General features: G+C 39.1%; 1 protein-coding gene and 2 pseudogenes across 1 annotated transcript; 1 reads left to right on the forward strand and 2 right to left on the reverse strand.

Annotated features, from left to right (window-relative positions):
- Nucleotides 1-4,796: 4,796 nt before the first annotated feature.
- On the forward strand, nucleotides 4,797-49,557 carry LOC147498987 (uncharacterized). Its single transcript, XM_086563391.1, has 4 exons — nucleotides 4,797-5,448; nucleotides 5,530-5,606; nucleotides 49,333-49,383; nucleotides 49,435-49,557. The coding sequence occupies exons 1-4, from the start codon at nucleotides 4,797-4,799 to the stop codon at nucleotides 49,555-49,557; spliced, it is 903 nt and encodes a 300-aa protein (XP_086419517.1).
- Nucleotides 17,344-17,437, reverse strand: LOC147498988 (small nucleolar RNA R71; annotated as a pseudogene).
- A 17,579-nt stretch (nucleotides 49,558-67,136) lies between the features above and the next one.
- LOC147498989 (pentatricopeptide repeat-containing protein At4g15720 pseudogene) lies at nucleotides 67,137-67,700 on the reverse strand (annotated as a pseudogene).
- Nucleotides 67,701-72,089: the final 4,389 nt, after the last annotated feature.

Raw genomic sequence — 72,089 nt, forward strand, 5'->3', positions numbered from 1 at the left:
AACCACCATTTTTGTTCTCAATTTGTGCATATGATGTTAAGAAACCAAATGTTTGTTATTAGTTTGTAACAATGGGGACCTTGAGTGGGCGACAGGGGGTTACTTAAGCATATCCTAATTCCTGTATCTAGTGCTCCAAAATTTACCGCTTAAAGCAACTTTTAGTAGGTGAGAAACTTATCGCTATCTTCCCTATTTTTTTTCCGAAACAGGTAAAGTATTCATCCTCTTCGTTTCTCAATTGAGTTATCGTTCAAGTTTTATCTCTCTAGTAAAATCCTCAAGTTTGAGTTCAGAGAGAAAGAAGTTGCCTTTCCTATCTGGTAAAATCCTACACTAAGAAATAGTGTGAGTTCAGTTAAGGAAGCTCAACCCTTATGTTTCCATGCTTATCGGGTAAAATCCTTCACTGATAACAGTGAGTGTTCGGATAAGGGTACAAACATGGATCTTTATGAGTTTGAGAATCCCAGTAACTCGTATTATGATCCCCAACCACATACTGCTCAAACTACCACCAATGAAAATAGTGTTGAAGAACCAACGCAAACTGGCAATCCAGGACTAAGTTCTAGCATTCCAACCCAGGATAGTGCTCGTGTTAACTCGTGGAGTTCTCTATTTAGTAGAACGGGAGTCCAGGAGTCAAATGTAACCTTTAAGTCATTATCCCCCATAATCGTTGATGGAGTAGCGCAAGTCCCTGTTGAACTAGTTGAACAAGGGATTAAGTACTGGGATGAGCATCTAGTGCGGTATTTTTTGGATAAAAGGTTGTCTTTCCTCACGGTAAAGGATGTACTGGAGAAACGGTGGAAATTGAAAGGGTCGGTGGATATTACTACAGATAAAGATCTATTTTACATGAGATTTACGAGCTCTGAAGACCGGCAAATGGTCTTGGAAAGTGGACCATTGTTCATCGCGGGTAGGGTGTTTGTAATAAAGCCATGGTCAGTGGAGGTTGATAACTATATAAAGAGGTAGCCACTATTCTGGTGTGGGTTAAGCTGTTGGACGTACCAAAGGAAATGTGGACCTTTGAAGGACTATCGTATCTAGCGAGTTTGATTGGAGGAACTCCAAAGTTCATGGATGATGCGACAACAAAATGCAAACGATTATCTTTTGCTCAATTCTGTATCGAATTCCCTGTAAATCACAGTTACAAAGAAAGTATTAAGATAAAAGCGAGAGCTCGAGAGATTGTCATTCCGCTAGAGTACCCATGGAAGCCGCTATCCTGTGAAAAGTGTAACTGTTTTGGGCATGTAACAAATCAGTGTGGAGTAAGGACCACTAGGGTGTGGGCAAGAAGGCAAAATGGGCAAACTAATGGTACACAGAGGGACATAGCAAGAAGAGAAACTGGGCAACAAGTAATTGGAAACACAAGTGTACAGGTGGCAGATGTAGGAGAGCTACAGATTGTCACTGTGGTAGGTAGTAGTAACCAACCAGTAGGCAACAATGCTCAATACGGGACATATCAGAGAAATAGGGATGAGACAACAAGTACAGTGAACTCAGGGAACCAAAATGAGAATGTTACAGCTGAAGAACAAGCAGTCAATGAGGTCCAGGAGGAAGGGGCAGAATCGATGGTGCTAGTTGGGGCAAACACTGAGCTACCTCTGAGTATAAGGACTGGAAACACAAATGCGCTGGGGGTCTGTAATGTGGAAGAAAACACAACAGCAAGCAGTATGAATCTAGTATCCCCGGGACGAGTCGAATGCACCTATGATGTACAAGACATGTCAGAACAGCCACAAGTAGTAATGCAAACACCTCTGCAGCAAGTGCACCCTAGTGTAGAGATGTTTTGTGCAGAAAGAAACATTTTCGAGGAATTAGCAGAACTGGAAGATGACGATCTATCTGATGCTGAGCCAGAATTGTTTGGGGATAAGAATGGTATGCCTAGCCTGTCACAAGTAGTTGTAGAAAGTACCCTAGTACAAACAAGGGCCCAAAAGAACAATACAGCACATCAACAACAGCAGTCTCAAACTGGGAAGAGAGGGAGGGGGAAACCAAAAGGGAGTGGAAAGAAGAAAGGTCATTAATCATATAAATGACTAAGATTAGTAGTTAGAATGTTAGGGGGTTGAATGATTAAACAAAAGCTAAGCAGATGAACAAGTTTCTAACGGAGAATAGGATTACATGTATAGGGTTACTGGAAACTAAGGTACGTATGGAGCGCTTTCTCACTATTAAGAATATGGTATGTCCATTGTGGGAAACAGTACATAACTACTCTAGTGATGAGTATGGGAGGATATGGCTCAGATGGGACCAAAGTATTATGGAAATAGAAAAGGAAGTGGAAGGGGATCAGTTTTTGCACTCTAAGGCAACGATTTTGTAGAATGGGATTAGATTCACTCTTACTATGATATATGCTAGTAATAATGTCTGGAAGAGACAGATTTTATGGGAAGAATTAGAAGCACTTAGTGTCGGCATCCAGGGGCCATGGTGTGTAATGGGAGACTTTAACAATGTGTTATACTCCCATGAAAGGATTGGAGATAGGGTTGTGCACCCAAAGAGAAACTCAGTCGTTTGCAAGATATTTAAATGAAACAGGGATGTTCGATCACACTACATCAAGGTGTTTCTTCACTTGGAATATTGGCAGAGATAATATCAGGAAGTGGCCTAAGATTGACCAGTGTCTTGTCAACGCTGGCTGGTCTACTCTATCATTGGCAACAAAGGTGGAAGTGTTACCTCAAAGTGTATCCGATCACTGCCCATTGGTTATGACTTTTCTTGATTCCTTCAGGAGTCATCCACCATTCAAGTTCTGTAATGTTTGGCTACTACATAATGATTTTGAGAATACACTTAAAAAGTATTGGGATGTAGCAGACTATGGTAGCCCATCTTTTATGTTGGCAAAAAAGTTGAAAATTTTAAAGGGAGTGCTGAAAGGGTGGACCAAATCTTTTTGCAATGACATACAAAGAGTGGTAGCATAAACAAGACAACAACTCCTGACAACTCAAGAAATGCTCCATCAGAACCCTTTGGACTGTGTCCTTAGTGCCCAAGAATTTGAGTTGAGAGATAAGCTCTGTAGCTTACTAAAAATGGAGGAAGCAGACTTGTTTCAAAAAATAGGTATTGACTGGATGTGATTTGGTGACAAATGTAGTGCGTACTTCTTTAATGCACTGAAGGAGAAGAAGACAAGGAATTATGTATAGGAAATCAATGATGCTCATGGAACTAAAAGGGAAGGGAAGGAACCTATAGCTAATGCGTTTCTACAGTTTTACACTGACCTTCTAGGTGTCCATTCAGAGGCTTACTATGATCCTGGGATACTAAGCAATATTCAGGTGATGGAAATAGATCCAGTTACTAGCTATTTTCTTGTATCCCCTTTTTCTGACGAGGAGATCAAGGACGCCTTATTTGATATGGAGGATAATAAGGCACATGGGCCCGATGGTTTCAATGCATGTTTTTTCAAGAAAAGTTGGGCTACTATTGGAGATGATTTCATCAGAGCTATCAAGTACACATTTCTCCACAAAAAATTGGTCGGAGGTACAAATTCCACGTTTCTCTGTCTCATCCTAAAAATGAAAAATGCTTCGTTTGTTACTTCTTTTAGACCTATTACTTGTTGTAATATCATCTATAAATGTGTGTCTAAAGTACTAACTAACATAATGAAGGTTTGTATCTCTTCCTTGATATCCTACTCCCAATCAGCTTTTATTCCGAGGAGGTCTATCCAAGACAATCTGCTTCTGGCTCATGAGTTACTAAGGGGTTACTCAAGAAAGCATGGTCAGAAGAGATGTGCCATAAAGCTGGATATAAAGAAGGCCTATGATTCTATTTCTTGGCAAACTATGGAGACTATTTTGCACATGTTCAAGTTCCTTCTTCGTTTCATTGAATGGCTCCAAATGTGTTATGCTTCTCCTCTATACTCAGTGATGGTTAATAGGACACCAGAAGGTTATTTCGAAGGTAAAAGAGGACTCAAGCAGGGTGATCCAGTCTCCCCTTACTTGTTTGTTCTTGTCATGGAAGTTCTAAGTGCTTTCCTCTATCAAGATCTCCAGGCGAATAGAATAAATGCTCACTCAAAGTGCAGGAAGTTGGCAATATCCCATTTATGTTTTGCAGATGATGTGTTACTTTTTTGCAAAGGTAATATCAACTCTATGATGGTAATAAAGGACACTCTGCACACCTTCTCCCAGGCAACAGGGCTCCATTTTAGCAATGAAAAAACTACCCTCCTTACGGGTAGTATGATTGAAGTGGAAGGGCAAGAACTAGCTGCAGTGTTTAACATATCCATTGTTACTCCACCGGTGACCTACCACGGTCTGCCCCTAACTGCATCAAGAGTAGGGATTCGAGAAAGTCTGCCGCTTATTGAATAGATTACTGCAAAGATCTCAAATTGGAAGAACAAAGACCTTAACAGAGCAGGAAGAGTGCAACTGGTTAAGTCGGTGTTGTCATCTTTCCAAACTTATTGGGCTAGAACTTTTGTCTTGCCTAAGACAGTGATTGACAAAGTGGAAAAACTATGCAATAGATTTATATGGGCTTGGCCAAAAATGGAAAAGAAGATGCATCACCCAAGCCATGCCACCCTTAGATTGGATAAAGAACAAGGTGGACTTAGTATTGTTGATCTTAGAGTCTGGAATCAAGCGGCCTACTGTGGCTTGGTTTTTAAGCTTGCTCAGAGATCAAATAGCCTGTGGGTCAAATGGTCATGGTAACACCAAATAAAGCAGAAGCATTTCTGGACAATGAAGGCTCTGAAGGACTGTTCATGGGTGTGGAGAGGCATATTGAAACATAGAGAAATCTCATGGAGGTTTACAAGGCACTATATTGCAAATGGGAATAGTACGAGCTTCTGGCATGACCCTTGGTGCTCGAGACCCCTAATCTTAAATGGTCACGCCAGGGAGCTGCTAGCTCATGTTGTTCTAGAGGATGCAAAAGTTTCAGAAGTTATAACCGATGGGTGCTGGTCAAGAAGCATCAGGGACTTACAGGAAAGTGAGATCAAGAAATGGATTTTAGGAACTGAAATAAATTCCTATATTCTGGAGGATCAGGTTACATGGACACCGAGCAGTTCAGGAGTATTCTCTACAGCGTCTGCCTATGTCGTCTTAAAAAATGTGAGAAGCAAAGTAAAGTGGTACAAGATAGTGTGGGGGAAGTTAGCTGTTCCGAAGCACTCATTTACCACCTGGCAGCTATTCTCGAGTTGTTTACCAACACAGAACCGGCTGATGCAGAAGAAAGTGATAGGTCAATCTAAATGTTGTTTCTGTGATAGTCATGAGGAGAGTTCTGTGCACCTGTTTTTTGATTGTTCCTACTCCAAAATTGTATGGCAAGATTTTAAGAGGGCTTTGGGACTACCAGAAATGGTCAGAGACTCCTATCGTGAGTGGTACTACTTGATGCGACTGTGCAGGCAAAACACATCGAGTTCTGAGATAATTTGAGCTTTCATATGTGTAGCAGTCCAAGCCATTTGGACCGAAAGGAACTGGAGATTAAAGAAGCAGAGGTTTAGAACAGCAGATGTTGTCAGTCGAAAGGTAATCAATAGCATGAAAGTGTACATGGCTAAATCGATTGATTCGGTGAAAGATAATGTGGCAACAAAACTGTTGCTGGTTAAATTGGGTATCGGGGTAACATTCAAGCAAAAAGGAGAACAGTGAATCAACTAGAACAAACCGGAATTAGGTACGATTGCTTTAAATTCTGATGGTTCAGTACAAAATGGAAAGGCTTCTTATAGGGGTGTGCTAAGGGACTGGAAAGGTGATGTGTTGATGGCGTATTATGGCAGTTCTCTTAAACTGTCGTGTTGTATCAGGAGCTCTTGGGAATTCAAAAGGGGCTAGCAAGTGCGATAGAAATGAACATAAGAAAGGTCCAAGTGCAAACAGATTCTCTACAGGGAGTCCAAATTTTAAATAGGAAGGAGAAATTAAACCACCGTGGCATTGCAGGAACATAGTAGCTCACATTCACGATGAGATGTTGAAGTTTGAAGTAGTAACAGTCAAACATGTATTAAGGGAGAGTAATGTAGTGGCAGATTATCTGTCAAGAGTGAGTAGTGAACTATGTAATGGTATTTTGTACTTTATTCCCCCATTAGATAACAAACTTAATGATATGATCAAGGGGGATAAAGAAGGAAAAATGTACTTTAGAACTTGCTTTAAATAAAAGGTTGGGGCATTCTGAACCCCTAGTTCTTTAAAAAAAAAAAACCACAGTTAGATTTGAGTTTTTTATAGATCAGTGGATTGTACTCTGTTTGATGATCGTTTTCATAGCTCATTCGCAAAAATCGAACCGTTAACGAATCGGGAATTTTAGTTTTAATTTCACGCGGTATTTTGAATGGGTATTTTGAAATGGGTATTTTGAAATTTGTTATGGGCTTGGGCCCAATAGGTTAAACCCACATGTTTAAACCTTTTCGCATTCTTCATCTTCTCCCCACCTCCAAGAACATAATCGAACCATTAAAAAAAAAATCCAAAAAAACCACGCGACCCACTCCAATTTGTTTCAAATAGAGTTTAATTAGAACTTCTCCCCACCTTGCATTCCACCCAAATTCGAATTCCAAACCCCAATGGCGACCCAAAATCAAAAAATTCTTCCGGAACAAGATTTTGTTTCTAAACAATTTTCTCCATTTTATGATACTGAGATGATTAGTAGGAGGTGGAGAGGGTTGTGGTATTCGGTGAATGATTTTTATCACACCGATTTGGTGTTGAATTTCTATAAGAAGAGGGAAATTGAGGGTAGTGAAAGTGAATGGTACGAGGAGAGAAGTGTGTAGAGGTATGTTGTCTAGGATTCTTGGCGTTAATGCAAATTACAACCTCATAATCACAACGCAGGAATCGCAGTGGGGTGGGATCGAGGCATTAATGAAGGAGACTGTATTGGAAGGACAGTACAATGCGAAATTACATTGTGTTCGACAGTCGTCTCTGAGAACCAACCAGATGGCTGTAGCTCAGTGGCTTGGTAAGAACATCATTGGCACCTCGAAAGTCAGTGACATCGGCTCGTCTTTTCTGCACGTTCTTTGGGTCCTTCAGGAGAAAAGATATGAGTTTTGCATCCTCGACCTTTTGATTGCTGAGCTTAGAAGCGTTAGAATATATACTGCACCCTTCCCTATTTTGATTACTAAGATCAAGCTACATTTTGGAGCTATTCCAAAAACTCAACGAATTATGCTGAAGTTGCATGCAAATGCAAAGATTTATAAAGACTGTATTCAAAGGAAGTGGAAATTGCCTGAAGATAGAGCTGTTGAGACTGAGTCGAGTGATGATGATGAGGAAGACACGGCATGTTTTAAGGCCGATGCCTTGGAAAAGGCTACTTCTAATATAGAACGCATGACATTGCTTCATCGTGGCATGCGTTCTCTTAATACCATTTGTGAGGATCTACGGACTAGGTAGGTTAACATCCATCATAACTTTGAGGACCTCATTACTAGTGACCCGGAGCTCCAGGCTAACATGGAGACCCTAGTCCAGTGAGATAAGGAACGTGAGGAATCCATGAACGCATATATAAAAGGACAAAGGAAGTTCTAAGTCGAAGTTCTATGACGCTTGCCACCTGATGGGGGTTCTTCTTTGGATACCTCTGTGAGGCATGACCGTCGTCGGCGCAATACAGATGACTCTGGCCCATCATCGTCACGTAGCTAGTAGTTTTTTTGTATTTTTGTTGTGTTAAGACTAGTTTTCTTGTTTTTCGTAGGTTTTGTTTCCGAATTGTTAGTTAAGTAGTTAATATTTAGATTATGTAATTGTTATTTTATTTAATTTAATTTGAAGTTATTTTAGTTTTCGGCATATGCTATGTGTTGTATCGTGAATCCCACCCACCCTTTCAACTTGTTTGGGGGTGGAATTATTTATTTAGAAATGCCTATAATCATATCCACGTATTTTGTTGTCGAATTTATTGCGGGTTTGATTATGATTGAGTTATGTGAGAATGTTACTATTTTAGTGTCGCTAGAATTAGCAAGTGATGTTTGGTGTAACCTCAAGGAGTTATATGTAGATGATTGCTATTTTCATTCCAGCCAAAAAGCTATTGGTTTGGTTTTAGAGAATGCCTCTTGTCTGTTTCTATTTTGGATTTAGAATTGTCTTATTCCATCATGTTGCCTTAACTAGTTGGGAAACTTGTGGAACTTAGAAACTAGTTCTCTATAAATCATTAGTGCACTCTCACTTCACATCACACCTCTCACTTTGCCTTTGAATTTTGCACTTCATAGCACTCATCATACTTGGAGTGAGCACGCCCTCTGCTTTGCCTAAACTCAGAGCGCGCACGTGCTAAAATTACTAGACATAGAGCAAAGCAAGAGCGCGCCCGCGCCCTTTCATAGACAAAGTTGAGCGTGCCCGCGCCCTTCACCTCAGCAGCCACTTTCAGTTCTGATTTTTTGTAGGTTCTTCCAAGGTTGTTTCCAACAGTTCTAGAGTGTGTTGTGTGATAGGATGCCTCCTTAGATCATACCGGAGATGTCATTCGATTTGTTCGCAAGTGACACGTATGGATCTTGGTTCTGCAACGTAATTGTACAGGTTGGATGACAACCTCTAATGGTAAGCCCTGATGAACTATATTCTCCTACACTTACAACTTATTTTTATGGGCATTGTACGTTCTTTAATAGACCGGATGGAGAGGAGGTGTTCTCCGTTACCATTAAAAATGAGACAATGGATATAACCAAGTTCTTATTGGCGTTTGCCCTTGGACTGTCTATGCCTGCTGAAGTTCAAGACCTATGGGGCTATTGGGTAGATAATATGTATATCTACACCTATGAGTTTTTGCATGAGGCTTATGGGGCAGAAATTTTCCGTATCGAGGACCAAGGGCAATATAACGTAGCCCTTGGTAGCTTGTCCCTTAACGTGGGCATGGTGATGTTTTTTTTATCATGCTAAACATATTAGGGGAATGGTGTTTTTCTTCTGTGAATGACGCCACTTGCAGCGTCTTCCTTGCTTTAGCCACGAGACGTATGCTCTATGATCTTCCCCGGACCTTAGTTTCTAGTTTAGCTTGAGCTCACATTATGAGGCATAAGTATCTTCTTATGCCTGTCTTAGTTTGTCGAATAATGCTATGTTTCTTTCCGAATTTTTGTGTTCGTTTCACGGATTGGGTTGGGGTTGACACTGTGCGACCAACCAACTACATTATACGCTTATTCCATGCAATGACTTGGCCAGGGTGGAGGCTACAACCTAATTAGGTTGCCCCTTACACCCCATCCGACCAAGTGGCGCTTGACCGGTTAGCAATTGTAGATGATAAATGTCGTGAGGCCTGACAAATTATCATGGCATGGCAGAATGCCAAGGAACCTCAATTCTTTATTGAGGAGGACGACGACGAGTAAATACGGGATATGAGGTAAGTTTGTTTTATTTTGTTAGTGTCTGCTTATGTCCCAAGCAATTTACTTCTTGTTATCCCCATAACGGGTGGAGCTCGTATAGAGTTGCGTCTGTTTTTCTTTACCTATATTAGTATGTTATAATTTGTTTTGCAAGTGTCCTTCAATTTTCATTCGTTTCAATGGTATTTCCTAACTTTCTTATTTTAATACTTTGAGGACAAAGCATGTTCTTGTTTGGGGGTGGCATAGAAACACGCGTAAATTAAGGCACCTATTAGGATAATATATGTATAATATGCACTTGTTTTATAGGAAAAAAATTAAAAAAAAAATCATAAATATAAATAAAAGGTTTATGCTATACACTTAGGAATATTGGTATTGTTTCTTTCTCCATGATGATATTAGTCTAGATATTTCACGTTAGCTCTTATATTAGAATAGTTTTTATAAATTTACGTTAATATGTAGGTAATAATCATTGCATTTTCTATAAATATATTGCATGAGTATCTATGATTGTTTGGCAGTAAGTTTATGAAATCTAGGCTAGAATACTTATTCTACAAATCCTGTGAGAATATAACCTAAAGCCTTATATGAGTGAAATATTTGAGAAATGACACAAGGGCGAAGTAAATTCCGAATAGAGAAATCACACGTCCACTTGCTTGATCACTATACCATATCCTAAGCGAGAATTTAGGCTCTCTTTGGATCGATATAGCCAAAAATTTAAACCTATATGAAATAATTTTCTGCTTGATCACTATACCATATCCTAAGCAATAATTTAGGCTCTTTTTGGATCGATATAGCCAGAAATTCAAACCTATATGAAATAATTTTCCGCTAGTCGCCCCTCTGAGCCTTTCTTTAGCCTTTCATAAACCACAAATCCTTTACCCTTTTACAAAACAAAATAAAAATAAAAATCAGCCTACCCATCTTTGAATGAGTCTGAGAATAGAGATGAAATAAATAATAGGAAAGAGATCGAAAGACCTTTGAAACCAAGAATTTGTTAGTTGCTTCAAATAAGAAAAGAAAGTTTCCATTCAAAGAAAAATATATATATATATAATAAAATAAAAGTTAGAACTCCAAAAACATAATCAAATGAGTCAAAAGCTAAAAGAAAAAGAAAATAATGGCTAAGGATGGAAACAAAGTGAAGAAGCAAAGGAAAGAACAAGGTTTTCTCTAGTTACATAATATGAAGACTCTATTATCTCAGACACTGATTCTTTTTGAATATCCATTTCCTTCATTCTTAAACCATCACCTAATCCCCGCAACACCTAATAAAGACATCTAGCTCAATTAGGAATATGTTAGTGTGATAGTAAGTGGCAGATGTGTTTGATCAACTTCGGCTTCCTTGTGTGTCATTGAGATTGTAAGGTAAAGTGTGCCCACTGCACACTGGAGTGAGCGAAACTTGAGTGGAAAAATCAGAGTGGTTTTAGCTTGACATATATGTGAGGACCTACTTAAGGACGCTATTCTAAAGTTTCATAAACGGACATGTTACTGCATTTCATAGCATAGTTCATTGTATATATATTTATTCATAGATGATTGATTATTATGCACATATTAGCTTAGATTTCGACTTGATTATTCTATATTCATTGCTAGTGAAATGTATAGATATCTGAGGATAAAGTATGAAACAATATTTTTATTTCTTAGTCGTTATAGTATAAATGAAGTTTGTGAGTACCTTCTCTGGAAAACTCTCACGAGGCTATAACTTGCCCACTAGGGAATTCATAGTGGTTTAAGGCCTTGTTGCATATGGTCAATGCAATCACACTCGGCGAAAAGAGATTAGTTAGAACTCCATTTTTGGTCACTTATATTAATTTCTCATATTTTCTTGAGGACAAGCAAAATGTTGTTTCGGGGTGGTTTGATAAGAGCCCAAAATTGTAGTTTTAACCCCTTAATATCATTACATTTAAACCAATTATGTGTATAATAAATATGAGTTAGTACTGTTTACGTGTGTTTATGTATTTCAGGCATTGAAGTCAAATATGTGAAGAAACATGTCACTTTTGCGAGATAAAGGAGCAAAGGTTGGTTGCTAAGAAGTTCTATGATTAAATATCAAGATAAAAAGCCTTTTTAAATCCCGGTCAAAGCTGAAAAGTCAAAGTCAACGCGGGCAAAAATAGAGCAGAAAAGTTAACAAAACTTTTGCAGGCCATATCTTTGGACTCAGACCTCGGAATTAGGCCTACTATATGTCAAAACGACCGGCTCGGAAAGAAATTTATAACAATTTAGGTCTTAACCCAATTAGAGGAGGAGAAGTAGACGAAAAGACTATTGCAATAATTTCCAACAGAGAAACCCTTTTTAGACTTATGTAATTAGGTTTTGGGCTTGATTTAAGGGCCCAAAACATGGCTCCAAAGCCCATGCACGAAAATATAAACCTAGCCTCTCTTATATAAAGAGGACTAAGACATATAATTAGATATACTTAGACTTAGATAGAGATAATTAATTAGAGATAGATAATTATATTTTAGACTTAGTTATTAGTTTTAAACCTTAGTTAATTATTGTTCTTCAGTATTCATTAGATTAATAAAAGTTCAGTATTGATTCTTCATTATGTCTTCTTCTTATATATATCTGTTTATGATAATCTAATGACATCTAGCTAAACCTCCATTATAGGGGTTTGATGAAGCTTGATGAAGACTTGATATGTTAGTTAGAATTATTGCTTGTAAAGAGTTTCACTCTAGAAGGATAGTTGATTCGCCATGAGAATGGGTTGGACTTCCTCACATGCTAATTATTAGTTGGCAGAGATTGCCATGAGTAATTAGGGATCAACACTTAATCTTATTTGATTAGGATTGCAATAATCGACACTAGCATATTAGGAATACATCAAGTGGATTCAAATCCCCCTAATCCCTTCTCCATATTCACATTTCAATATTCTATTATCATAGTATAAGTTAAGCATCTTATTTAAATTCAATTGTCATATTAGTGTAATTCAATTCATTACTCTCAACTGTTTTGTTAGTAGTGATTAAACTAGCAGAAACTTACGTTTAAAGGACTAGGAGTGGAACGAATTCTCTACTCCATTTATTGCATGATTCAAGAGAGTAGATAAATTTGATAGTCTAGAGTAAAATTATTATTCTTTACTTCTGTTTAAGTTTAATTAGTTTAGTAGGAGTAAAGGATAATTCCTACTTTATCATACACAACACCATAAAAGTGTATATATATAAGTAGAAACGAGTATGAGGTAATGTAAGTCACAAAACTGGTTTTAGTTCTGTATTGATTCAACCAAAAACTTTAAACACTACTTTTGACGAGAAAGAAAAACTATTTCTGTGGTGCCATTCGGGCGTTTGCCTGATCAGAAATGGATAATACCTTGCAATATCAGGCCTACAAGACTCAAAGTAATGATGGAAGGGAGTAATTCTCTTCTAGAGCTTCAACAAGTTACAAAAATATTAAATTGTCTTTAATCTTGTAAGAATTGAATAACATAATCTGTTGCTTGTAAGTCTCTAACTAATATGTGCACATCAATGACTTTGGGTAAATATGTCATAGCCTGAAGAAACTAACCATCAACCTTCTTGATTTTCGACTTATTGCTTGATTTGTTTCATTGCAGAATTACCACGGTGAAAGATTAGGCAAGTCAGTGAAAACGATAATTTAATTTATGTTTATCTAATTTCCTATGGAGCACAATTAAGAAATTCTTCAGTGATGAAGATGGGAAGACCCTTACCTTGCTGACAAGGCTGTAGTGTTTCGCATTGGAAGTTAACAGTGAGTTGTGTTATGTCCACAAATGTTATCACCTTACCATATTGTTGTAGACATTGGGGGTGTGCTTAAATTGAGGAATTGGGTTTATTTGTTTGGTTTGAGTTCGTATTAAACTAACTATGCACTATATAAGCATCACAAGACACTATAAGTGTTCTTCAAAATATATTGCAACAACACATATGGGCTCAAAATACCAGCAAATGGATTACATCTTCACAGTCCCCACTTTACACATCACAAAACTACATATTCACATCACTTACAATGACCTACTGGGGTATCAAAGAATGCATCCACGATACAACAAAATCTACACAATAACATGCAGGTTGGGCTACCACCGTACCAAAACTTTAATCCACTAATAGTAGTGGTTTTCCAATTCCACTCTTCCATAGGGGAGCGTATAAATTATGGAGCGCTTCTTTGGCATTGGAGGACACCAGACGCCTTGGACGATTTCTAGTCTTCATCTTTTTGTAAGCAAAAAAATATCAAATTCTATCTCCTCGGAAATGCTCATCTCTGAATCCATGTCAGAGTGTTTTCGTTTCATCGATTGTAACAAGTAACAACAAACAATACGACTAATTAATACCAACTGTAATCAAATTACAACCAGACATTATATAGAACCTCTCCAACACTATAAAGTGATAAGGACATAAAAATTACCATCAATCCAACACGAGGTGGTGGGGGATATGGTTGGGGTGTAACCTCTGGACAGGGTGCAGACAAAGAAAATTTTTCTTGAGTATCGAATCCACCAAGAAAGCTAAATGCTGAAATGAAAACAGGAGAGCGAAGAAAATCACTGTCATAGCCATTTTGATATTTCTGGCTGCACAAAATAACTCAACTCTAACAGGATAGGTTTCTTTTCCAAGTCCACCAGCATGACATTTACCTGACAGACCATCTATAAGAATTTGTACCCATCACAACTTCTGTATTATCATAGACTTGTGCTTACTTTCAATCTTCACAAAACCAATAGAAAATTTTCCAGAAAGTACATTTAGGCTCTGAATGTTCTTTTCAATACAATAAGTGTACATGTCCAAAACTTTTTCACAATCACATACCATTTTCCAAAGATATTTAGCCATGAAATTGATGTCAAAACCCTAGGACCTTGATATTTACACTTTGCGGTATAAAGATTTGATTTCTCTACTCCATTCGATGTAAACTCAAGTCTTTAATTACTCACATGTCTTCGTTTGCTTAGCTTGAGTAGGAATTGGTTCCAACCTAAAGTCTAGGACAAATTACAACCTTATTGTGCTCCTTAGGAAACTAGTGAGTAAGTTTAGATTGATTTGCTAGCTAAGAGTTGATTTGTTTTAAATCCTAACAGACACAAAAAATGTGAAACACAAAAACGGAAAAAACTAAGATTTTTAACAAGATATTTAAAGAGGAAGAAAAGGTAGAGGATTTTTGCTATTTGATAAGAGCCCAAAACTGTAGTTTTAACCCTGTAACAGTCATACTTTTAGACCAATTATGTGAGTAATAATTAAAAGTTAATACTGATTACGTGTTTTTATGCATTTCAGGCGTAAAAGTCCATTATGTGTAGAAATGTACCACTTTAGCGAGATAAAGGACCAAAGGTCGGTTGCTAAGGAGTTCTGTGATTAAAGGCAAAGATTCAAGAAGACAAAGCCTCTGTAAAGCCCGGTCAAAAGATGAAGAGTCAAGGTCCACGCGGGCAGAAACAGTGCACAAAGTCAACAGAACTTCCGAAGACCATATCTTTGGACTCAGACCTCGGAATTGGGCCTACCTTATGTCAAAACGACCGACTCGGAAAGAGCTTTCCAATGGTCTAAGCCTTGATCCAATGAGAGGAGCAGAAGTGGACGAAAAGTCTATTGAAGCCAACTGCAGCTGAAGAGGCCTTTTTGGACTGAAAGTATTGGGTTTTGGGCCTGATTCTCTGGCCCAAAACATGGCTCCAAGCCCATGCACGATTTTTGGATCTGAAAGTATAAAAACCAAAGCTTAGCTCTTTGTTAATGGTAGCTAGTTAGACTAAAAAACAATATAGATAATTCTAGATCTAGTTTTTGAGTAGATTAATTAAGTTTTAGTTCCATTTTCAATTCTTGTTTTAGATTAAGTCTTTGAATCATTGTTCTTGATTGAGTAGATAAATAAAATAGTTATTTTGTCAATTTTGATTTTTGTCATCTCGATTTATAGATCTAGTTTTAATTCTTGTTGATTATCATTTCGTAGTTTAAGTAGATTGAAACATTGTTAGTTAATTTAGTTAAGTTAGAATTTTAATATGATGTGTAGTTATAATTCAATGGGAAATGATGGTTTGATGACTCAAGGCTAAAACCTCCATTAGAGGGGTTGATGAAGCCTTGATGAAAACTTAGTGGTATAGTGTAGAGGCATTGTAGAATCTATTCCAATCTAGAAGGTCGTGATTCGCCATGAGAATGGGTGGACGACCTCACATGCTAGTTAGTATTCGGTAGAAATGCCATGAACACTAGGGATTAGAACTCGAATTTCTTGCCGTAAGAACGTAAGAATCGAGATACAAGAATCTGTGCTAGGTTATTAAGTTGGATTCGAGGTGGATTCAATTCCCCTCTAATCCTTTATCTAGATTAAAAAACAATCATATTTCCATAGCATTCGTAGTTAAATTCAACATAATCAAATTCATATAGGTATCGTAATATAACACCCTTCGTAAAACTCTCATTAGACTTAAGACCGACTAATTAGACTAGAAAACATTCCATGCTAGAGCACTAGGAGTGGAACAAATTTGTTACTCCACTCTATTTCGATAGAATTGAGAGTAGAAACTTTGATAAACATATAGGCTCATAAGATAGCTTTAGTTTACTTACATTTTGAGTTCATCGTTCATTTCGTAGGTAAACTATTCAATTTTATGTTTTATCAAATGACGCCGCTGCCATCTTAGTTTCACTTTAGCATTGTTATCATAGTAGAATTAGTCATTTTTAAGTCCCATTAAACCCACCCACCCTCGTTTGATTCATACTGTGGTTATCCGTTTCAGCGTTGAAAAATTCCGCGACAAAATTACACTGAAGCCGATAAGCTTATATAAGGAGCACTTACTGCGCTCTATAACTGGAACACGGAGCGACCGCCCCATACGGGCGTGACCGCCCTAAGTTACTGGAACACGAGCGACCGCCCCATGTGGACGCGACCACCACCTAAAACACGGAATTTCAAGTTACACGGGCTGAGCGCATGCATCTCTCGCTGCGCCCCCGCAAAGCCAAATTTTCCGGATTTCTACAGTTTGTTTTGAACTTCGATTTTTAAGTTTTTCGTGTTCTAACTTGTTATTTACATCGAACACACGTAAACAAGACGCTTATTCATAAGCGAAGCAAAGACGCTTATCGGTATTCCTTTCTTCCATACCTCGATCTCCGGTTAGAGGTTCATACTAATATATCAAGATTGTTTGGATTGTTGTCGTGTTTAGACTTAGACTTGCATGAGATTAAGGTCCGGTCGAGAAAAACACCGAACGTAATTAACCGTCAACGCGTCAACAAACAAATCTATCGAGTATACCAATCACTACACCTCTAGCTACTATTCCACCAACCACCCGAACATAATGGTGAAGAAAAGAAACTCCTCTCTCCGACTTTTACAAAGCCTTGAGCGATAGCCCTAAATCTTGCATCGTTCTAGGACCAGATTGGGGATGGGGAATTCCCCAAACATATTTAATTTGTTACCTGTTTTCCATGGTTTAGACCATGAAAAACCTTACTAACACATGCGTAGGATTGAACAAGTCCTTACAACATTCCATCATCCTACGGTTGGTAGGGAACAAATTAAACTGAGGGTATTTCCCTTCACCTTAGCCGATAAGGCAGCATCTTGGTTAACTGCCCAAGTGCCTAACTCTGTGGACTCATGGGCTAAACTTGTTCAACTGTTTATGAAACATTTTTACCCACCCCTAAAGACGGATGAGATGCTTCCCAAGATTCAATTTTTCCGACAAAATCCTCATGAATCGTTTTCTGAGGCTTGGAATCGTTTCACCGATTTGCTTATTGAGTGTCCACACCATAACCTAGCAAAAGACACGTTAGTTCGTGCCTTTTTCAAAGGACTTCAACATCACCATAAAGAAGTCCTTGACATAATGAATGGGGGTAGTTTCCTAAATAAAGGAGCCTCGGAGGCTTACAAATTTTTAGAAGATCAAACTAAACAATAACAATTGGGGGGGTAGTGATGATATCCCCGGCTGTTAGTTCTTCTTCAACGATTAAGGCATTTGGTATGTTTGAGATGAAACCCGATCTAGAACTTAAAAATTTAATCGAATCTCTAACTAAAAAGGTTGAGGCTATTTCGTGCAACAAAAGCCTACCCCGTCATGAATGTTAACTCCAACCCATGTAATGTCTGTTTGAGTCCTGAGCACCCTGACTCCTATTGTCCTTTCGCCTATGAACAACAACAATTAGAGCAAGATAATGTGTACTCCATTAATAACTATCCTATTCCTAACGCCCCATGGAGATAACATCCCAACTTTAGTTGGCGAAACAATCAACAAGTTTCACCTCCAGGGTCTAATAACCAAAATGTTAGGCAAGCGAACAACTATAATCAAGCTCCACCTAGGCAAGGCCAGGGACTAAGTCAGGGAAATTATAATAATTATAACAACCAAGCGCAACCACGACAAGGTTTAGCACAAGGTTAGGGTAATTATAATAGTTATAATACCAATAGAGGTATCGTTCCGGTTAACAATAGTAACTATCATAACCCACCCATAAATAATCAACGTGAGATAGTTCCAGTCGCACCACCTGTGACTACTACTACACCATCACATCCGGATCGTATAGACGCCTTTATACAGGTTACCCAACAACTTTTCCAATCAATGACTCAGTCAAACCAACAGATCTTACAATCCATAAATCAAGGCATACAACAGTTAGCCCAAGAGAAAGCCCAACCAAAAGGCGTGTTTCCAAGACAAGCGATACCAAACCCTAAAACAACTAACACAGCCTTTGAGGTAAACGGTAATACTAGTACGGAAACGACAATAGTAGGTGACCTAAATGCCATCACCACTCTCCGTTCTGGAAGAGTGGTTGATAACAAAGTAACTATGCCTATAGTTACCCCCAAGATACTCCCTACACCGGATATCGAACTAGATACCGAAGTAGAAACTGAAGAGCCTACCACTGTAGAGGTACCAGTTAAACCACAACCTAAGAAACAGAAAGCCAAGGTTACACATCAAGTCGAGCCATATGCTAAATATAGAGCGAAACCACCGTTCCTCAAAAATTAGCCATGCTAACCAGGGATACCAACTTTGAGGAGATTAGGAACGTTTTTAAAAATCTAACGATAAACCTTCCTTTTCTCGAAGCTATTAAAAAGCTCCCTAACCACGCTAAGTTTCTTAAAGAGTTGTGCACTACTAGGCGTAAGACCAACATACCTAAAGACGCCTTTCTAACTGAACAATTCCCAACTTTATCCGAAAATAATGGAATTGTTAAGTACAAGGACCCTGGTTGTCCTACTGTAAAATGCACCTTAGGAGATTCCCACACGACGGCCGCATTATTAGACCTGGGGGCGAGTGTTAACTTACTCCCATATTATTTGTATAAACAAATAGGCCTACAGGAAATGCAACCTACAAAAATAACGTTGTAATTAACGGACAGGTCAATTAAGTATCCTAAGGGTGTAGTGGAAAACGTGCTTGTTAAGGTTCAGGATTTTTACTATCCTGCTGATTTTGTTATCCTCGATCTGTAAGTCGCCAACGACTCATCGATCATCTTAGGGCGCCCCTTCTTGGCAACTGCCAACGCACTTATAAATTGCCGCGATGGTAAGATGTCCTTATCTTTTGGCCATTTTACAGTTGAGGTAAATGTTTTTAAAATGATGAAACAATTACCAGATTCGTCTATAGATGGGGAGGTTAGCATGATCGAGAGCTTAGCTCAAGATTATTTTAACAACACGTTTCCCGAAAACAATATGTACAAATTCCTTTCGTTTGGAACTTCAAATTTTGTAAATGACTCCTACTTAGAGGAAGTCAACGCCATCCTTGAGTCCACACCAATTGTAGACCCTTCGGTTGCTCCACATATGGAGTATGAAGACTTGCTACCTAAGCAAGTATTCATTATGGAAAATGAAGACCCCGACGAAACATCTATTGATTTTCCTTCCACCCCAGTGCTTAAACCTCTTCCCCCAGAATTAAAATATATTCAACTTGATCCGGATGGTAGTCATCCGATAATTATATCTTCTCTATTATCTAAGAATGAAGAGACACGTTTAATCCGAGTGATTAGGGAACATCGGTCTGCGATTGGTTGGTCCCTAGCCGACATTAAGGGAATTGACCCTAATATCTGCACTCATCGTATCCATTTGGAGGATAACGCGAAGACTTCTCGCGAACCTTAGCGTCGCTTGAACCCAGCCATGAAAGAGGTGGTTAGGGAAAAAGTCTTACGCTTACTCGATGCGGGTATCATATACCCAATCTCTGATAGCGAATGGGTAAGCCCCATTCATGTAGTTCCTAAGAAATCGGGAGTTACCATGGTTAAGAACGGAAAGGGTGACTATGTTGTCACACAAGGTCCTATGAAATGGAGGATCTGTATTGATTACTGACGCGTTTAAATGCTATGACACGAAAGGATCACTTTCCTTTACCTTTTATAGATCAAATGCTCGAACGCCTAGCTGGTCATGCTTTTATTGTTTTTTACGGATGGCTACTCGGCTATTTTCAGATTATTATTGATATTGATGACCAAGAAAAGACTACCTTCACATGTCCCTTTGGAACGTATGCCTATAAACGAATGCGCTTTCGGCCTTTGTAATGCTCCCGGAACCTTCCAAAATTGTATGCTTCATATATTTAGTGACATGGTAGAGCTTTATGGAAGTTTTCATGGATGATTTTTCTATCTATGGAGACTCCTTCACAGATTGCTTTGTCTAACTTTGTCTAAGGTTTTGACACGGTGTGAAGAAAAGAGCCTCGTTTTAAACTTGGAAAAGTGTCATTTCATGGTGAAAAAGGCATATTACTAGGTCACATTGTATCTAGTGATGGCATCGAAGTAGATAAGGCCAAACTAGATAAGATAGCGACTCTACCTAAACCACGGACCGTATGCGTGATATTAGAGCCTTTCTAGGCCATGCGAGTTTTTATAGGCGGTTTATTAAAGACTTCTCGAAAATAGCTAGGCCTTTAACTAATCTGCTTTTGAAAGATGCAATCTTTGATTTTAATTTTAACTGTACGCAGGCTTTTGAAACTTTAAAAGCCGCCCTAACCTCTGCACCAATTATACAGCCTCCCGATTGGTCTAAACCTTTTGAACTCATGTGTGATGCTAGTGACTATGCAGTTGGTGCAGTCTTGGGACAAAAACTAGACAATAAGTCCACTGTTATTTATTATGCTAGTAAAACCTTAAACGATGCTCAACGAAATTATTCAACTACAGAAAAAGAATTCTTAGCTATCATTTATGCTTTAGATAAGTTTCGTCCTTATTTGGTTGGTTCTAAAACTTTAGTTTACACGGACTATGCAGCCCTTAAGTACCTTCTTGCAAAGAAGGATGCTAAGCAGAGATTAATCTGTTGGATCCTTCTCCTGCAAGAGTTCACATTAGAAATAAAGGATAAAAGAGGGGTCGAAAACGTAGTTGCCGACCACTTATCTAGACTCACAAACGACGATCAGAGTGATTCTGAGTCCATACCGGACTCTTTTCCTGATGAGCATCTGTATGCGATTTTTTCAGCACCATGGTATACTGACATTGTAAATTATTTAGCGGCTGATGTTATGTCTTATAATTGGTCAAGAAATGAACGTAAGAAGTTCTTGTCCAGAGTTAAGTTATACTACTGGGATGAGCCATACCTTTTTAAGTATTGTGCGGATCAGATTATTCGTCGTTGTATTCCCGGTGGGAATACAATGAAGTTCTATCGCTCGCCATGACAAAGAGTGTGGTGGCCATTTTAGTGGGATGAAAACAGCCCGCTAAAGTTCTTCAATGTGGATTTTATTGGCCTACCCTTTTTAAGGATGCCCAAGTGCATTGCAAGACGTGTATTCGTTGCCCAACAACTTGGGCTTAATCACTGGCGTAATATGATGCCATTAAATCCAATCTTAATAGTAGAAAGTTTTGACGTTTGGGGTATTGATTTCATGGGTCCTTTCCCTATTTCCCACGGTTTCAATTATATTCTAGTTGCTGTGGACTATGTGTCTAAATGGATAGAGGCCCTGGCTTGCCGTAGCAATGACCATAAGACAGTTTTATTTTTTATTAAAGAATATATTTTTTGTCGGTTTGGCATTCCTAAAGCCATCATTAGCGATGGTGGAACACATTTTTGCAACAGAGTTGTTGCATCCCTAGTGAAAAAGTATGGAGTTACACACAAAGTAGCAACTCCTTATCATCCACAAACTAACGGACAAGTAGAAGTTTCTAATAGGGAAATCAAAAAGATTTTAGAAACAATCAAACCCCGATAGGAAAGATCGGGTCAAAGCGTCTATCGGATGCCTTACGGGCGATGATAGAACTGCTTTCAAAACTCCTATAGGTATGTCTCCCTTTAGACTTGTATTTGGAAAACCATGTCATTTTGTTGAATTAGAGCACCGCGTGCTCTCGTGGGCTATAAAAAGCCTTAACTTCAATATTGATGAGGCAGGTGTCAAACGCAAGTTGCAATTGAATGAGCTTGAAGAAATCTGTAGTGATTCTTACGATCTCGCGAAGGATTATAAAGCTAACATGAAACGTGTTCATGATAAGCAAATCTTGCGCAAAGAGTTTGTGGTCGGTCAAAAGGTCTTACTTTACAACTCCCGTCTACATATTTTCCCAGGAAAACTAAAAACCCATTGGTCTGGCCCTTTTCTGGTTACTGAAGTCACCCCTTACGGGGCAATCACCTTGGTAAATCGAAATGACAACAGTACCTTTCAAGTTAATGGTCAACGGTTAAAACATTTTCACAAACTTCTGTCCCCTGATGTAGAGGAAGTCCTTTTACAGGACCCTGTCTATGAGGATTGACCTTTGTCATTGGTGTACTTCCTTTCACTTCCATATAGTGGTAAGTGCACCATTCAAGTAACCGGGCCCTCCCTATGGAGTGTGTGGCTGTAAGTACCGGATCCTAAGTCCACGGTTAACATAATTCACGTTTTCCACTTTTGCATGTTTTCTCGGTTTTTAAGTCATGTTCCTCTAAGGGGTGAATTATGTATTTAATGTTTTTCGTTTTTCTTATAATAAACTAATAAACCAATAAATAAATAAATAAAATAAATAATAATAAAAAATTCTTAATCATAGAAATAGCAATCCAACAAGTCTTGGGAATCTGACTTTAAACGACCCGCGTTAGAACAAATTTTGTGTTTAAAAATTTGTTTGGGGGTGGGCAATCGGTCTCTCCATCTGGATTGCTCGAACTTTCCATTTGTGTTGCTTAGGCCCATTACTTGTAGTTCAATTGGGTTGACGTAATCTAAACTTAGATTTCCTTCGTTCGCATAACTTACGTCACACACGCACTTCGAGGCATTTTTCTACCCTTTTATATGTCAACCATGGTTGGAATTGAGTGTTTTATAGATCATTGGATTGGAAATTCTCTACTGATCATTTCCATAACTCATTCGCAAAAATCGGGCCAGTAACGAAGCGGCAAATTGAGTTTGAAATTGCGCGAAAAATCGGGAAATTTCGGAATTCAAACTGGGCTTGGGCCCAAACCGACGCACGCCTCAGGCGCTCCTTCCAAAAAAAAAAAACGCACGGTTTCCTTCTTTTTAGTCAATCCCGCCGGTTATCAAGGTAAACAAACCTTAAACACCAAAATAAAAAAAAAAAAAAAAGAGAGAAGAAAACCTAACTACACCCACACCAAGATAATCAAATCCAACTAAAATCTTCTTTAAACCATTACCACCACCAACCTAACTCCGAAAAACCGCCACCAATTTAAGTAACCACCGCCACCACCGTTGTTTTAGTTGTTTTTCTTCAAATTCGCCTCCCCTACAGTCTACAAAACCATTAGTTGTCTCAGAAACTTCAATGGCACTACGACGAAGAATTTTGCCGGAGCACGCTTTTGCTTCCGATGACTTCGCCATTTTAACGCGGAGATGATTAGGAGGCATTGGAACGGACTATGGTACTTTCGATCGAGGAGTTCTATCACTATGATTTGGTAGAACAATTTTATAAGAAGCAAGAATTGGAGGGGGATAGGATTTTCATAAAGGTAGCAGAACGAGGAGGGAAGTAACGGGACAGTTGTTGGTCGAACTGTTAGGAATTACGCTTTGAAAGCAACCTAGTAACGACAATTCGGGGAATCCCAAAGATATCTTGGAGTTCCCGCTTTGATGAAGGATACCGTCGTGGAGGGTGAATACAATCCGACATCTCATTCAGGCCCCGCCCGCATCAATCTCGAACCAATCAACCGGGTCAGAGCTCGGTGGATTGGTAGGAACGCCTCGGGAAAGACAAAGTCGATGATATCGGCCCGCAATGTCCGTGACGTTCTCGGATTTTGCAAACAAATAAGTATAATTTCTGCATCCTCAATTTAATGTTTAATGTGATTCGAGGAGTGGGGAAGAGCTTGGCGCCTCTTCCCGTATTGATCACTAAGATCATGCTCTCCCTTTAGAGCCGCCGCAAGATCTGCTCCTATTAAGATCAAATTGCATTCTAATGCAAGTATCTATCTGGATTGCATCCAAGAGACTTGGCCATTTATCAAGAAAAATGGTTGAGTCGGAGGATGAAAGGGAGGATATGACATGTCTGGATGACGATGCATTAGATAAATGTAGTTCTAATTTAGAACGCATGCAAGTATTGCAAACTGCCTTGCATTGCGTTTATGGTATTTGTGAAGATATCCGAGATAGACAGATTGTAATTCGAAAGAAGCAAACAAACCTTCAGACGAGACTTGAAATGCTCGAAGGGGTTCAGGACGATATCTTGTCTAACATGGAGACTATCCACCAGCATCAACAAGCCCAGTATGCAGTACTCCGGACTGAGATGGAAGCACAACGCTTGTTCCGAATAGAGATGCTACGACGTATGCCACCCGTGGAGGACTCTGTTTCAGCCAAGTCCGACAGGCATGAGCGTCGTCGCCGAAGGACAGATGGTTCAAGCCATTCTCCATGCCAGGACCAATCTCCATCTCCGGGCCCATCTCCATCTCCGGGCCCATCTCCATCACATGGCTAGGTGTTCACCATCAGTTGTGTTCGCTGTTATTTCATGGTTTTGATTGTTTTATTAGTTGAATTTTAATTAAGTAGTTAAATTTAAATATTAATGTGTTTGTTTAATGTTGTTTGGATTTAAATTTTATTTTTAATATAATTGGTTAATTTCGAGTATTGCTTGTTTTTATCATTAATCCCACCTTCCCGACTTGTTTGGGGGTGGTAATATTTATATCGAGCATAATTCGTTATATGATCATCCGCGGTAAAGTAGTCTTGAAGGAAAGGTTGATAATTTGGTCGATATCGGCATATCTATGATTTTGTGTGGTGGTAGCATGAAATGTAGGAGAGTTTAGAAGTTACTATTCTAAATCCATTATGAAAGATACCGGGATTTTTAGAAAATCACGAAAATGGTTTGTTTCCGCGGGTTTGGAATTTTTCTATTTCGAAATTGCCTTAAAACAATTTGGAAACTTGCCGATTCGTTTTGGAAGCTCAAAACCTATTTAAACTCCCTTCATTCTACACTAACAAACCACACTACACCCCACCATCATCCCGCGACCTTTCACTCCAAGTTTTTCATTCTTTTTCCTCCAAATTTGTTTCAAAGATTCTACGAAGCGCTACCGCCGCCTCGCACAATTTCACAAAGTTTAGTCGAGCGACCAGCCCTCCTTGAGCGACTTCGCACTCCAAACACTGTAATAGCAAAACCCACGAGCGACCGCCTCTATACGTGCACCGCGCCGCCTTCTGTCAACGCGGAAAATTCCAATTTTCGTGAGGTCATTCCGGATTTTTTTAGAACTGTTCAAAGAGTAGTTGAGATGACATCCCTATAGTCATACCGAACAGTCTTTTCAAGGCGTGTTGGGCACCGGACCTATGGAAATTGGTTCCGGCCACGGGATCCCGAGTTAGGATGGCGCCATCTACGGTAAGTGATGACGATTCATATTCACCACACCTTACTACTTATTTCTACGACCACGTTAAATTCTATTGTAATCGGGATGGAGAACAAGAATTCTCCGTCAGAGTCAATGACACGACACATCAATTCAATAAAAATGTGGTCGCTTTAGTTTCGTGGATTACCAATACCGATCCTGTTCACACATGGGCATATATGACCGATAATGCATATCTTTATGATTATACATATTTCCATGAGTATTATGGGGAGGGTATTCGAAGTAATGGACCGGGGCTTATATAGCATTGCCCTTGGTAGCCTTTCCCTAAACGTAGGCACCACCATGTTATTCATCCCGATGAATATTTTGGGGAATGGCGGTTCATTTCGCAAACAAGATCGCTGGTGACATTTTCCTCGCTTTAGCCGAGGGACGCCCCCGAAGTTTTAGTCGCTAGTCTTAAGAGAGCCCAAACCATGAGGCATAAGTATCTTCTTATGCCCGTGTGTTAAAAAGCGCATCATCGTGAAGTTGTTTACCTATATTCGTGCACAATTCACAGATTGGAAAAAGGTTGAAGTCATGAGACCCACCAATTGGGTGGTTCGCTCATTCGCGAATAATGACTTGGCGGGATGGCGGTGCGACCTCATTTGGTCGCCCTGTACATCCCATCGCATACATAATAACACTTAACAGGTTAGCATTAGTAGATGATAAATGGCGGCAAGCTTGGCAAGTTATAATGGTGGGGGGATCTTGAAGGAACCTCATCTCTCTTTTAATGAGGAGGAGGACATTTGCCGGAGATAAGGTAAGTTTTAGTTTTGTTATTGTCGCTTATGTCCCAAGCATATATTTAATTGTTAACCCCATAATGGGTGGAACTCTTATAGAGTTGCGTCAGTATTTTTATTTCCTATATTAGTATGTTCTAACCTTGTTTTGCAGATGTCCCAGAATTTCACGCGTTTCCATGGTATTGTTCTACCCTCTTTATTTAAATGCTTTGAGGACAAAGCATGCTTCTTGTTTGGGGGCATAGAAACACGGTAATTAAGGCATCTGTTAGGATATAGATATGTATAATATGCATTTGTTTTCAAGTTAAAAATTTCAAAAATATAAATAAATAAGTTTATGCTATACACTTAGGAATATTGGTATTGTTTTCCTTCTCTATGTGCTTAACAATCTAGAAGTCTCAATAGCTTTTGCATCGTAATAATTGTTAGCAACTTAGGTTAATATGTAGGTAATAATCTTTGCATCTATCTATAAATATAGTACATGAGTATCTATGATTGTTAGCGATGAAGTTTTCGAAATCTAGGCTAGAGTACTTATTCTACAAATCCTGTGAGAATATAGCCTAAAGCCTTATATATGAAATAAACATTTGAGAAATGACACAAGGGAGAAGTAAAATCCAGATAGAGAAATCACACGTCCACTTGCTTGATCACTATGCCATATCCTAAGCGAGAATTTAGGCCCTCTTTGGATCGATATAGCCAGAAATTCAAACCTATGAATTATTTTCCGCTAGTTAAGCCCCTCTGAGCCTTTCTTTAGCCTTCCATAAACCACAATTCCTTTACCCTGTTACAAAAATAAACAAAATAAAAAATTCAACTTACCCAATCTAGAATAAGTCTGAGAATAGAATGAGTGAAGAAAGAAGAAGAGAAAAACCTGTGTAAACAAAAATTAGTAGTTGCTTCAGAAAAACAAAAGAAGTTTCCATCCAAGGAAAAGAAAAAAAATATAATAATAATAAAAATAGAAATAAATAAAAACTCCAAAAATAGAATAAAAGTGAGTCAAAAGCCAAAGAAAAGAAAAAGAAAAATATGGCTAAGGATGAAAACAAAGTATAGAAGCAAAAGAAAATAACAAGGTTTTCTCTAAGTTACATAATATAAATACTCTATTATCTCAGACTTGTCCTTTTGAATATCCATTTCCTTCCTTCTTAAACCATCTCCTAATCCCCGCAACACCCTAATAAAGACCTCTAACTCAATTAGGAATAGGTTAGTGTGATAGTAAGTGGCAGATGTGTTTGATCGACTCTCGCTTCCTTGTTGTCATTGAGATTGTAAGGTAAAGTGTGCCCAATCGCATTAATCGGAGTAGCTAAACTTGAGCGGAAAAATCGAGAGTGGTTTTCGCCTTGACAATTATGTGAGGACCTACTTAAGGACGCTTATTCGAGTTTTCAAAACTTAACACCTGCTAGGCATTTCATAGTATTACTCATAGTATATATATTTGTATCATAGATGATTGATTATTATGCATATATTAGTTTAGGTTTTTAATTTGGTTATTCTTATTCAGTTGCTAGTGAGATGTATAGATAGTTGGGACATGAATGAGGAAACAATAGTTTTATCTCTTAGTCGTTGTAGTATAGTTGAAGTTTGTGAGTACCTTCATTGGAAAACTCTCACGAGGCTATAACTCGTCCACTAGGGAATTCCTAGTGGTTTAAGGCCTTGTTGCATATGGTAAATGCAATCGCACTCAGCGAAACGAGAGTAGATAGAACTCCATTTTTGGCCACTTATTCTAATTTCTCATCTTTGCTTGAGGACAAGCAAAATGCTGTTTGGGGGTGGTTTGATAAGAGCCCAAAACTGTAGTTTTAACCCTGTAACAGTCATACTTTTAGACCAATTATGTGAGTAATAATTAAGAGTTAATACTGATTACGTGTTTTTATGCATTTCAGGCGTAAAAGTCCATTATGTGTAGAAATGTGCCACTTTATCGAGATAAAGGAGCAAAGGTCGGTTGCTAAGGAGTTCTGTGATTAAAGGCCAAGATTCAAGAAGACAAAGCCTCTATAAAGCCCGGTCAAAAGATAAAGAGTCAAGGTCCACGCGGGTAGAAATAGTGCACAAAGTCAACAGAACTTCCGAAGACCATATATTTAAACTCAGACCTCAGAATTGGGCCTACTTTATGTCAAAACGACCAGCTCGGAAAGAGCTTTCCAATGGTCTAAGCCTTGATCTAATCAGAAGAGCAGAAGTGGACGAAAAGTCTGTTGAAGCTAACTGCAGCTGAAGAGGCCTTTTTGGACTGAAAGTATTGGGTTTTGGGCCTGATTCTCTGGCCCAAAACATGGCTCCAAGCCCATGCACGATTTTTGGATCTGAAAGTATAAAAACCAAAGCTTAGCTCTTTGTTAATGGTAGCTAGTTAGACCTAAAACAATATAGATAATTCTAGATCTAGTTTTCAGTAGATTAATTAAGTTTTAGTTCCATTTTCAATTCTTGTTTTAGATTAAGTCTTTGAATCATTGTTCTTGATTGAGTAGATAAATAAAATAGTTATTTTGTTAATTTCGATTTTTGTCATCTCGATTTATAGATCTAGTTTTAATTCTTGTTGATTATCATTTCGTAGTTTAAGTAGATTGAAACATTGTTAGTTAATTTAGTTAAGTTAGAATTTTAATATAATGTATAGTTATAATTCAATGGGAAATGATGGTTTGATGACTCAAGGCTAAAACCTCCATTAGAGGGGTTGATGAAAACTTAGTGGTATAGTGTAGAAGCATTTTAGAATCTATTTCAATCTAGAAGGTCGTGATTCGCCATGAGAATGGGTGGACGACCTCACATGCTAGTTAGTATTCGGTAGAAATGCCATGAACACTAGGGATTAGAACTCGAATTTCTTGCCGTAAGAACGTAAGAATCGAGATACAAGAATCTGTGCTAGGTTATTAAGTTGGATTCGAGGTGGATTCAATTCCCCTCTAATCCTTTATCTAGATTCAAAAACAATCATATTTCCATAGCATTCGTAGTTAAATTCAACATAATCAAATTCATATAGGTATCGTAATATAACACCCTTCGTAAAACTCTCATTAGACTTAAGACCGACTAATTAGACTAGAAAACATTCCATGCTAGAGCACTAGGAGTAGAATGAATTTGTTACTCCACTCTATTTCGATAGAATTGAGAGTAGAAACTTTGATAAACATATAGGCTCATAAGATAGTTTTAGTTTACTTACGTTTTGAGTTCATCATTCATTTCGTAGGTAAACTATTCAATTTTATGTTTTATCATTACTCATGCAAGGACTCATTATAATCCCTTAAAAATCATATTACTACTATCTCTAATCCGTTTTGGGTTCATTATCAAACTCTAAGCGGATAGAACGTCGATCCCTAGTGAGATGAACTCATCTCTAAGTCCATTTCCCTAGCATAAAGAGTTGAACTGATATTTCATCTCTGAAATACCCTCTCAACTCCTGGACTCATACAACATACACCTGTCAAATAGAGAATGAAGAGGTCAAATAGGACCCGCGCGCGGCTAGCCCAGGCATAAAAAGTGTGGTGCACGCGAGTCTTCATCAACCTCCAGGCCTCAATTTTGGTCGGACACTACCATTTTGGGGTAGTGTGCTACATGTGTCCTTAGTCCTAAGTAGTGAATCCTACTTCTAAGAAACATATACGAATCTTCACATGAGCATCATTAACCCTCCACCTTGGAGGGTTTTAGCTCATGATTCTTGGATTATTTGAAATACTACAAGTTATATAACCTAATGAAAGAAAGGAAGAAGAAAAGAAAAACTAAACACTGATTTACCTAAGGAAATGATGAAGTTTATTTCAAAAACTAAAGATGTTCTCCATTAACACTATTACAAGTTTTCTTACATAAAAACAAAAACTAAAAACTAAACTACAAGACAAGGAATGAAAAAGGAATCTAAAAAGGGAGTTAATGCTCCAAAATCAGCCCCCCTTATACATAAGAAAGCTTTCTCCTTTTCTCCCACGTGAAACACAAAAACATATTAATTTTCATCTTATCCACAAAAACAAAACAAAGTGACACCTTGCATGGTTTACACTATTAGCACCTAATCTTATCTAACTCCATTAATTGCATGCAAGGTGTCCATTTTATTCCAATTATTTGTTTCTTTTGTCTTGACTTGCATGATAACTCATCAAATCTTTTGGGCCTGCATAGTAGGTCCATGTGCTGTGTCCAGTGGCAGGCTGGTCTTTTGACATTTTTACAACTTCCCGCTTTTTTGTAGAGCTCGTCGCACTGATCGTCTGAACAGCTCACTTGCCGAATTCATAGTCCTGGTTCAAGAGATATGAGCTCCTGAAGCTTGCTGTTTCTGTGCACGTAATCCCGTTTCTAACTTGATTCTATCCTGTTTGAGTCTTTGGGCTTTAGTCCAAATTTGTTGGGCTTCACATGGCTTAATCAGAAAGCTTTATATATACTCCCTATTTCGTGCTTAAATACTGGCTTTATCATCATTTTTACGTTGGTTGCTCCAACCTGTAAAAGCACGAGAATAAGATTATTTCATGATTATTAAGCACAAAATTAACCGAAATGTTACGTCTCTACAGGGTTTTATAATACAGTTTTGGGTGCTTATCACACCACCCCCAAACAGCACTTCGCTTGTCCTCAAACAAAGAAGATACGTATATATAGATAAGTGGCCAAAACTATGCAGTCCTAAGCTAATTCTCATTTCACAGAGTGCAGTTGCATTGACCGTATGCAACAAAGCCTTAAACCACTAAGAATTCCCTAGTGGACGAATTATAGCCTCGTGAGAGTTTTCCAGAGAAGATACTCACAAACTTCATCTATACTACAACGACTCAGTAACAAAAGCTTGCTTTCTAAATTAATCTTAGATATCTATACATCTCCTTAGCGGGGAACGATGATTAATTCCTTTGAAACTCAAGTTAATATGCATAAAATAATTAGAGCATTTACATATGAACATGCATACAGTGCACTTTTCATTGAAATGTACAAGCAAGGCCCTTTCTGGATCCTTTGGAGAGCGTACCTAAATGGATTCTCACAAGTATGTGTCGAAACACAAATTCTCTCATAATTTTTCAACTCAGGTTTTGCTAACTCCAGTGTGCAGTGGCACACGTTTCCTCACATACCCGATGACAGTCAGAGGAGCCGAGGTCAATCAATCACATCTACTACTTATTATCACACCATCCTACTCCTAATTAAGCTAGAGGTATTTATTAGGTATTATGGGGATTAGGTGGTGGTGTAGAAGAAAATGGAAGTGGAAGATCAAAAATGATAAGTATGATAGATATTTACACTTGAGAAATCCTTGTTTTCTTTTCCTACTTCTACCTGAGTTTTCCTACTTTGCTCTTAAACCTTTGGACTTATTACCTTTTTTTTTTTTTTTTTTTTTAAGGATTAAAAAACATGATTCTATTTTTCTTTCCTGAAGCAAGTAACTAACTTTTATTTGGGACAAGTCTTTCTCTTTATTTTTCTACATTTCATCATATTTCTCATACTCATCATTTAGGTAGGTTCTTTTATTTGGGGTTAATAGATGGGTAAGGAATTTTTGGTGAAAGTGAAAAGTTTGATGAAAGGTTTAGTGGAGTGACTAGCGGTAGAATTTGTAATAGGTAAGAATTTTTAGCTATGTCGATCTAAAGAAGGCCTAAATTCTTGCCTAGGGTTTGAATGGTGATTAAGTAGACGCGTCATTTTCTCTATTCAGAAAAACTACTCATCTATGTCATTACTCACAAATCATTCATATCGAGGCTTTTTGGTTAGATTCTCACAGGATTAATAGTTTAAGTAGACTAACCGTGGGTTCCAGAAACTTACTGCTATGTACAATCGATGATACTTAGTGCATAAATACTCATGAAAAGATGTAAAAACTACTGCGTACATATTATCTTAAGTTTCTTAAAAACAAATCCTAATTCGAATGTTAATGTGAGACTTCTAGACAATTTTCATCATTGAAAAGAAAACAAGACTTTGTCACTAAGTACATTTACTAACAAGAAAATAGAAACTATATACAACCTACAAGTTGCCTAATTTTTGCTACAGAGGTTTAAAGCACCCCCAAGCTGAATGATGCTTAGTCCTCGAAGTATCAATAGATAAAGAAAGAAATTACCTGAGAACTGTGAGCAAAATTAGGGCTGGATTGCTAGAACAGAAAGTTGTTATAACATAATATATTATACAAAAATAAACAAAGAAAAACAATAGCACAAGAAACACAACTATTTACAATTAGATATATGTACAATGCCCTACTCAAATTTACCATCCAGGATGTGGTGATGGTCTGGCATCTTTGTGAGTGAAATGTATTTCCTTAGTATCACACCAAATGGTACCCCATTTTTGTTCTCCGGATTCGTTCAAATGTGCCAACATTTTCTCATCATTTGGGTAACAACGAACATGCCTCAGGTACCGCGAAGGACGTCACCATTGCCTAAACCTTAATGAACGAATTATCTTGTTTGCCTGGCACATAGAATCTACCTTGACCCATTCATGAAAAGTCGTTGAAAATTGTGGGAAATGTGTCTTCATAATTCGGCAAGCGGTTACAGGTTAAAAGTATATACTGATGCCGATCAGTGCAAGCTTTTTTTAGATTGGAAATAACACAGTTTAAGATATCAAAGAATGTATGACCTTGAGCAAGCGCATTGAATACTACACAAGCAGCATCATTGGCAGTCGAAAAATGCCAATCTCCAATGATGTTCAGAAGGACAAACAACTTCGCATTCCCCACGTTCATGGTCATGCTAGCTAAGGGAATTGTGATGTCTGGCCATCTTCCAAGTTCAACTCCTTCTTCTTTAAGTTCAAGACCATCACGGTATGCTACGCGAAAAGCAAGCCATGAAAAGGAACGGATAGAGTTATGAATGATGTATGGCCATGTTGTTGCTGGCTCGTGATAGGGAAGATCCAAAGTTACAGTAAGCGTTGGCTCAGAAAAGATATGGTGTGTGCCACCAACTTGGATTGTGAACCCGTCTAAGAAGAAGTCGTGAATATGGTTGAATGCTGGTGTTTCTCCCATATTATCATAAAAGTAGGCCGCCAAACTTGGAGAATAAGTTTGGTCAGGGTGAAGAACAAGAGAAGACCACCCAATGTTAGTGATGTAATCACGGAAATGAAGGCCATAAGTATTGGAATTCATAATAGCCTAGAAGGATTGCTCAGGAATGATTTTCGGAGACGTCATGCTTGATGGAGTAGAGCGATAGGTAAGTGATAAACGGATAAAATTGAATATAATTCTACTCCGAATAACCGATGAAGAATAACCAGAAGTAAAACTAAAACTTTATCGTATACTATTTATCAAAGATTTCTACTCTCGATACTATTGAAGTAGAGTTGGAATAGAAGATTCGTTCCACTCCTAGTTTTTTAGCATTCAAGCTTCCTACGACTATCAATCCTACCAAAGTCAATGAGAGTTTTACAAATTATACTACGATGCAATTTATACTAACAAGATACTGGGATTATAATGATTCAACTACGAAATGCTATGGAATACTAAAGTTTGAATCTAGAATAAGAATTAGGGGGGAATTGAATCCACCTTGAATCCAACCTAAGAACTAGCATAGATTGTTGTAATCCAATTCTTACGTTCTTATAGTAAGAATTGGTCGTTCTAATCCCTAATTATACATGGCATCTCTACCAATTCATAACTAGCATGTGAGGAAGTCCACCCATTCTCATGGCGAATCAACAACCTTCTAGAGTAGAATAGACTCTTACAACGATTTTACACTACACAATCAAGTTTTCATCAAGGTTTCATCAAACCCCTCTAATGGAGGTTTAGCCTTGATTCATCAAACTATCATTTTCATATGAATTAAAACTAGACATCATAAAAAGATTGGAACTTTGCATATTTAAACTCAAATGGAAACTACTCATGCAATAATTGATTTAAACTAATAATGACAAATAAGTAAATCTAAGAATTGAAACTAATAATTAATGGAAAACGAAATTAGATTATCAAGAACTAAATATTTTATTGATCTAACAACTAAATAACAATCATTTAATACTGAAATTAAAACAAGAATAACAACTAATTAATTAATTGAAAAACTAGATCTATAACTAAGCTTTAATGGCTACTTTCTATCCTAACCTAATTGATTCTCTACAGCTAAGTCTTGTGTGTGGAAATGGAGGAGACCAGATCCATATTTTCGTGCATGGGCTGAGGAGCCATGTTTTGGGCTGGAAAATCGAGCCCAAAGCCCAATTTCTTCAGTCCACAGGGCTCTTTTCAGCTGGCTTTAACTTTAATAGACTTTTCGTCCACTTTTTCTCCTCTGATTGGGTCAACGTTTAGACCATTAGAAAGCTTTTTCCGAGCTGGTCATTTTGAAATAAGGTACGCCCAATTCCAAGGCCTGAGTCCAAAGATACGGTCTTCAGAAGTTCTACTGACTTTTGTGTGTTATTTCTGCCCGCGTTGACTCTGACTTTTCAGCTTCTGACCGGGCTTTAAAAAGGCTTTTTCTCCTTGAATCTTGGCCTTTAATCACAAAACTTCTTAGCAACCACTTTTACTCCTTTATATTGCCAAAGTGGCACATTTCTACACATAATTGACTTTCAATGCCTGAAATACATGAAAGCACGTAATTAGCATTAACTCTTATTTATTACTTGCATAATTGGTCTAAAAGTATTATTGTTAAAGGGTTAAAACTACAGTTTTGGGCTCTTATCAAACCACCCCCAAACAGCATTTTGCTTGTCCTCAAGCAAATATGAGAAATTAGCATAAGTGACCAAAAATTGAGTTCTAACTAATCTCGTTTCGCCGAGTGCGATTGCATTGACCATATGTAACAAGGCCTTAAACCACTAGGAATTCTCTAGTGGACGAGTTATAGCCTCGTGAGAGTTTTCCAGTGAAGGTACTCACAAACTTCATCTATACTACAACGACTTAAATAAAACTATTGTTTCCTTATCTATGTCTCAATTATCTATACATCTCACTAGCAATGAATACAGAATAATCAAGTCAAAACCTAAGCTAATATATGCATAATAATCAATCATCTACGAATAAACATATATACAATGAGTAATACTATGAGATGAACTAGCAGGTCCGTTTCTGAAAACTCAGAATAGCGTCCTTAAGTAGGTCCTCACATAAATGTCAAAACAAAAACCATTTTGATTTTTCCGCTCAAGTTTTGCTACTCTAGTGTGCAGTGGGCACACTTTACCTTACAAACTCAATGACACACAAAGAAGCCGGAGTCGATCAAACACATCTGCCACTTACTATCACACTAACATATTCCTAATTGAGCTAGAGGTCTTTATTAGGTGTTGCGGAGATTAGGAGGTGGTTTAAGAAGAAAAGAAATGGATATTCAAAAAGGACAAGTCTGAGATAATAGAGGTTTCATATTATGCAACTAGAGAAACCTTTGTTCTTTACTTTTGCTTCTACACTTTGTTTCCATCCTTAGCCATATTTTTTTTTCTTTTTCTTTGGCTTTTGACTCCTTGATTCTATTTTTGGAGTTCTAACTCTTTATTTTCTTTTATTTTTTTTTATTTGGATGGAAACTTACTTTTCTTATCTGAAGCGACTAACGAATTCTTGATTTCAAAGGTTCTTCTTTTTTCTATTCTTCATCTCTATTCAAAGAATTGGGTAGGTTGATTATTTTTTATTTTGTTTTGTTTTGTAATAGGGTAAAGGATTTGTGGTTTATGAAAGGCTAAAGAAAGGCTCAGAGGGGCGACTAGCGGAAAATAATTCATAGGTTTGAATTTCTGGCTATATTGATCCAAAGAGGGCCTAAATTCTCACTTAGGATATGGTTTAGTGATCAAGCAAGTGGACGTGTGATTTTTCTATCTGGATTTTACTTCTCCCTTGTGTCATTTCTCAAATGTTCACTCATATAAGGCTTTAGGCTATATTCTCACAGGATTTGTAGAATAAGTACTCTAACCTAGATTTCATAAACTTACTGTCAACAATCATAGATACTCATGTAACATATTTATAGATAGATGCAAAGATTATTACCTATATATTAGCCTAAGTTTCTAAAAACTATTCTAATGCAAAAGCTACGTGAGATTTGTAGATTATCAAGGGCTTAGAGAAGGAAACAATACAAATATTCCTAAGTGTATATATATATATATATATATATTATTTGAATTTTTTAACTAGAAAACAAGTGCATATTATACATATCTATATCCTAACAGATGCCTTAATTACACGTGTTTCTATTCCCCCCCCCCCCCCAAACAAGAAGCATGTTTTGTCCTCAAAGTATTTAAATAAATCAGTTAGAGAAATACCATTGAAATGCGTGAAATTCTGGACCATCTGCAAAACAAGGTTAAACATACTAATATAGAAAAGAAAAACTGACGCAACTCTATAAGAGTTCCACCCGTTATGGGGTTAATGAGAAATCATTTGCTTGGGACATAAGCAGACACTAACTGAAATAAAAACTAACCTTAACTCCCATTTATTTTCCTCCTCATCCTTAATAAAGAAATGAGGTTCCTTCGCATCCTGCCACGCCATGGTAATTTGTCAGGCTTCGCGCCACTTATCGTCTACTATAGCTAACCTGTCAAGCGCCACTTGGTCGGATGGGGTGTAAGGCGCAACCTGATGAGGTTGTATCCTCCACCCTTGCCAAGTCATTGCACGGAACGATCGAATAATACAATTGGTGGGTCTCATAATGTTGACCCCAACCTAATCTGTGAAACGGGCACAAAAAACAAGGAAGAAACATAGCATTATACGGCAAATTAAAACAGGCATAAGAAGGTACTCATGCCTCTTGCTATGATCTCGGGCTAAACTAGACATTAGGGTCTAGGGAATATCATAGAGTGTACGTCCCCCAGCTAAAGCAAGAAAAATATCACAAGTTTCGTCATTCACAGAAGAATAATGTCATTCCCCTCTAATGTGTAGCATGATCCAAAACATAACAGTGCCCACGTTCATAGACAGACTACCAAGGGAGACGTTATAATCCCCTTGGTCCTCTATCCTAAAGATTCCTACCCCGTAATGCTCATGCAAATCATCATAGTTATACATGTACATATTATCTACCAAATAGGCCCATGAGTCTTGTATTTCGGCCGGCATAGCAAGTCCAAGCACAAAGGCTAGCAAGAACCTGGAAATTTCCATTGGTTCATCCCCGATGGTGACGGAGAACACTTGTTCTCCATCTGGTCTATTAAAGAACTTACAATTATCATAAAAATAAAATGTAAGTACAGGAGAATAAAGTTCATCAGGACTTACCAATAGTGGCTCCCAGCCTGCTAGAATGATCACTTCACGAAACCACGCACCATAGGTGTCACTTTGGAACAAGTCTTCAAAAGACTGTTCTGGTATGATATGAGGGAATGTCATCCCTAATAAACTCGCTGGAATAGCTGCAAAGGATCCTGGAACAACCCACAAAAAATCAGATTTTTTTCGTGCCCACGAGGTTAGGCCGCGAGGTGCGCTCAACCTATGCTCGCTTGGTGATTTTCGAAGTTCCAGCACTTCTTGCAGAGGCGCTCACTCTTTGCATGGGATGGGCGCGGGTCGCGCTCAGGATGAAAACAGGAATTCTAGTGTTTTGGGCACAGGTCGCGCTCAGCTCTGGGCTTGGTAGGGCGCGGGTCGCACTCTGATGATATTCTCGACCGATTGCCTAGGGCACGGTGTGCCCATGGGGGCAGCAAGTGGCACTCGAAATACCGAAGTTGCTAAAATGAAGAAGAAAAATGGGAAACGTGGGAGTGAAAGGTGAGAGATGAATGTTAGGTGTAGTGTGGGTTGTGAGTGTAGAATGAATGAAGGTTTTATAGGTTTTAAGTTTCTAAAACAAATCAGGAAGTTTCCAAAAAGCTTAAGGCAATTGTTGGAAACAAAAAACTTTCAAAACTGAAAACGGAAACAACTCATATTCTTGATTCTAAAACAACCATAATATCTTTTATATTGAATTTAGGATAGAAACTGCCTAACTCATCGAGATTTCATCCTACCACAATATCTATTCATAGTGATGCCCATATCGGCAATATTCTCAACCCTCACTCCAAAACAACTTATAAAATGGAGGATCATATAACAAATCATGCTAGAGTAAATAATACCACCCCCAAATAATTCGGGAAGGTGGGATTAACAATAAAAACAATGCACAATTTGAAAAGAACCATATTATATTAAAAATGAAATTCAAATACAATTAATTAGCGAATTTAAATTTAACTACGGAATTTAAAAAACTTAATATCCGAACTAAGAAAAACAATAAAAACAACTAAATAACATCGAAACCACACTATTTTAGAAAACCTAGCCACGTGATGAAGATGGACCCTGAGATGGAGATTGGGCCTGGGATGAAGATGGGGCCTGAGATAAAGAAGGGCCCGAGCCATCCGTCCTTTGACAACGACGCTCATGCCTCTCAGACTCATCTGAAATAGAAACTTCAAGGGGTGCCATGCGTCGTAGAATCTCTACTCGGAACAGGCGTTGTGCTTCCATCTCTGCCTTCATCTCTGTGTAATGCGCAACCTGACGCTGTAGGACTGTCTCCATGTTATAATGGAGATCCGACTTGCTCTTGTCGAGCATTTCAAAATTTGTCTGAAGGGTATTTTGTTTCGTTTGAATTTTAATCTGCCTATCTCGTATATCTTCACAAATAGCATAAATGCAACGCACACCAGTATGAAACACTGACATGCGTTCTAAATCAGACGTACACCTCTCCATGGCATCTTCATCCAAACATGTCATGCCCTCCTTTTCCTCATCCGAATCAACCATCATGTCCTCCGGCAACATCCAAGTCTTTTGGATACACTCTGTATAAATAATTTCGTTTGAATGCACTTTCAACATAGTCTGCTCAGTTCTTGGTTTCCCCCCCCCCCCCCAAGACAACATTATCTTTGTAATTAAAGCAGGAAATGGTGCAATACTCTTCCCAACTCCTCTAATCATATTCATCAAAAACTCGAGGATACAGAATTCATACCTCTTCTCTTGCAATATCCAGATAACGTGCAGACATGTCAAACCGATGTCGCTCACTTTCTCCTTCCCAATGACGTTCTTACCAATCCACTGAGCTACAGCCAATTGGTTGGTTCGCAACGATGACTGTCGAGCACAATGAGAATTCGGATTGTATTGACCTTCCATGAGAGTGTCGTTCATCAATGCAGGAACTCCAGTATACTGGGATTCCTGCACAGTGGCGTCGAGGTGGCATTCAGGCGTAATGCCTAGAATCTCAGCCAACTTCTCTCTCGATAATTCTCTCATAACCCCAGCCACCTTCATGAAAACTTTCCGACCATCCAACTCTCTCTTCTTATAGAATTGTTCGACCAAATCGGAGTGGTAGAAATTATCTGTCGAGTACCACAACCTATTCCAATTCCTCCTAATCATCTCGTCACAAAAAAAATGGCGTGAAGCGGTCGGCTGTAAAAGCTTGTTCTGACAAAATTCTTCGTCTTAGAGCCATTGAAAGTTTTGAACTGGTTTGAGGGTTTGTATATGGTGTAGGAAACGATGTGAAACAACCCTACTTAATTAAAAAAAAACGATGGTGGTGGGAGTGGTTTTGCGCGGCAGTTCAAATATTTTGGGGGTTTTTCCTAATTTTCGGTGGTTGCAAAAGTTGGGGATGGTGGTGGGAGTGGTTTGGGTAAGGTTTTGAATTTGAAAGTGGTTGTATTTAGGTTTCTCTTTTTTTTTTTTCTTTTTTTTTTATTTATTTTAGGTTATGGTTTTGAATTTGGTAATGGCGGAATTGGAAAGAATCGTGATTCTGTTTTGTTTGGAAGAAGGAAACGCACGCGCGTCACACGTGCGTACCTTGGGCCCAAGCCCAAATCGATTTCGAAATTTGTCGATTTTTTGCTCAACTTCAACCTAAAATTGCCACTTCGTTACCGGTCTGATTTTTGTGAATGAGTTATGAAAATGATCAAGAGAAAATTTCCAATCCAATGATCCATAAAACACTCAATTCTGACTATGGATGACATATAAGAAGATAGAAAATGCCTCGAAGTACGTGCATGTCGTAAGTTATACGAACGAATAAAATCTAAATTCATAGATAATGTCAACCTGAATCAAAATATAATTAAACAGCCTAAGCAACACAAATGGAAAGTTGAACAATCTAGTACGGAAAAACGAACATCCCACCCCCAAACAAATTTTAGACAACAGAGTTTGAAAATTTGTTTTAAAAGTGGGTCTTTTAAAGTCAGATTCCCGAGACTTCCTAACTTACTATTTTTATGATTTTAACAATTTTTATTTTTTATGAATAAGATTTAATATAAGAAAACAAAAGAAAGTAATAAATACATAATTCACACCATAGAGGAACATGACTCAAAAATCGAGAAAACATGCAAGAGTGGAAAACGTGAATTATGTTAAACGTGAACTTAGGATCCGGTACATACAGCCACACACTCCTTAGGGAGGGCCCGGTTACCTGAGTGGTGCACTTACCAATATATGAAATTGTAAGGAAGTACACTAAACAACAAAATGAGCTGTTTATAGTCAGATACTCGAGACTTTAACAAATAACTGGATATATATATACCCTTTAATTTTCCATATATCAACAACATAAAGAGTTGGTGGTCTTTCCATAAATAAATAACATGGAATGCACCCCCAAACAGAATCAAGCACCAAGATTCTCTACGACGTAACTTATTGAAATGAAAACGAAGTCTGATGGATCGAGAATGTAACCGTGCATGCACCTTCTTTTTCACCTTTGAACAAGAGGGTGTCCAAGTGAATGATCGTGAGAAAATGGATGTTTGTGGAAGATATGGTGGATATGGATGAATTTTAAACGTAAGGAATGGAAGAAATGAGAATGTGGGTTTTTCACAAAACTCATTCATGGTGTAGGTGGGAACTGTCTCAATTCTGAAAATGAAGGTGTCAAGTGCCTTTCCTTTGGGAATTATTTCTATATTAAGAGGATTTAGAAAATCATTAAGTACAGAAGAAACAAAAGAGTCAAGCACGAACTCTAGGTTCCTTTGAAAGGGTGGAAGGTGGGGAATATTGGTGAGGGAAGATGAATGAGTGTCAGCTAGAGCTCTCAGGTCCAGATCATTAGAAGCCTTGAGACATGCCAGAAATTCCTCAATAGGTGGGTCAAAAGAATCACTGAGATAGAGGGTGAAAAATTCATCTTCTGTCATAGCATCAAGGGATAAATGGATGTTGGCAAGGTGGGACTCGCGAGGTGGCAGGGAAGAGTTGCAAACGAGTTGAAGGAAATCTTCCTCAATTTCCTCTACATCCAAGGAGTATTTGTCGAAGTTGGAACTTCCAAAGGAAAGGAATTTGTGCATCTGGTCATTCGAAAACGTGGTTTTGAAATAATTATGAGCTAAGCTCTCGATCATGCTAATCTCTCCATTGATATTCATATAAGGCAACTGTTTGATCGTTTTAAAAATGTTAACCACAACGGAAAGATGGCCAAAGGACAAGGACATCGAACCATCGCGGCAGTTTATAAGCGCATTGGCAGTTGCCAAGAAAGGGCGCCCTAAAATGATCGAAACAGAATCGTTAGCGACTTCTGTATCGAGGATAACAAAATCCGCAGGATAGTAGAAATCTTGAACCTTAACCAGCACGTTTTCCACTACACCTTTAGGATACTTGATAGACCTATCAGCTAATTGCAACGTCATTGTTGTAGGTTGCATTTCCTGTAGACCTATTTGTTTATATAAATAATAAAGGAGTAAGTTAACACTCGCCCCGAGGTCTAATAAAGCAGTGGTCATGTGAGTATCCCTAAGGTGCATTGTATAGTAGGACGACCAGGGTCCTTGTACTTAACGATTCCATTGTGTTCCGTTAAAGTTGGAAACTGTTCAGTTAAAAAGGCGTCTTTAGGAATCTTTATCTTACGCCTAGTAGTGCACAACTCTTTAAGAAACTTAGCATGGTGAGGTAACTTTTTAATCGCTTCAAGAAAAGGTAAGTTTATCGTTAGATTTTTAAAAACTTCACTAATCTCGTCAAAATTTGTATCCTTGTTTAACATAGCTAATTTCTGAGGAAACGATGGTTTCTCTCTATATTTAGTATATGGATCAACAGGATGGTTAACTTTGCTTTTCTATTTCTTAGGCTGTGGTTTAACTGGTACCTCTACAGGGGTAGGATCTTCAGTTTCTGTTTCGGTATCTAGTGTAATATCTGGTGTAGGGACTATTGGTGGGGTAACTATAGACATAGTTACATTGTTATCCACCACTCTGCCTGAACGGAGAGTGGTGATGGAATTTATCTCACCTACGTTTACATTTGCGTTACTAGTATTACCGTTTACCTCAAAGGCTGTGTTTGGTGTTTTAAGATTAGGTATCCCTTGTCCTAGAAACACACCTTTGGGTTGTACTTTCTCTTGAGCTAACTGCTGTAAGGAAAGTTGGATGGCTTGTAAAATCTGTTGTTGAGATTGCATAAAGGTATCAAAACGATCCGATTGTGGAGTAGTATTTGCTACTGGTTGTGTGACAAGAACTATGTTACGTTGATTATTAATGGGTGGATTTTGGTAGTTATTATTTACCGGAATGATACCTCTATTAGTATTATACTTATTATAATTATCCTGACCTTGTCCTTGGCGTGGTTGAGCTTGGTTGTTATAATTATAATTACCCTGACCTTGTCCTTGCCTTGGTAGACTTTGGTTGTAATTGTTTGTTAGCCTAACATTTGGGTTAAACAACCTTGGAGGTTGTTGATTATTCCGCCAACCGAAGTTGGGGTTTTGCCGCCAAGCTGCGTTAGGTTCGCTATTAATGGAACAAACATTATCTTGTTGTGATTGTTGTTGTTCATAAGCAAGAGGACAATAGGAGTCGGGATGCTTTGGACTCAAACAGAAATTACATAGATTGGAGTTGACATTCATGACAGGGATAGGCATTTGTTGAACAGAAATAGCCTCTACCTTTTTAGTTAGAGATTCGATTAAATTTTTAAGTTCCGGATCGGGTTTCATCTCAAACATACCGGCGGCCTTTACTGTTGTAGAAGAACTAGCGCCAAGGGAAATATAAATCACTACCCCAGTTATTATTATGCTTAGTTTGATCTTCTAAAAATTTATAAGCCTCTGAGGCTCCCTTACTGATGAAATTACCCCCATTCATTATGTCAAGCACCTCCTTGTGGTGGTGTAATGATCCCCTTGAAAAGGCAAGAACTAGCGTGTCTTTCGCGAGGTTATGGTGTGGACACTCTATAAGTAGATCGGTGAAACGATTCCAAGCCTCTGAAAATGATTCATGAGGATTCTGTTGAAAGAAATGAATTTTGGAAAGCATTTCATCGGTCTTCAATGGTGGGTAAAAATGTTCCATAAACAGTTGAACAAGTTTAGCCCACGAGTCCATAGAATTTGGTGCTTGGGCAGTTAATCAAGACGCCGCCTTATCGGCTAAAGTGAAGGGAAATACCCTCAGTTTAATTTGTTCATCACCAACTGTAGGATGGTGGAATGTAGTAAGGACTTGGTCAATCCTACGCATGTGCTGATAAGGCTTTTTCATAGTCTAACCCATGAAAAAGAGTAACAAATTAAATGTATTTGGGGGGATTCGGAAATCCCCCACTGGGTCTGATAGAACGATGCAAGATTTAGGGCTATCATTCAAGGCTTTGTAAAAGTCAGAGAGAGGAGACTCTCTTTCTTCACCCATTATTTCAGGTGGTGTGTGGTGGTATATTAGCTAGAGGTGTAGTGAGTGGTATACTAGAAAGGCGTGTTTGTTGACGTTGCCGGTTGATTATGTTAGGCGTTTTTTTTCGGCCTGACCTTAATCTCATGCAAGGCTAAGACCAATCTTAACGAAACACAACAACACTCCAAACAATCCTGATATGCTAGTATGAACCTCTAATAGGAGATGCAAGGTTTGGAAGAAAAGAGTACCTGAATGCCTCCTTGCTTCGCTTATGAATAGCGTCTTGTTTACGCGTGCTCAGTGTGTATAACAAGTTAAAACACTGAAAACTATAAAGAAATTGAAATTTGAAACAAACCTGTGGAAATTGGGCAGTTTCAACAGAGGGCGCAGGTCGCGCTCATAATAGGCATAGGTAGGAAGCAGGTCGCGCTCAGGTCAAGCTGGAGTTCTAGGCGTTTGGGCACGGGTGGCGCTCCAATTTAGCCTTGGTAGGGCGCGGGTTGCGCTCAAGGAAAACCTCAAGGTCCAGGCGCTTCAGCGCGGGGGGCTCTCGTGTTTTGCCTTGGCAAGGCGCGGGTCGCGCTCAGCCAAAACGTGGAGTTCCAAGCACTTAGGCATGGGTGGCGCTCCAATTTAGCTTGCCCAGGGCGCGGGTCGCGCTCCGTGTAATTCTTCGAGGAAAAGTTTCAGTGCTGAAATGGACAACCACAGTGAGAATCAAACAAGGGTGGGTGGGTTATGGGACTTTGGAAAACTAACAATTTTAAAGAAAACAATACTAAAGAGAATTAAGATGGCAGCGGCGCCATTTGATAAACGGATAAAATTGAATATAATTCTACTCCGAATAACCGATGAAGAATAACCGGAAGTAAAACTAAAACTTTATTGTATACTATTTATCAAAGATTTCTACTCTCGATACTATTGAAGTAGAGTTGGAATAGAAGATTCGTTCCACTCCTAGTTCTTTAGCATTCAAGTTTCCTACGACTATCAATCCTACCAAAGTCAATGAGAGTTTTACATATTTTACTACGATGCAATTTATACTAATAAGATACTGGGATTATAATGATTCAACTACGAAATGCTACGAAATACTAAAGTTTGAATCTAGAATAAGAATTTTGGAGGAATTGAATCCACCTTGAATCCAACTTAAGAACTAGCATAGATTGTTGTAATCCAATTCTTACGTTCTTACGGTAAGAATTGGCCGTTCTAATCCCTAATCATACATGGCATCTCTACCAATTCATAACTAGCATGTGAGGAAGTCCACCCATTCTCATAGCGAATCAACGACCTTCTAGAGTGGAATAGACTCTTACAACGATTCTACACTACACAATCAAGTTTTTATCAAGGTTTCATCAAACCCCTCTAATTGAGGTTTAGCCTTGATTCATCAAACTATCATTTTCATATGAATTAAAACTAGACATCATAAAAAGATTGGAACTTTGCTTATTTAAACTCAAATGGAAACTACTCATGCAATAATTGATTTAAATTAATAATGACAAATAAGTAAATCTAAGAATTCAAACTAATAATTAATGAAAAACGAAATTAGATTATCAAGAAACAAATATTTTATTGATCTAACAACTAAATAACAATCATTCAATACTGAAATTAAAACAAGAATAACAACTAATGAATTAATTGAAAAACTAGATCTAGAACTAAGCTTTAATGGCTACTTTCTATCCTAACCTAATTGATCCTCTAGAGCTAAGTCTTGTGTGTGGAAATAGAGGAGACCAGATCTATATTTTCGTGCATGGGCTGAGGAGCCATGTTTTGGGCTGGAAAATCGAGCTCAAAGCCCAATTTCTTCAGTCCACAGGGCCCTTTTCAGTTGGCTTTGACTTCAATGGACTTTTCGTACACTTTTGCTCCTCTGATTGGGTCAGGGTTTGGACCATTGGAAAGCTCTTTCTAAGCCGGTCATTTTGACATAAGGTACACCCAATTCCAAAGTTGGAGTCCAAAGATACGGTCTTCGGAAGTTCTGCTGACTTTTGTGTGTTGTTTCTGCCCGCGTTGACTCTGACTTTTCAGCTTCTGACCGGGCTTTACAAAGGCTTTTCTCCTTGAATCTTGGCCTTTAATCACAGAACTTCTTAGCAACCAACCCTTGCTCCTTTATATCGCCAAAGTGGCATATTTCTGCACATAATTGACTTTCAATGCCTGAAATACATAAAAGCACGTAATTAGCATTAACTCTTATTTATTACTTGCATAATTGGTCTAAAAGTATTATTGTTAAAGGGTTAAAACTACAGTTTTGGGCTCTTATCAGTAAGGCAAAGGTTCCTGACAAACTATCAATCAGTGTACGTGAGGAAACGTCCAAAATGAAGTAGCCACATTGCGTATAACAACGTGAAAGTCCTATCGGAAGGAAATCATGTATGTCGCCCATGCCTAATGGATAAGAATATGTATGAGAAAAAGTGTCCAATAAAATTTGATTGGATGGATGACAGAGTATGGAAGAAGATAGACCACTCTTGTAATCAAATTTAAAATAACATGTTACAATTTGATTATTGGATATAACAACGTGAATTATGACAATCCTAGTAGGTCTAACTTACAAAAGAAGACACAAAGATAACAACAATATTAATTAAAAGAGCACACGACGAAAAACTTAATTAATAATATTTTTTTTAATTTTTATTATTGTAAACTAGGAAGAAAATCATGGATCACGATGATGATGAGGATGTTGATAGGAATGCAGATCGTGGACAACACTATTCAGTTCATCAATTTGTTGGCTAAGCTGAAGTTGAATGGCCCCCTAGTTGGCAGAGAGCGTAGTTTGATTCTCTATTAGGAGAGTGTGATTTTTCAAGGACTGAGAGTGAGTTTCCAAGATTGCCTCATGTTCAACATCGTGCATTGCTTGACGTTCTTGGAAATCCATAAGACTTTTGATGATGATTTCTTGACGTGCGTGTAGTTCACACATGCCTTGATGAAGAAAATGAATGCCTTCCATGGGATTAAAAATGTTATGTATGGCATTTTCATCAAAGAAATGTTCAGAGTTTGAGCTTTGGTCGTCCTGTTCATCTGTCAGAGTATCTGGAGTCCAAAAACCAGGGGCGCAGTTTGTGTGAAGTACAGTAATGGCTGCTCTATGAAGAGGTGTTTCTAGAGAAACTGTTGAATAACCTCAACACATCATAATTTTCGTGATTAAAGCAGGTAGAGGTGCTAACCTTTTTTTAGGCCTGGTGATCGCGTTCCAGAGTTGTTGGATTATGAAAAAAACATCCCTTTGATTCTGCATAATCCATAGTAGGTGGAGTTGAGGTTTTGTCACTTCAGATTATTGTGATGTACCTACCATATTGTGTCCCAACTAGTGGAGCACAGCTCGTTAATGTTGTTTCAAAGAGAGTTGAAGAATAATGTGATGTCTATTTTCGACTTCGCCACGAGATACGGTGACCCGTAGTAAATTTTTGACGAAATCAAATGTTGACTCTAGAAGATGGAACTCTGGGTTATTCATTGGAATTTGAAGTATGTCAGAGATAATTTCCTTAGTCAATTCAAATTTTTGTCCATAGGCATGGAAATAGAATTTGCCATTTTCAGGTCCTCTAAATTGGTAGAACATCAAAACCAATTATCTGGAATAAGCAGCTTCTGAATGATATAGAAGAGGTATCCATCCTCGACGTACAATTTCTGTGTCAAAATAAGGAGAAAACCGACCGTCATAAAAAAAATCAGGTAGTTTTTCTCGGGCACTATCTTTCTTGGTTGATCCATTTGAAGTTGTAAGTGAGGGAAGGATAGTGAAGAATCCGTGAAATGAAAAATGACTGAAAAGAAGAGATTTATAGCCAATATATGAGCCTGTACGAATCAAGATGCCAAGTGCAGTTAGATTCATAATTAATATGTGAAAACACAAGTGAATCATGCGGTGTTGGTACACATAATTATGTAACAGCAACTATGGGTATCCATAGTATGTCTTTTCATATCAGATTTCCAAAAACAATTAATGAGATATTAAAATGATAGAAAATACGGAGGAAGGTTTCACAGGGCAGTTAGACACTTAGACCTATAAGTAATTTCTTAATTGATGATCATACCTCAATAATGGAAGATGGATAGAATAATCGAGTTGTGTGCACGACAATTTTTTAGGTGTACCGTATAGCGTGCGCGATCTTCTATGAACACAATGAGTTGAGATTGAATTATTTTCGTGAGTTATTGAGTTTGCTTCTTTGTTATGGATTTGATGATTTTTTTATGTTTATGATAAAGTAAAAATACAATTAATACACACAATTATTAAATAGGCAACTTCTCCATTTAATACGTAAACCGTACAAATGTTTGAGAATTATTTAACACACCATACTAACATACAAAACTACAAAGGGAAATAGATATGTAGGTTACGTATATTTAGATATTCTCGGGGATGTTATGCATGATTAACAGCATCACAACAATAAATACTGTTATCAGGACGACTGTGAATGCCCCATCACGTTGCTCCTTCTCGAATTTCTCGATCGGATCCATTATGTTGAAGAAGATGAGAATATGTGAAGATGAAGTTGTGGAGAGTGAGAGAATGGGATGAGTGAAGTGTGATGAGGAGTGTTGAAATTTATAGGGGAAAATCTGACCGTTTGTGGATATCTGACCGTTGGGCCTAGTGAATAATTCCTATGGAGTTACTATTTTAATAAGTATGTTGGGCCTAAAGATTAGGTCCAATGCATAAAGGAATAACTAATATATTTATAGGAGGAATACAATAATTTCCTAACATAAATAATTTCTCATTTAATCTGTCTGGAGATACAAAATTATGAGAAATTAATCGATATACCGTTTTACATTACTAGAAAAATAAAATGCAATACATAAGGGAAAGAAATGACATAGTCATTTTCAAACTTAAAGAAAGAAACTGCTACTGTGAATCTTAAGGGTTAGCTGAATATGAACCAGGGTTCCGACGACGACGGGCACTGCGAACTCCTGAGTGAGACGACTGGTCCTGTATGTTGCCTAAGGACTTAACCATTTGGTCCTGAAATTGCTGCTGATTAGCCATCATCATGCGCTGGAAACGGCCCTGACGATTACGCATCTCTTGCTAAAATTCACCCAAGGAAGTCTGTATCTGTTGCTGAAATTCAACCATGGAATTTTGCATCTGTTCCTGGCGAATAAACATGTTGTGCATGCTAGTATTCATTTGTCTCAAAGCTTCCATGGGAGTACTGAAGGAGGAGGAGGCACATTATCATGCTCAACATTATCTCTTGTTATAGGTTCCCAGTGGTCCATGACACAAGTCTCGAAAATCCCAAAATTTTCGAAGGACCTAGTTTGGATGAATGGAGTAGCAGACTGGAACCCTAAATTAAGCATAATCTGTGTAACAAGCGCAGCAAGAGGGGCTGACCTGTCGAAAGCAGTAGTAAGGACATGTCCAAGGAAATGGACCATACAAAAAGTTTCCTTCTTCTCCTGGAGGATCCACAGCAAATACAAGAACAACTTGTTAACGTTGGACGTTTTCGATGTACCAATCACATTGTAGGCCAGCCATTGAGTGACTGCCAGTTGGTTCTATTGGAGGGAATATTGGTACACGCATCTCGATCCATCATTGTATTCTCCCTCGAGTATCGTGTCGAACATCAATTCCATAGTGTTTAGATACTCAGACATCAGCAGGGTTGCACTATCGGAGTTGATTGGAATATTTGTGATAATGGACAACAACTCCAACGTGAGTTCACGTTCCATCCCATCCACCGTAATCCAAAATTCATTTCATCGGAAACCACCATTGTTGTAGAACTTCAACACTAAATCTTCGGAGTAGTGTGACAGAATTAGGTGCAAAAGATACTCCCATTCCCTACTTGCAATTTCCCATCAAAAAATGGGTGAAACATGTCGGCTTCATAGAGATTTTTGAAATTTCTCTCGACTGTGATTCGTCGATTTCCAACCATAGAGAGATCAAAATGATTTTCTGAGGATGGATATGGGTTGGAGGAATGGAGGAGAAGGTGTTGTGTCAACATTTTTGGATTTTGTGCAGCTTCGATCGCGTGCGCGGGTCGAATTTGGGCTAGGGGTACTGCGTACGTGAGGGTTTGTGAAGGGAGCAAGATCCGAATTTGAAGGAGGAAGAAATGTGAGGGGCTGATGCGTGGTGTGTATCGCGTGAAGGCTTTAAAGGTTGGGCATGTGACTTGGGTCGATTTCGAATTTTTGGCCCAAGCCCATATGAAATCCGAAAAATTCCCCTTATGTCTTGAAATGTCCAAAATTTCCAAATTGAAATCTCAATTCGTTTCAACTCCAAATGGAACGAATGGGGTGCCAAAACGATCAGCATGAAAAATGTCATTCAATGGAATATGGAAAAAGGCACATTCGAACCTTTTTTTTTTTTTTTTAATTTTAGGGAAGTTGAGTTTTGGAAAAACAGAATGCAACCTCCCTTATATATATATATATACAAATGTACAAGGGGAGATGAACGTGTCAACAACACAAGAAGTCCAGAAGAAACACCACAAATAGTAAAATCAAGCAACTGTCATGTCGGCTCTGGAGCGAACCCAATCCAGCCAGACTGTTGCTTAACCTTTATGTTTTGGGGGCCTAGGGTTCAAGACGGTACCATCCCTGACCAATGTGCAATGGTCTAATAATAATATTACCCTTAGTACATATGGTATAGCCTCAAACTACCCAGAAATACAATCAAATAGAAAACTGCTAGGGGTTGGCCTGGTGAAATCCATTGCCCGTCCAAACTAGGGAACATCCGATGTTGCACATCACGACTTTCTTTGTGCACAATGCTTGGTGCAAAGGGAAAAATAAAAGACACGAGTATATACATGTTGAGTCTTTTAACGTCAGATTCTCAAGACGAATGTGAGTCTTTTAACGTCAGATCCTCAAGACGAATCCCAACCGGTGGGAGCAATGGGGCGACTACGAAGTTTATCCTGCTCAGCTGGTGTCAGACAAAAGTATACATTATACCGGCTCATATCGAATAGTAATTCAAGACCTGGACAGAAAGGTGTTTGACAATGCATACACCACCCCATCCTTCACGCACGTTGCTTTCGAGCAAAAGTACTACGACCATTACCTATTCGAGATGGGTGAGATTTACACCAAATGATGAGTTGGAGTTCGTGAGGAAGAGAATAGAAAAGGGAAGAGAAGGAAGTAGGTGAAATTTTTGGTACCCATTGTTTACCAGAACTCACGTTTGCTCGATTATCAGAAGACATTTATACTCAATTCTAAAATAAAGTTTTTGTGGACTAAAGTCCCGGCGCTTGCAACCACACACTCTATGAGATTTGAGATAAGAAAATAGAAGAGGGCTCGGCTACCCTAATAGTGTACTTCCCCTGTTTTAAACACATGGAAGGAAGTACACCAGAGAATCTTTTAGTCTCTGTAAACTGGATCTTGGAGAAGAGTCTTTTCACATCTGGAGAGCGCAACTCATAATAATGTTTAAGGCGTTGGCCATTTACTTGAAATTTGCTATTATCGTTTAAATTTTTCAGAGAGAGAGCCCCATAAGGGGTGACATTAGAGACAGTGAAAGGACCAGACCATCGAGTTTTTAATTTTCCTGGAAAAATGTATAATCTTGAGTTATACAACAAAACTTTTTGACCAATTTTGAAATCTTTTCTCAATATGTGCTTGTCATGCAGTCTTTTCATGTTTGTTTTATAGGACTTCGAGAGATCATAGGCATCACTCCGAATCTCCTCAAGCTCATTTAGTTGCAATTTTTGCTTCTCCCCTGCCGCATTGGTATTATAATTTAGGCTTTTGATGGCCCATAGAGCACGATGCTCAAGTTCAACCGGCAGATGACAAGGTTTTCTAAAAACGAGGTAGTAAGGAGACATGCCTATAGGTGTCTTAAAAGCTGTCCGGTATGCCCACAAGGCATCAGATAATTGGAGAGACCAGTCTTTCCTAGATGGATTAACTGTTTTTTCTAAAATGGACTTAATTTCTCTATTTGAGACTTCTACTTGGCCACTGGTCTGAGGATGATACGGAGTTGCCACCTTGTGAGTGACTCCATATTTTTTTACTAACAATTCAAAAAATTTATTACAAAAATGTTTTCCCCCATCACTAATGATAGCTTTGGGAACACCAAAATGAGAGAAAATATTTTCTTTTACAAACAATACGACAATTTTATGATCATTAGTACGACATGCCATTGCTTCAATCCATTTGGATACGTAGTCAACAGCTACCAGTATGTAAAGAAAGCCATGAGAATTTGGAAAGGGACCCATGAAGTCGATTCCCCATACATCAAAAATTTCCACAATTAAAATTAGATTTAAGGGCATTATATTGCGTTGAGTAATGCATCCTAGCTGCTTGCAGCAGGTGCATGCTTTGCAATGCTCATGTGCATCTTTAAACAGCGTTGGCCAATAAAATCTACATTGTAGAACCTTGGCCGCAGTTTTCTTACCACTGAAATGACCACCACAAGATTGTTCATGGTAGAAGGATAACACGTCATTGTGTTCCCAGTCGGGAATGCAACAGCGTATCAGTTGGTCGGAACAATACTTAAAGAGATAGGGATCATCCCAGAAATAAAATTTCACAGTGGATAAGAACTTTGTCCGGTCCGTACATACGAGTCCAAGATGAAGGTACCTCCTCAGTAACTAGGTAGTTTACTATATCAACGTACCAAGGAGATGAAAAAATAGAATACAAGTGTTCATCCAAAAATGAATCACAGATGGGTTCGGCATCATTATTGCCATCATTGACGAGTCATGATAAATGGTCTGCAACCACATTCTCGCAACCTTTTTTATCTCTAATTTCTAGAGTAAACTCTTGCAATAGGAGGATCCAGCGGATCAACCTCTATTTTGCATCTTTTTTTGCTAATAGGTAATGAAGCACCGCATGGTCAATGTAAACTATTGTGGAAGAACCAACTAGGTAAGGACGAATCTTATCCAGGGCATATACAACTACGAGAAACTCTTTCTCAGTGTGGTATAGTTACGTTGAGCTTCATTAAGAGTTTTACTAGCGTAGTAAATGACAATTGGCTTGTCCTCTCGGCGTTGCCCTAGGACAGCTCCAATAGCGTAGTCACTCACGTCACACATTAATTCAAAAGGTTTAGACCAATTAGGTGGTTGAATTATAAGAACTGTAGTCAGGGTGGATTTTAAGGTCTCAAAAGCTTGTTTGCAATTGAAAGTGAAGTCAAATACGGCATCCTTAAGCAGGAGATTTGTTAAAGGTTGAGCAACCTTTGAGAAATCTTGAATAAATCTCCTATAGAACCCTGCGTGTCCTAAAAACGCATATATGTCGCGAACTGATTTTGGTACAGGAAGGGAAGCAATTTTTTCAATCTTAGTTTTATCGACTTCGATTCCATCCTTTGAAACAATATGACCTAGAACTATTCCTTTTGTAACCATAAAATGACATTTTTCCCAATTAAGAACAAGATTTTTCTCTTCACAGCATGCAAAAACCTTTTCAAGATTTGATAGATAGCTATCGAAAAAATTACCATATATTGAGAAATCGTCCATGAAGACTTCCATAAAACGTTCAACCATATCACTGAAAATGTGAAGCATACATCGTTGGAATGTACCAGGTGCATTGCAAAGGCCAAAAGGCATTCATTTATATGCAAATGTACCAAAAGAACAGGTGAAAGTTGTTTTTTCTTGATCAGCAGGATCTATAACTATTTGAAAATATCTTGAATAACTATCAAGAAAACAGTAATATGTATGACCGCTAACCGTTCAAACATCTGGTCGATGAAGGGAAGTGGGAAGTGATCCTTATGAGTGACCGCATTAAGTTTGCGATAGTCAATTCATATTCGCCACTTTACTAGAATACGAGCGGATATGCATTCATCTTTATCATTCCGCACAACTATAATGTCAGACTTCTTAGGAACAACGTGTACTGGACTCACCTAAACACTATCTGAGATAGGGTAAATAATACCTACATCGAGTAACCTTAAAACTTCTTCCGTACCACATCCTTCATGGTGGGATTTAGACGACGTTGCGGTTCACGCGACGTCTTTGCATTTTCTTCAAGATGTATGCGATGGGTGCACACACTAAGGTCAATGCCCTTAATGTCATCGAGAGACCATCCAATAACAGAACGATGTTTTTAAATGACATTAATTAAATTAGATTCTTGATCGGCAGTCAATTGTGATGATATGATAATTAGGTGACTACCATCTGGATCAAGATGTACGTATTTTAAATCCGAAGGAATAGGCTTTAAGTCAGGGGTGGAAGGAGTGGGTATTAAAGATTCTTGAGGAAAGTCATCTTCCATAGAGAAAACATATTTATTTTCATCAAAGTCGCTTGATAGGACGGTAGTAGGGTCAAATAGTGGTATTGACTCTAATAACGTGTTTACATCCTGTGAATAATCATCAACATCAAATTCATAATCACCAAAAGAAAAGAAATTGGTGTACTTCATCTTCAGGAAAATTGTATGTTAAATATTCTTGTACAAGGGTGTCAACCAGGTTAACCTCACTATCATTGTTATTCTCCGGAATTTGTTTTATCAACTTGAACATATTAACCTCGAACGAAAGATTTCTGAAGGACATGGTCATGGAACCATCCCTACAGTTTATGAGAGCATTACCAGTTGCTAGGAACGGACACCCTAATATGATAGGAATGGAGTCACAGGCAACTTCTGTATCCAAAATGACAAAATCGACGGGATAGAAAAAGTCTTGGACTTTTACAAGGACGTTTTCCACAATGCCTTTTGGATACTTAATGGAATGATCGGCTAACTATAGAGTCATCGTGGTAGGTTTAAGCTCATGTAGACCTAGTTGTTTGAATAAGTAATAAGGAAGTAAGTTCACACTAACTCCTAGGTCTAGTAGTGTAGTAGCTGTATATTTGTCACCACCTAATGTGCGTGGAACTATTAGTCTACCAGGGTCTTTATATTTGACTATACCATTGTATTCGGTGATGGACGAAAACTGTTCTGTAAGGAATGCTTGTTGAGGAACATTTGTTCTCTTTTTTGTGGTGCACATATCTTTCAGAAATTTTGCATGTTTTGGCAATTGTTTGAGGGCATCGAGAAAGGGTAAGTTGATTGTCAAATTCTTAAAAGTTTCTCGAATTTCATCAAAATTTTCTTCAAGTTTATTCTTTGCCAAACGGGCAAAAAATGGTGCCTTTGTGCGGAATTTGGCATAAGGATCCACTTGCTCGTTTCCCAATTTATTAGATGGTGACTTTGTTGAACTTGGTGTTTCCATCGTAGGTTCATTATCGGAAGCAGATTCATTGGAACCTCCGATTCCCTTTGTTTGATCATCTAGCATACAGATTTGATTGTCAACGGTTTTGTCAGAACGAAGAGTAGTTATTGCATTCACCTCACCTTGGTTTGGAGCATTTGTACCAGGTGCATTGGTGAGTTCAAAGGCAGTGTTTGCTGGTGATAAAAGGGAAAATGATAGTTTTACCTACGCATACAATTACGACAAGGTAAGTAAATGTAGCGGTCAAATTTGTGACATGTGACATCTTTGGTGGCGAAGGGTCCGTATACAGAATAGTGAAGAGAAGACTGGGTGCAGCGGATCTGAGCCGCAGCACCATACCTACCGAGAACTGCGGGGAATGGCAGGGGTGGTGAGTGGGCAGTAGTCAGAGTAATGAAGATATTACAGGGTGCATCGGATAGGAGCCGCGGAACCCTAACTGCCGAGAACTGCGGTGTATGTTGTGGGACAGGTGGCAAGCTGATGCACGTAGGATCAGGGTGGATGGATGAACGAGAGAGAGCGGTTAGAAAGAAGAAAAGTATAAGGACAAAGAGAGAGAAAGAAAAGAGAGGGAAAAAAAAGACGAGAGAAGAGTAAGAGAAGGAGACTAGTAATTTCTTAGGGTGTAATTCTTGTAGTTACATTTGGCGCCGTCTGTGGGGACCTGAAAGCAAAATGGCTACTGTAGTGAAAAGAGGAGTAGGAAGACCTAAGAAAGTAACGGTTAGAGAAATGGTGGAGGAAACAGAGAGCACCGAGGTGGAAAGGGTAGGAGAGGAAGAAAGAGTAAGAGAGGAAGAAATATCTGACGTGGCGGCGGACGCTACCAGACTTCTCCAAGAGGAGATAGTCAGGCTACGAAATGAGAATGACGAGTTGAGAAAGGAAAGAGAGATTACACATGGTGAAACGGAGCGGAATGATCATCGGAGCAGCGAAGTGGAAGGGGAAATTGAGGAGTACCCACCACCGGACGCAGAACAAACCGTGGGTATCACATTAGAGGTAGTACAGGCTATGATTGAATAGGATAGGGAGATAACTCGCACAGCAGAAAAAGCAAACCAGAGTGCTACGCAGAAGGAGGTTGCAAGCCTCAACAAAAATCCACTGGCAGATTCGATATGGAATTCGGAAGTGCCTAAGAGGTTCTCCCAACCCAGGTTTGAGAGGTATGATGGGAAGGGAGACCCGACGGATCATTTGCACCATTTCCGGCAGCAGATGTCGTTGTGGCAGGAGGGTAAGTATGATGGGCTTCGCTGCATGATGTTCCCCGCAAGTTTAAAGGGGGGAGCCTCGGATTGGTATTATCGGTTGGCTTCGCGGAGCATCAAAAGGTTTGAAGAACTGGAGCGCGCGTTTGTTGACCACTTCATACACCAGAAAAGAAGGGTGGTTGATATCGCGGCTCTGTTCAACATAAAACAAAGGTCCGTTGAATCATTGAGAGAGTTTCTGTGCAGGTTCAAGGAGGAGACATTGAGAGTGGAAAATTTGGATGAACATACCGCGGTAATAGCCTTCCAACACGGCTTGAGGGCGGGAACCAGGGTTCATGAGTCGGTTTCCAAAATTGAAATCACTTCGTTGCATGCTTTGTATCCCAAGGTAGAAAAATACATACGCTACGAAGATATAATGCAGAGGAATACGAAGGAACAAAAGAGAGCGGGAAAGGCAGTGCAGGCTGTCGACCGAGATGATCGGAAGGGAAAAAGCAGAATGGAAGAAAGAGAGAAAGGAGCGTACAGAGGGGAGAGCCGAGGTTCGGATAGGACGGGAAACCGCAACAGAAGGGATATCCGAGAGAGGAAGCCATACCGAGAAATCAAACAGACACCGCTTAATAGACCTTAGAGGAAATCTTGCCTCTAATTAAGGGGCAACAATACTTTGAGGGTCCGCGGAGCACACCGGTGGCAATAGAAGGGAAGCCATTCTGTGCATATCATCAAATCAGGAATCATGCCACGAATGAATGTTATGCTTTGAAGTGGTTAGTGGAGAGAATGATTGAAAAGGGGATGCTCAGGGAGTTTGTCGCAGAGGTTCGCCAAGCCAAGAGAGTGCCTGCTCTAGCTAGAATTCTAGGTACCATCAATGTCATCTTTAGTGGAGAAACCCTGGGAAGAAATGCACACAGAGAAAGGGTGAGAAAGACAGCGAGTTTACAACATGTGAACGAGGTCATCAGCATACCACGGTTAGTTAAGGGAACCGCGAAAGGTGAGGAAGGCATAATGTTCACCCTAAAAGACTTGGAGTCAGTAATTTCCCCGCATGAGGATGAATTGGTGATTACTATAGTGATGGGTAATTATCTGGTAAAGAGAGTGTTGATAGACTGCGGAAGTTCAGTAGATTTGTTGTTTAAGGGGGCCATTGAGGAGATGAATATCGGTAGAGATCAGTTGAAAGCTCCTCAAACCAATCTGTATGGGTTCAATGGCAACATGATAGAGCCCATGGGGGAATTGATGTTACCAATTATAGCCGGCCCGACAACGGTATTCACCAGATTTATGGTGGTGGATTCTAGCTCCCAGTATAATGCCATCCTAGGGAGAAAATGGATCCACGAAATGAAGGCCATCCCATCGACATTTTACCAGGTGGTTCGCTTCCCAGCTAATGGGGGAACGTACGAAATAAGGGGGGATCAAGTGGCAACACAGAACATCCATCAAGTTACAGTAAAAAATATGGTCTGCGGTACCAAAGGGGAGGGGCCATCACACGAACCAGGATCAACATAGCAATTACAGGAGGCAGTGGAAACAGAAGTGTACGAGCCTCCGCTGGGAACGAAAACTGTAGATGAGTTGGAAGTGGTGAACCTTGGGGTAGGAGAGGAAAAAAAGCTTACATCGGTTGGAGCTGACTTGCCGGAAGAATGGAAATGCAAGCTGGTGCAGTTTTTGATGGACAATACTGATGTATTTGCATGGGTAATCGAGGATATCACTCGGTTTAGACCCAGAATACGCCTGTCATCATTTGCATATGAATGAAGATGCTAAGCCAGTAAGACAAAAGATGAGGAGCATAAGAGCCAAATACGCAGAAGGTATTCGCGAAGAGGTGGTACGGCTGAAGGGGGCGGGGATAATAAGGGAGGTAGAGTTTACGGAGTGGTTGTCGAATGTGGTCGCGGTACCAAAAAAGAACGGCAAGGTTAGAATGTGTGTGGACTTCACAGATGTAAACAAGGAATGCCCAAAAGATTGTTACCCTATGCCCCAGGTGGATGAGTTAGTGGATAGAACGGCATAATATAAGGTGTTTTCCTTCATGGATGCATCGATGGGGTACAATCAGGTCGCGATGTATGGGCCAGACCAAGAGAAAACCACCTTCGTGGTAAAAGGTGGTACCTACTGTTACACCAGGATGCCCTTCGGCCTAAAAAATGCGGGTGCTACCTTTCAGTGGTTGGGAGAAAAGATGTTCGAAGGCAAGATTCAAAGGGGGATCGAGATATACATTGACGACATGGTGGAAAAAAGTATGTCGGAAAAGGAACACTTAGAAGGTCTCCATGAGACTTTTGGCATACTTCGCAAGCATAAGCTGAAACTCAATCCCGAGAAATGCACATTTGGGGTATCTTCAGGAAAGTTTCTGGGCTACATAGTCACCCACCACGGAATAGAGGCGAATCCAGAGCAGATTCAATCGTTGATTGAGATGCCATCTCCGTAGAATGTGAAGGAAGTACAAAGATTGGCTGGTAGGGTCGCGGCACTTAACAGATTCATTTCCAAGTCTTCGGACAAATGTCACCCTCTATATCATTTGCTGAGGAAAACTCCTGATTTCCATTGGTCCACGGAGTGTGAAGGAGCCTTCCAGGAGTTGAAAGATTACTTAGGGAAGGCACCATTGTTATCACGACCGAACAGGACGAGAAGTTGCATTTATATCTGGGAGTTAGCGAGTACGCAATAAGTTCAGTTCTGGTGAGAGTGATCGACAAGATAGAAAAGCCAGTTTACTTTCAAAGTAAAACCCTACTGGATGCAGAGACCCGGTACAGTAGGATTGAGAAGTATGCTTTGGCTTTGATATTTTCAACCCTTAAGTTGAAGCCTTACTTCGAAGCTCATTCTGTGGTGGTAGTGACGAATTTGCCTCTCAAACAGGCGTTGAGAGTCGGTGAAGTAGGAGATGTGAAGTGGGTGGTATTACTAAGTTCTTATGAGATTACATACCAGATCAGGACGGGTGAAAAGGCGCAAGCCATGGCGGAGTTTCTGGCCGAATTCCCAGCAGAGGATCCCACTTGGGGAGAGGAAATGGTAATGGAATCTGAGGGGGAGGTCAGTCGCGACCCTTTAGATCTTTGGGATATGCGCAATAGGTGGAGAGTTTTCACGGATGGTTCTACTACGGATACCGGGAATGGAATTGGGTCGTGTTAGTAACTCTTGAGAACAATCGCCTTGAGCTATCAATGAAACTGGGGTTTGCGGCTTCAAATAACGAATTTGAATATGAAGCTGTGATAGCTGGATTAGACTTGGCCAAAGATCTGGGGGTGAGTGAGTTATCTGTGTTTTTAGATTCCAATTTGGTAGTTTGTCAGGTGAATGGAGGGTTTGCAACTCGCTGCCCCGGATGGCGAGATACCTGGAAGTCCTACAGCGAAGGGCAAGCAAGTTCGACAAAATAAAGTTTACCCACCTAGGCCGCAGAGAGAATAGACATGCCGATGCTTTGGCTTATGCTAGCTAAGGGTTGCTGTGTTTTAAATCCTAACGGACACTAAATATGCGAAACACAAAAACGGAAAAAACTAAGATTTTTAACAAGATATTTAAAGAGGAAGAAAGGGTATAGGATTTTTGCTACTCATGCAAGGACTCATTATAATCCCTTAAAAATCATATTACTACCATCTCTAAGCATTTTAGGTTCATTATCAAACCCTAGCGAGATGAACTCATTTCTAAGTCCATTTCCCTAGCATAAAGAGTTGAACTGATATTTCATCTCTGAAATACCATCTCAACTCCTGGACTCATAAAACATACACCTATCAAATAGAGAATGAAGAGGTCAAATAGGACCCGCATGCGCGACTAGCCCAGGCATAAAAAGGGTGACGCATGCAAGTCTTCATCAACCTCCAGGGCAATTTTGGCCAGACAGTACCATTTTGGGGTAGTGTGCTACATGTGTCCTTAGTCCTAAGTAGTGAATCCTACTTCTAAGAAACATATACGAATTCTCACATGAGCATCATTAACCCTCCACCTTGAAGGGTTTTAGCTCATGATTCTTGGATTATTTGAAACACTACAAGTTATATAAGCTAATAAGAAAAAGGAATAAGAAAAGAAAAACTAAACACTGATTTACCTAAGGAAATGATGAAGTTTATTTCAAAAACTAAAGATGCTCTCCATTAACACTATTACAAGCTTTCTTACATAAAAACAAAAATTAAAAACTAAACTACAAGACAAGAAATGAAAAAGGAATCTAAAAAGGGAGTTAATGCTCCAAAATCAGCCCCCCTTATACATAAGAGAGATTTCTCCTCTTCTCCCACGTGAAACACAAAAGCCTATTAATTTCCATCTTATCCACAAAAACAAAACAAAGTGACACCTTGCATGGTTTATACTATTAGCACCTAATATTATCTAACTCCATTAATTGCATGTAAGGTGTCCATTTTGTTCCAATTATTTGCTCCTTTTGTCTTGACTTGCATGATGACTCATCAAATCTTGTAGGCCCGCATAGTGGGTCCACGTGCTGTGTCCAGAGGCGGGCTGGTCTTTTGGCATTTTTACAACTTTCCGCCTTTTCGTAGAGTTCGTCGCACTGATCGTCTGAGCAGCTCACTTGCTGAATTTGGAGTCCTGGTTCAAGAGATATGAGCTCCGGAAGCTTGCTGTTTCTGTGCACGTAATCCCGTTTCTGGCTTGATTCTGTCCTGTTTGAGTCTTTGGGCTTTAGTCCGAATTTGTTGGGCTTCACATGGCTTAATCAGAAAGCTTTATGTATACTCCCTATTCCGTGCTTAAATACTGACTTTATCATCATTTTTACGTTGGTTGCTCCAACCTGCAAAAGCACGAGAATACGATTATTTCATGATTATTAAGCACAAAATTAACCGAAATGTTATGTCTTTACGGGGTTTTATAATACAATTTTGAGTGATTATCACACCTCAGCAAATTTATTTCCACAACCAGATTATAAAAGTATTTACTAACTACTGTTTTCGTGTCTAGTGATCAGCTCCCAAATATACGTTTTATTACCCCTTTATTAATGCATTACAGCCTTTCTTACGCTTAACGAAAAGACAACTCATAGCTTTTATTGCCTTTTTCAGGTTATGAATATATTTTGACCAATTATCATAAAAGCAATGTCTTAGCACCAAAAGGGGACTTAATCATGCTTATTATGAAGACCAGAAGCTGCTAGGAAAAAGTGCCAAAAAAAGTCAACAGTCAAAAGTCAAAGGTCAAAGGTCCTCAACTCTAAATACCCAAGATGGATGTCCTTAACTCAAAAGTAGGTCTTCTCCTAAACCTATCTTGGTGAGAAAGAAATCAAAAAGGAAAAGCAAAAGGTGATGTAAAGTGTTTTAAGACTAATGGAGAAGGGCAAATTTGTAATTGGCAAAAGAAAGAGTATATAAACAAAAAGCAAAGGAGAGAGAGACCATCCATTGTATTAGGATCCAAACCATTTGGTTTGCTTTACTTTTCTACTCTTGTTTTTCAATTCAAGTTTTATTTTATTTTCTTGTATTTCAATCTTGTTATTTTATCTTGTTTATTTCAATCAATCAATATTTCCTTGTTCTTCTTGTTTCAATCTTTCATTCAATCATTTGCTTTCAATATATGTTTTGAGTCATTTCAATCTTCAACAACTTGCTTTTCAATGTTTTCATTCACAACTAAACTAGCCAAGTCCTAAACTAAGAGTCTACCTTCTTCCCTAAACTCCCAATCTCTCAACTCTAAACAATCTAAGATGAACCTCAACTTCTTACAAATCTTTGAAGTATACTTTCTACCATAATACAACTTCATCTAGCTTGAACTTGTACAGCTTATTCACGGCCACAATGAAAATCTCCCACAAATGAGCCAGAGTATCAATATCTGGGCACTTTGGTGACTAGGGATGCCATCTCAAGAAACCCTTAAAAGCAGGACCATACATAATAGCCACTAGCGCAACCGAACTCTTCCCTACTATCCAGTATTCATCAAAAGTCCCTTCATCTACATGACATTTCCACTACATGTTCTCCTTCTCCCTTCTATAAAAATCCCTCACAGATCTCTCCACTTCATGGCCCTTACGAAAATCATAAAATTCCATAAATATATTGATACTGATGATTTGACAAAATATACGGCACTATACTGGAATTATAAGATACTAAATTGGGCGGGAAGTGTGGGGATAAGAGTTTCTCTTGCTCCAAGAACAGGTGTTCCAAAGAAACTGGAGGAAATATAGGGAACATTGGGCGGGAAAGGTAGGAAAAAGATAGGGAAACAAACTACAGAAGATGGGTAGAGAGAGAAGAAGATGAGGTCCTAACTTGAAAGAGGCTAATAAAATAATTACACATGATTCAACACAAGGGTAAAATAGTATTAACACTAGAGAGGAAGAAGGGCATGGTAGGAAGTTCACATTTGTTCGCTGACATCAGCAAGTGGGTCCGAAGTCCTATTTTGGTGTAAAACATGGGTCAACAATTTCAACGTCCTATAGTGGTATATATGCTAATTTGGGGTCCAATTCGTGTAATTGTTGTAAGTTTTTCAACTACGATGTGGCTTTAATTGATTGGGTTGTTAGCCTAAAGACATTTTATTCTAAAAACAAGAAGATTGTAATGGGCTTGCCCACGAACTAGCTAGTGGGCCTGCATGTATGGCTCCACAGATGTGTCAACTGGTGCCATCAAGTTTATATGATGATGATGTTCGTATCTCAATGACAATCCAGTGTATAAAGTTGAACTGTATTATTCCCGCCAGTCTATCTAAAAACTCACAACTCGAACCCATTTCTGAAAGTTTCAGAAGCCTTTGTGATCTGCGTGGAGTTGGAGCAGTGTTTAGATCGGACGAACGTAAACAAGTGGATCGAAGAACCACAGGTACCGCCATAACACAATGCTATATAAGGGACTTCAGCCACACCACAAATCTCATTATTTTACAACCAAGAGAAGAGAAGATGATGAATGTACGTACCTGTTGGGTTTCGTTTCCAACCTACGGATGAAGAACTTATTTATTATTTAGTAAATAGAGCTGATGGAGGATTTCTTAATATTATGAAGGATTCAGTGGAAATTTATGGGAGCAATGGAAAGGAGCCAGGGGAGATGTTCAAGGGGAGTTCAGCCGATGATTTTTATGTTTATACCTTGGTCAAGATTCAAGAAGAAGTTTGGTAATGGAACTTACTTCGATCGAAAGACGGTGACAGGAACGTGGAAGGGTCAGGGAAAAGCCAAGAAGATTTACGATTCCGAGAATAAGTCCAAGGTCGTAGGATATATGAGAACTTTGAATTTTTTCTTGGATGCTGGTACCCAAAAAGATGCTATTGGTAGCTGGATAATGCATGAGTACATGTTGGAAGAACATCCATGTGATCAATAATCGTGGGCTCTATGTAGGATCAGGAGAGGGAGGGGTAATGTTTCTTCATCCCCGTCTAAGAAAGAATGTTCCGAGCCTCCTCCTCATTGCGGTAATGAGACTGCATATTCATGGAAGTCTGCACCTGCCTTAGAAACTGATGCTCAGCCAGAAAAGAAACGCAGAAGAACATTTGTGTCTGCCTTAGAAACAGAAGAAAGTGACAAGTTCAAGAACGGCATCGAGAACTTTTTTAACAATCCAGCGAACACCCAGTTACTTGGTGATTTAGACTCAAAGGTGGAATATCTACTAGGTCTCTCGGATTCTGATTATGCTGCAATTTTTAGCAACGACGATCAGTATGAGGCATCAAGTGAAATCGGCATTGCCCAACAGAGAGAATATATGGAACCTCCTCAACATGGTGATACGACTGAAGATATTACAAGGTTCGAGCAGTTCGAGAACGCCTTGGAGTATTTTACTAATCCAGCAAACAGCCAATTACTCCGTGATCTAATGGTGGACGAGCCTCCTCAACACGGTGATACGACTGAAGATGTTGCAAATTTCTAGCAGTTCGAGAAGGAGACAGGGTTTTAATTTGTGTTGGTTGTTTTAATTTCTTTTAGAACTACGTGTTAGCTTGATCCCAGTAAGTGAGGCAGGGTTTCATGTCCCTTGGCCTCCAGGGTACGTAGGCAGCCCAGAAGTCACTTGGGTGCAGCACCAAAAAAACAAATGATTATCTCATATTTTTATTTTTTGTTGTATATACGTAACATGATTCATGTCTTGTAATTAAGATTCTATATTTGAAAGGCAAGTTGGGTGTATATTAAATGTTTTGCTTTTAAGTATATCTACTATTGGTACATTCTTCAGAGAAAATAACAAAGAACAAAAACAATGGCAACACTGCCATGGATATCATAAACACTTCATATAGTACTTTTCAACCATGTAGGAGAACAGAACAACAACCAATTGAAGGTACAACTATGCAACCACCTAAGTAAAAGCCAAATTAAGTCAATGCAACTTATTGATTTCTCACATCACATGTACAAGACATTTGTCGTATACAATTGACGGCAATCCGGAGTAAATGATTTCAACTTCGTTAGGTGAGTCTGATCTCACTGTGCTTGGCCTGGCATAGTTTACCCTGTAAATTTTGTACTCCGCAGAACTGACAACAATTTCCTCCTTTCTTAAAGCTTCATTTCCAGGTTGATTTGAGAATCGGAAGAAAGAACATAAAATGGCATGTAGTTTCTGAACAACCAAGGGCAAGTTGACGGCTCAACAGCATACCACCAGCCGTAAAAGAGTTGTGAACTTGTGATGCATCAACAATATCATGACGTGCAGGAATAGGTTCTAGTATTAACACAAAGATGAAGACATATTAACAATTTTTTTTATTTTTTGCTAAAAAAGCAAGCGTTTTGTATTAACTCAATTTTTTTTTTACAAGTACATTTGAAGACGTCAGGTCTTTCTCAGGTAATCCCTCCTCAGAAGCAACTTCTACCTATGACTTTATATTCTTAGCATTACATATTGTAATCCATTCCTATCCTCTTCAAGGATTTTGTCCAGTTCCTTCGTTTGGGGGTTAGTAAAAATGTTACTACACTTTGGCCCTCTTAAAGATGCCAGAATATCCGCTGCTCTGCTGGCCTCCCTGTAAACATGGACAATTAGCGCTTCTTGAAATTGTTGTTCAACTCCAATATTTCTAGCACCTCATCCTCAACAGTCCATGGAATATCTTCTATTTCGTTCAGAATTTGGGTAGTGCTTCTGGAGTCTGTGGCTATCTCGATCTTCATGTAGCCTTCTCAAACACATATCCTCAGCCCTTGCAAAATTGCAATTATCTCCTGCGCTAAAACAGACCTTGTTCCTCCTTCTGTTGTATAGCCTAACCTTGTGTCCCCATTATGAATTCTAATGATGCCACCTGAACTAGCCCCATCATGTCTGAGACTCCCATCTGTGTTAAGCTTCAGTATTCCTGGATCTGGTGGCTCCCATTTGAAGGAGATGAGATTAGGGAGTTTGAACTTTACCGAGATATTCAGTCTGCTAATAAGTTTCTATTCCTCGGATTATCTTGTATCCTAGTAATCCTGTTCTTTCGTAGCCTCTTTTTTGAATCTTCTGCTGTTCTTTTCTCTCCAAGTCCAATATAGAGTGGTGGCTAGGCATACCTTAAAGATCTCAGAGCAGTGTTCTTTCTTCTTTGCTGTGTTTAAGATCCATCCCCATTCTTCATCTGCGACTTGTACATTTCTTTTGGAATCGATTGACGATTTACCTCCTTCCATATCATGTTCGGTGTAATCACGGTTGAAGAACAAGTGACTAGTGTTTTTCTCTCTCTTTGTTGCAGAATATACATTTAGAGGCAATTAGAGCTGTTTAATATCTTGATCCTCACTAGTTTATCTTGTGTGAGATGTGCTCGAGAGTACTCGCCACATTTAGAACTTGTGCCGAGGTAAAGACCATTTCCCCATATTAACAATTTTGATACATGTACGATTACTAGAAATCCCTGCAAGTGCATGACCCGTCCCCTAAAATGATGAAATCTGTTTAAATCTCTAATGATAATATCCCTTTCCACAATGTCACCGATAAGCTTGAAGGCCTCGTGGCGGTTCAACACATTCTCAAGTTTTTCATCACTCTAACTGTCACCCCTTTGGGAATGTTTATCAAGGCAAATCCTAACACCAATTTTCATTTGTGGAGACCAACAATAGTCTCTTCACTTCCTCTTCAACGTCAACAAACACTAATCCTTTGCTAGCACTTACATACCCCCTCTCCTTCATTCTCGGTTCTAGTTCCTTCAATACAGTCGTGATTTCTGCTTCTTGCGTGCATGAAGACAAATCTCCTGCATAGAATATGTAAGTTGCATCTTTGATCTCAACCCAACTACACCCAAGTTCTTTTCGAATACCATGTCGCTTCATCTCAAACCGTATTTTATAGGCATTATCCCACTTCCCAATTTTTGCAAATGTATTTGACATTGTCACATATGCACCTGCAACTTGTTGGTTTGAATCGATTAGCCTTTGTCCAGCCTCAACAATGATATCTAACCTTCCATGAGTCCTACTAGCCGATAGAAGTGAACCCCACAATAATTCCGCCTCTTTGGCTTCTGTACGAATAGTCTTAGCCAACTGGTGAGCTTCATCAAGGCGACCTGTGCGACCGAGCATATCAACAGTGCAGATGTAATGTTTTGCATCAGGAACTATTCCATGCTTTGTGTACATTGAATTCAACTATCAAGGCCAATGTCAACGAGACCTGAATTGTTACAAGCATGCCAAATGCCAAGAAAAGTTACATCATTGGGTTTAATTCCCCTTTCAAGCATCTCTTGAAAGAGGTCTAGTGACAAATTCCCCTGCCCATACTTTGCAGCTCCCACAATCATTGATGTATATAGAATAACAGATGGGTTCTGAATCATCCGAAAAACCTTATTCGAATATGTAATGAAACCACATTTGGCATACATGTCAACCAGTCTACTCGCAATCACATTACTACCATCATAACCACGGCGAAATACAGCTCCATGTGTCACTTTCCCTGCAGCTAACCTACCCAAGCTTGCACAAGCACTAATAATGCTTCCTAAAGTAAAATGATTCGGCGACATTGACACAATAAATTCCCTAAACAACAAAAGTGCTTTCTCCCCTAATGCATTCGCACATACACCGCTATCATAGAAGTCCAAGAAACTACATTCCTATAAACCATCGTGATCAAAACTTTACGAGCTTCAACAACATCATTCTTCAGAGAAAATTTCTGTTTCTCACGATCGATACCGCCAGAGTGTAGAGCGGCGACTTCGCTCATGACTCAGTTGATTTAGCGACCAGCTCGCCAAAGAAGCGACCAGCGCCATGGCTTTTTAACATACCAAGGCCAGAGGGAGAAGCGGCGGCCAGCTTTTTCTCCGTGGGTTCGCTACAGTAACCGCGAAATTTTGGTTTTTGGTATAAAAACAAAATCAGTCTTTTGGAAAACTTAACTTTTCCAAAACCAAGAAAGAGAGAGATTACAAGAGAGCAATTCTTTGTGAGTTGAGTGTTCATTCTTTGTGAGTGAATTGAGAGACTTGTAATCTGTTACTCCGGACATCTAGTAAAGCTTGGAACTCGCAGTGTGGACGTAGGCAAATTGCCGAACCACGATATATCTCGTCTTGTGGTTTGTTCTTCTTTTACATTAATTGTTTTACTTCATATGCTTGTTATTTGATATTGAGAAGTGTTGGGATATTGCTTGGAGGGTGTTGAAGTCTTGTCTAGTGTGAAGGATCGATCTTTGTGTAGGATTGATCCGTTTGTTGTGGGTAACGTTGTTTCCGCGACTTATATATTCGTAACAATTGGTATCGAGGCGTGTAGGTATACGACCTAGGATTTTTGAGTTTAGTGCTTTCAAAATTTGTGTAGACAAGGTGTTCGATTAAATTCCGAGGTGAAATTTTTTTTGGGTTATTGTGTGTAACTTGAAAGATGGCTCCCAAGATGTCAAACGCAAGGTTTGAAGTAGAGAAGTTTAATGGGAAAAATAACTTTGGGATTTGGCAAGTCCAAGTAAAGGACATCCTCATCCAACAAGGTTTGCACAAGGCTTTAAAGGGGATTAAATCTAAGCGAGTATGAGTAATGATGATTGGGAAGAGTTCGATCTTCAGGCCTGTTCATCAATCCGGTTATGTCTTGCTAATGAGGTCATGTATAGTGTGATGGGAGAAAATACCGCTGCCGGTATTTGGCTCAAACTAGAGTCTATGTATATGACAAAGAGCATGACGAACAAGATGTACCTTAAGAAGCGTCTTTATCGGTACATGATGGTCGATGGTTCAACGATGCAAGAGCACGTTAGTGAGTTCCGTCGACGTCTAGCGGATTATTTGAATGTTGGTATGAAGATGGATGATGAGGATCAAGCGGCATGTTTAATATTCTCCTTGCCAGAAAGCTATGAGCATCTAATGACTACATTCATGAACAGAGAAGTCGTCGATCTTGACGAAGTTCAGAGTGCACTTCTTTCTTATGAGTTGATGAAGAAGACACGTGTAGAGAATAGCATTGATGCAGGTCAGGGGCTAGTGGCAAGAGGAAATTCGTATGAACAGAATTATTCAAGTAATGAGAATTCTAGGTCCAAGTCAAAGAAGCCTTTAAAACATGTACAGTGCTACAATTGCAATGAAAAGGACATTACATGAAGTAATTGTCCTCACCAAGAAAGAGAACAAGAGAGATGGTCGGAAGAAAGGTAAGGCAAAAATTGAGGCAAATTATGCTTCGTGCTCAAGAAGAGGATGAGTTCAGTCTACGGTGTCCACACAAGACTATATGACCGAAAAGGTGGATTCTTGATTCCGATGTTCCTATCATATGTGCCCGAATAGAAAGTGGTTTACTTCTTATGAGAGCATTGATGGTGGTTCCGTTTTAATGGGTAATGACGTTGCTTGTAAGGCGGTAGGAATTGGAACTATACGGGTCAAGATGTATGATGGTGTAGTGAGGACTTTAACCGATGTGAGACATGTTCCCGAAGCTAAAGAAAAGTCTTATTTCTCTTGGTACCTTGATTCCAAAGGCCACAAGTTTGTGGGCGAAGGTGGAGTCCTAAATATTGTTAATGGCTCTTTAGTTGTTATGAAGGGTCAAAAATATGGAACCTTGTATACTCTGATAGGTAGTACGGTGTGATAGGCGATGTAGCATGGGTGCATGTAGTAATGATTCCGAGTGCACTAAGATATGGCATATACGTTTAGGGCATATGAGTGAAAAGCGGTTTGTCCGAAGTCAGGCAAGCGAGGATTCTTGAAGAACTTGAAGAAGCCAAGTATGGGGTTCCGCGGAGCATTGCATCTATGGAAGCAAAGTCAGAGTCAAGTTCAAGTCAAGCAAGCACACGACAACGGGCATCCTTGACTATGTGCATACGGATGTTTGGGGACCCTCCGTGAGTGGCTTCCAAGGAGGTAACCGCTATTATGTCTCATTCATTGATGATCATACTCGCTATGTGTGGGTGTATATGATGAAATCGAAAGATGAAGTGTTTGAGACATTTAAGAAGTGGAAGGCAAGGGTTGAGAATCGCACGATAGGAAGGTAAAGACATTACGGTCCGACAATGGTAATCGAGTATACCTATGGACCTTTCCAAGAGTTCTCAGGCGCGAACAAGGAATTGCCGCATTAATCGGATACGGGGGCAGGGCACGCCACGCCAGAATGGAATGGCAGAGAGGATGAATAGAACTTTGCTTGAAAGAGCAAGATGTTTATTGTCTAATGCCGCCTAGGCAAAGAGTATTGGGCGATGCAAAGTGTCCATGGCGTGTTACCCGCATTAATAGGTCACCGCACCAGCTATAGATTGCGGTGACACCTTATGAGGTGTGGTCGTAACCCAACCGATTATAGTATTTTATGAAAGTGTTTGGATCGATGACTTACTACCATGTGGGGGAAAGAAGCTAGATCCTGAGCTAAGAAGGCCATATTCTTAGGCTTCGCAAATGGGGTAAAGGGATATAGATTGTGGTGTCTAGAAGACCACAAGTTCCCCGGTCGCCAGAGATGTTACCTTTGATGAGACTTCCGTGTTATCTTCAAGAAGCCGTAAGTAGCGCGGGCAGAATGGTGAGTCCATAGAAGTTCGCTTACCGAGCTTGAGTTGTCCGATGCGCCAGATGACCGGTTAGATCATGATGAGGTACCAAATCATGGAACCACCAAACAGGAAGAAAGAGCAAGAGCATCCGCGAACTTGTAGTGGCTGACCCTAGGCCACGAGAGACAAGTTAAAGAAGTGCACAAGTATGGGCACGGAAGCCCGGTGAAACACTATGGTCGTGGATTTAGTGGCATATGCACCGAATATCGAAGATGATGAGCCGATAGCTTCAAGGAAGCCATTAGAGATGCTCATTACGAGATTGGTTAGTAGCTATGCAAGCAGAGATGGAATCTCTTGCTAAAAATCACACATGGGACCTAGTTTTATTGCCAAAGGGCAAAAGGACTATCGGCAAGAAATGGGTGTTCAGAAGAAAGAGGTCCTTCCCCGAACCGACAAGATCGGGTACAAGGCAAGAGTGGTAGCAAAGGGTTTTTCACGAAGGAAGGAGTCGACTACAATGAGGTATTTTCCCGGTGGTCAAACATACGTCCATTCGCGGTGTTATTGAGTCTAGTTGCTCACTTCAACTTGGAGTTAGAGCAACTTGATGTGAAAACCGCTTTCTTGCATGGGGACTTGGAAGAAGAGATCTATATGAGACAACCCGAAGGGGTTTGTCGTTCTTGAAGGAAGATTATGTATGCAAATTGAATCGGTCACTGTACGGGTTAAAGCAATCGCCCATGCAATGGTACAAGCGCTTTGACACATTCATGATGCAACATGAGTACACCCGAAGTAAGTATGACTGTTGTGTCTACTTTAGAAGGCTTCGTGGTAATGACTTCATCTATCTCCTGCTTTATGTGGATGACATGCTTATTGCTTCCAAAAGCATGGTGGAGATAGACAAGTTGAAATCTCAACTTAGCTCTGAGTTTGAGATGAAAGACTTAGGTGGAGCCAAGAAGATACTGGGCATG

The sequence above is a fragment of the Coptis chinensis genome, chromosome 5, assembly GCF_015680905.1.
Source record: "Coptis chinensis isolate HL-2020 chromosome 5, ASM1568090v1, whole genome shotgun sequence".
NCBI classification, from domain to species: Eukaryota; Viridiplantae; Streptophyta; class Magnoliopsida; order Ranunculales; family Ranunculaceae; genus Coptis; species Coptis chinensis.

Coding starts and splice junctions, on each gene's coding strand:
- LOC147498987 (XM_086563391.1), top strand. CDS start 4,797: ATGAAGGCTCTGAAGGACTGTTCATGGGTGTGGAGAGGCATATTGAAA. Junction 5,607..49,332: donor CAGATGTTGTCAGTCGAAAG/GTAATCAATAGC, acceptor AATATGAACCAG/GGTTCCGACGACGACGGGCA. Junction 49,384..49,434: donor TGAGTGAGACGACTGGTCCT/GTATGTTGCCTA, acceptor GCTGCTGATTAG/CCATCATCATGCGCTGGAAA.